The sequence below is a fragment of the Phoenix dactylifera genome, chromosome 6 (genome assembly GCF_009389715.1).
Source record: "Phoenix dactylifera cultivar Barhee BC4 chromosome 6, palm_55x_up_171113_PBpolish2nd_filt_p, whole genome shotgun sequence".
Classification (NCBI taxonomy): domain Eukaryota; kingdom Viridiplantae; phylum Streptophyta; class Magnoliopsida; order Arecales; family Arecaceae; genus Phoenix; species Phoenix dactylifera.
In genome coordinates this window covers 6220127-6281074 of record NC_052397.1, presented here as the reverse complement: position 1 = coordinate 6281074, position 60948 = coordinate 6220127, and the positions used below count along the sequence as shown (strand labels likewise).

General features: G+C 37.7%; 5 protein-coding genes and 1 long non-coding RNA gene across 7 annotated transcripts in view; 3 read left to right on the top strand and 3 right to left on the bottom strand.

Moving 5' to 3' along the window:
* Nucleotides 1–2217: 2217 nt before the first annotated feature.
* Nucleotides 2218–10421, top strand: LOC103703506. Of its 2 annotated transcripts, none has more exons than XM_008786381.4 (10): nucleotides 2218–2438; nucleotides 3828–3923; nucleotides 4104–4178; nucleotides 5171–5239; nucleotides 5766–5842; nucleotides 6282–6370; nucleotides 6523–6652; nucleotides 9734–9824; nucleotides 9949–10014; nucleotides 10126–10421. In XM_008786381.4, exons 1-10 carry the CDS (start codon nucleotides 2277–2279, stop codon nucleotides 10243–10245), a joined length of 975 nt encoding a protein of 324 aa, XP_008784603.1. In that variant the 5' UTR covers nucleotides 2218–2276; the 3' UTR covers nucleotides 10246–10421. The 2 variants fall into 2 exon arrangements, with proteins under 2 accessions (XP_008784603.1, XP_008784611.2); XM_008786389.3 differs by having other exon boundaries at nucleotides 2233–2438; nucleotides 3828–4002.
* LOC103703498 (stress enhanced protein 2, chloroplastic) lies at nucleotides 10344–12262 on the bottom strand. The gene is made up of 2 exons (XM_008786370.3): nucleotides 11879–12262; nucleotides 10344–11065 (listed from the first exon to the last, which is right to left on the bottom strand). The coding sequence occupies exons 1-2, from the start codon at nucleotides 12173–12175 to the stop codon at nucleotides 10796–10798; spliced, it is 567 nt and encodes a 188-aa protein (XP_008784592.1). The 5' UTR covers nucleotides 12176–12262; the 3' UTR covers nucleotides 10344–10795.
* Nucleotides 12263–21351: 9089 nt separating this feature from the next.
* On the bottom strand, nucleotides 21352–26551 carry LOC103703520. Its single transcript, XR_005512162.1, has 6 exons — nucleotides 26004–26551; nucleotides 25090–25905; nucleotides 24953–24993; nucleotides 22504–24856; nucleotides 22359–22405; nucleotides 21352–21687 (listed from the first exon to the last, which is right to left on the bottom strand). It is a non-coding gene; the product is annotated as an uncharacterized LOC103703520 (long non-coding RNA).
* A 344-nt stretch (nucleotides 26552–26895) lies between these two features.
* LOC120111016 (zinc finger BED domain-containing protein RICESLEEPER 2-like) lies at nucleotides 26896–32410 on the bottom strand. The gene is made up of 5 exons (XM_039127289.1): nucleotides 31851–32410; nucleotides 28825–30853; nucleotides 28115–28740; nucleotides 27930–27988; nucleotides 26896–27829 (listed from the first exon to the last, which is right to left on the bottom strand). Exon 2 carries the CDS (start codon nucleotides 30849–30851, stop codon nucleotides 29280–29282), a length of 1572 nt encoding a protein of 523 aa, XP_038983217.1. The 5' UTR covers nucleotides 30852–30853; nucleotides 31851–32410; the 3' UTR covers nucleotides 26896–27829; nucleotides 27930–27988; nucleotides 28115–28740; nucleotides 28825–29279.
* A 2947-nt stretch (nucleotides 32411–35357) lies between these two features.
* LOC120111165 lies at nucleotides 35358–36428 on the top strand. Its single transcript, XM_039127727.1, has one exon. The coding sequence runs from the start codon at nucleotides 35358–35360 to the stop codon at nucleotides 36426–36428; it is 1071 nt and encodes a 356-aa protein (XP_038983655.1).
* A 5639-nt stretch (nucleotides 36429–42067) lies between these two features.
* Nucleotides 42068–60948, top strand: part of LOC103703532 (exocyst complex component SEC6) — a 36348-nt gene continuing 17467 nt past the window's right edge. The window contains exons 1-12 of the mRNA XM_008786414.4: nucleotides 42068–42287; nucleotides 43123–43161; nucleotides 43400–43488; nucleotides 43645–43735; nucleotides 44081–44170; nucleotides 44308–44387; nucleotides 46797–46889; nucleotides 48449–48475; nucleotides 53911–54018; nucleotides 54938–55076; nucleotides 55203–55247; nucleotides 58353–58408. Coding sequence (XP_008784636.2) covers nucleotides 42165–42287; nucleotides 43123–43161; nucleotides 43400–43488; nucleotides 43645–43735; nucleotides 44081–44170; nucleotides 44308–44387; nucleotides 46797–46889; nucleotides 48449–48475; nucleotides 53911–54018; nucleotides 54938–55076; nucleotides 55203–55247; nucleotides 58353–58408 — 980 coding nt within the window. The 5' untranslated portion in view covers nucleotides 42068–42164. The remainder of the gene's footprint in view (nucleotides 42288–43122; nucleotides 43162–43399; nucleotides 43489–43644; nucleotides 43736–44080; nucleotides 44171–44307; nucleotides 44388–46796; nucleotides 46890–48448; nucleotides 48476–53910; nucleotides 54019–54937; nucleotides 55077–55202; nucleotides 55248–58352; nucleotides 58409–60948) is intronic.

Below are 60948 nucleotides of genomic sequence, written 5' to 3'. Positions count from 1 at the left end.
AAGTATTAACATATATCCATACGGATGCTTGCAATACACTTGAACCATAACCTAACTTATGGCTAGAATTTTTCCCTTTGAAATGAGAAAGTTTTTAGCTATGCATAATAATGGGTTATTTCCTCAAAAAATATGTAGAATAATGGGTTCCATCAGGGCCGGGCCGTCATCGGCCCAATTGATACAAACTTTCATTGGATTGGGATCCAACACTGCCTGACCTAAGCCTGCTATCTCTATCGGACGCGTAGCTCGATCACAGAGGCAAAGAACCGGCCCCAAACACCTGTACTTTAAAAAAAAAAAAAGGATCATTGGGCATCGATGATTGAGTAACTGGGAATTAATTCAAATTCTTATCTAATAATAAAACAATCAATTACATCCCTAAGAGTTGAGTCAGTTAACAATGCCGATATAATTGCAATTTAGATAAATAAATTCTACAGGTGATAAGTCAATGATAAGTAAGATGTGTAAGACTTTCTTTATATATAATATATATTATATAAAAGTATGTTGATATGTAACATATACCATATGTACAGGTCACTTCATGTCAGTTTCAAGGATCTAGTGCAAAAGAACTGTACGTCTAGAATTTTAGTTGGGTTCATCTCCAGTTGGGCCTTGAACTTTTGTTTCCATAATCATGGTTGTGTGTGATTACATCTATCCCGAATGCATCGTTGCTTCATGCACTGCATGGGACCTATGCACTCATGATTATCATACAAATCATGAATAGCTGTAATTGGAAAACTGACTCCATTTATTTTATGTCCAAACTAAAGAGGATCATGTGCTCCCAGAATATTAAATCAAGGTCAGACCATTTTCATCTCTATTTAGCTTGGACCATTTCCATCCCTATTTAGCTAGAGATTGAGACTCTAAATTGTTTTCAGACTTGAAGCATATTTCTCATTAAAAAAAAAAATTGTAAAAACAATTCATTATATTGTTTGTTATTTTTACAGAATTTTTGCACTCTTCAAGTTCTTAGATGCTTTTACCTTCTTGTAGGCCTAGAATCAGGCGGGGCTTGGTCCAGTTTCTACCAACTCGAACTTGGTCCGAAAAAGTTTTTGACTTTTAGGCCAGGCCGGATTCAAACCCTGAGATGAGCCAAGCCCAAACCTGGGCTCCGTCCGAAGTTCAATTAGGCCAGCCCAGAGAGTGGGGAGAGAGAGTACTTGAGGAAGGAGGTATCAGGTATGTGGAATAACAAAGATGTTTTTGTCAAGCCAAGTTAGATCTCATTCTAGGCTTGGGCTTTATGCCGGGTTACAGGCCGACTTCGGCCGGGCTTGGGACCGGCCTAGCATTAGCCAGAGTCTCGACTCGAAATTCTTGGACTATTTTCAGGCCCAAGCCTGATATGAACTACATTGAGTCTAGTCTATAGGCCGACCGAAAGCCAGATTGGCCCAATGGGCTCTGTGCTGGCGTAGAGCCACTTCCAAACCTTCCTTCTTGGGTGCTTTTATCTCAAGCCCTATAGGTAGACTTTAGCTTTTGAATGAATTACACACTCAACAAATATGTATAATTCAATATTAAAAGCACTTGCATTTATGGACCATCTTACCATTTACCTCTATATATGGGGACCTTCAAGCCTTTGGTGGAGCATGGGAAGACCTACCATCTTCGAGAGGTCAATGCAGCCATTAAAAACGAGCTCTTATTTGCTATCTCGAGACACCAGCTTACGTCGGTCATCATCCATGAGAGCCACCCCAAGCCCTTTGGTATCAACTTCATCATGATCGCAATGGCCAAATCATCACCACAACAAATATTTTGTGGTGATGGTCGTTTCTTGTCAGCAATAGACTTATTTTGTTATGGTTATGTTCTTCCTATGCATCTGGATTACATAGCAAGGGCTATTAGAATTTTTATTTTACATATTAAAATAATTTATTTTTTAATTAATTAATCGAGAGAGAAAGGGTTGGATGACTGAAAGAAGATAAATCAATTAGCTATCCATTGAGATTTAATTTAATGTAATGATCAGGGTTAGAGGAGGATATGCCGCTCAGAACCACTCAGGTAGGCACAAACAATCCACGCTAAAGATCACTGACCTGAAGTCTCTCAACTTTGTGAACTACTAATGCAGTTGCTGCGAACCTGCGAGCCGGAGGTTACCTCACCAGGTGGGGTCGGCACTCAAAGTCGGCATCATAAAAGGCTTCCTGTGGCGCGCCTATGGCGTTATCCGTTTGTCTCTCTTCCAAAGGCGGGAGAGCAACGAAGAGCGAGCGATGGCCATCCCTCTCCCCTCTCTCGTCGTTCCGCGAAGCCGTAGGTCTCCTCCCTTGGAATCCCATCTCAGGAGCTGGCAGGTTGTCAAGAAATGGCGGATTGGAGCTTCTTCCGCTGCCCCTGGGGTCGATCTGAAGGCCCTCGAGGCCGCCATTGCCAAGGTCCCTCTTTTATCTGTTCCGGCGCTCTTGGATCTCGTCTAATTTTTTGATAGATCTTTTTTGTCGTTTTCATTTCGAATTGATGCTCTTTCTAGGGTTAAATCTCTGATGAATGTGTTCTTCTTCTTCTTCTTCTTTTTTTTTGAATAAAAATCTTGTCTTGGGGTGATTCGGCTCCTCGATTGGATGGAGAGAATCGTGTGAAATTTCTAGGGTTTAAATGTTTCCTAATCTTATGAAACTGTTGTGCTAGTGGAAAATCACGAATTTCTGATTTATCTTAAGTTTCCAAATCTAATTATTAGAAAATTTTTCCATTATTGTAAGTGAGAATTCTATAGATACTGAGGAATGGTAGTATTGCTTTTGTGTGGTTGGTTTTAATTGATGGATTATGGCTAACTGTGGAGTATATTCATCGATAAAGTGGTTGTCTGCATGGAGATATTGTACAAGTCATGCTGTAAAGAGCAGTTAGCACCCTGCCATTTACTTTGCATGCGACACTGGTGAAGAGGTGCCCCTTGAGATACAAAATACCACTCAATTAAAAATGGCTAGCACTTGCCTATTTGTATTGTGCCATGTGTTGGTTACTGCCTCTTGTGGCCTATCTCATATTATTTACCAGCAAGGCAGCAATGGGGCTTGACTATTAGGTTGACTACTTATACTGAATGAGAAGGACACCTAGTTAGTGCTTAAAGTGGGGAGCGAAGGAAAAGAAAGTGTACATAAGGAGAAGAAAAAAAAAAGAGAAGAGAACATTGAGGTGACTGATGGAAGTACTTCATGAATCTTCATTATTTGAATTCGGTGCAAGATAAGACAACAAAAAGAAACACTACAATCCGACAAGATATATCCAAGTGATTTATGTAGTTTGATAATATGCCCATGTCCAAAAGGGAAACAATTTTGATGCTTTACTACATAAGGAAATGACTTGCAAGTACGAAATCTGAACCTGGTCTTTTGTCCACATGAGTTCTTTCCATATCCGCTCGCTGGCTTTCTGCAGTAAGCTTTGCACCATCCAAACTTTCATCATTTTATCTCAATGGTATAAGAACATAATTATATTGTAAATTGGTTGGTTAGGCCTTGCAGTTTGTAATGGTCAAGGTTTCCGTAGTTCCAATCTTACGAAGGAAAGATTCGCCAGGTTTGCAGGCAGTCATAAATTCTTAACTAGTCGTTGGTTGGACCTGCACAATCAAAGTCACACCCCATTTTTTATTAGTTTGCTTCCTTAATGCATTGAGAAAGCTGCTGAAAGTCTTATACTCTGAACTTTTGGGAATTATTTACTGTCAAGGATCATTCATTTTCATCAGCTATTAATGTGCCCACAGCTGAACAGAATATGATGCTAGCCTTTTTATGCAGAAAGATAGTAATGCTGTTAAAGAGATACTTGATCAGCTAAGCCAAATTGGTTGGGCCAAGAAATGGAGCTCTCAACCATATGTATCACGTCGTACGGTCAGTCTACCATTACAGTGAAGTTCTGGGCAAGTGCTGCTCAAACACTAGATACATCTACAATCACATATATATACATGTACATTACTCACAAAAATTTGCTTATTGCATTTATGTAATTTATTATGTGGTTAGGTGTATGATATGACTATTATAAATTGGTTGTGAAAATGTATGCAGACATCCCTTCAGGAACTGGCTACTCTGGGAATAAAAAATGCAGAGAACCTTGCAATTCCAAGTGTTAGGAATGATGTAAGCCCCATGATACATCGAGATCCTGTTCCATGCTGTAACTTTCTACATAAATTGCAGTATCTCTGATTGTACTTAAATTAGCAAAAGCACTGTAGATTTTTTTTGTATTAGAAATGTTAGGCACCACTTTGGCTATTAACTATTGAACACAAAGCAAACATTCTCATCTTATGTAAAGTAAAAAATTGGAAGCAGTCAAGGGTCCATGAAATGATATTGCTCTATTTGTATAATATTTGGTCAAGGTACTTTATTTTACCATAATTTTCATTCCACTTTTAAGACTATTATATATATATATTTTTTGAATGTAATGGAGCGCAGGGCCCACCCAAATTTTATTAAGGGTACGAAATCAGCATGTCACAAGATTTAAACTACGAACATGTTGGACGAGTAAATAATCAGTTATAACAAGTCTACTACCCCAAATCTCCACCATAATACTTAATGGCTGCATTTGGTTCAGGAACACAGCACGCATAAGGCCTGCAACAAGTCTGATGCTTGCCAAACAGCTTTCAACAAACGGGCATAAGCAAAGAATAGTTATTGTGGGTCAAACCTTCTTATGCCAGGCATAATTACTCCAAGGAAAGCTGTCATAAACTATTCCTTGCGTAAAGTCCACTGTTGCTGCCTCCTACCTCTTTGTTCTATGGACAAAAACTGCCTCAGCCTAGAGTTATTCCAGAAACTATAGCCAAACAAAAATAGTAATAAATTGTGGAATAACTATTCCTGACAGGCATAACTATTCCTATTCCACATTTTATTATTCCTGAAACAAATGCAGACTATATGTTTAATGTTTCTAATATGATTTGATCATCCAATTGCCTAGGGAAAATTATGAGTTCAGTAACTGCACCTTTTCCATCTAAAGACATTAAAGTGTCAAGCTCACGAGGCACATGCCTGTTTCACTTCTCTCCTTATGTATGGTGGCTTGAAATTTTGGGTAATGGATATGATCTCTGGTGATGCAGGCAGCTTTTCTTTTTACGGTAGTGGGAACAACAGGATTTCTTGGTGTCATTGCTGGTCAGCTTCCTGGGGTACTTCTTAATGTTTTTATACGAACTACTGCTTTCAATGTGGTATTTAAGAGCTAGCATGTGAATTCTTTGCTACTTTATCAAAGAAGCACGTCTGCTTTTACTCTAAAGAAAAAGGTGATGAAACAAACATATATTGTTGCAACATGTTGTTTAGAATATTTGCCTATTTATTATGTTATACAATTATGTTGGAGCACAAGAATTTTAGTTTTGAATTTTTGATGTTCCCTTGCATTTTGTACAAATTCATCAATTCACATATTGTTATGGGTACATCTTAGATAAAGATGTGACTTATATGTGTTATAGTTTATGCAGAATTTCTTCAATCAAACAGTAGGCGCCAGTGTATCTGTATACCCATCATTCACTAACTTCAGTTTTATGAACTCATTCTTATTTTTCCTTGTGCTCAAAATTAAATTTACAGAATATTTTAAGAAAACTTAGCGACATCAAATTTCAGTTTAGCTTTTCATTTGATTTTGGATTGCGTTATCCTGCTAACTCATTGATTTTGCAGGATTGGGGTTTCTTCGTGCCCTACCTAATCGGGAGTATCTCGTTGATTGTTTTGGCCGTAGGGAGCATTTCTCCTGGGTAAATGTTTCATCGTATTTTTATACCTCAAACTTTTTTTCTTTTGTTTGTCGATGAAGGTCCATGGACAATTGGCTACATAATGGAGTCATCCCTAACCCCTTAACCCCCACGAAGGCAGGATATACCCTATTATAACGAACAAAGAGACTTTATACGATCAAGCTAAGCTTATGCTTTCATATTTCAAAATAAATTGAATCATATATCTTTTAGAAACTTTTCAATATTGAGTAAGCCAAAGATGATTGAGGTCTTCCCAATCTCTTCATTTTTGGAGGGAAAATGTTATTGCCACTCTCAAACCCTACTACTCTCTGTCAGAAGTTCAGTTTAATACATTCTGTAAATGATCAACTGAGTTTCTAATATTTTGTAATCAGATAAAGAAGAATTGATAATGTGCCAACATCTCTAATGCAAATTTTGTCTTATTCAGCCTTCTTCAGGCTGCAATCGGTGGGTTTTCTTCATTTTTCCCTGATTACCAAGAGAGGATTGCTAGACATGAGGCTGCTCATTTCTTAGGTAAATTTCATTCATTTCATTCATATAACATAGCCAGATAATTATTTTATAACCTCACAATGCTGTCTATATGCATCTTGCACTTACAATCTTTATCTTCTCTTCTGGATCCTGTGCATTTGCATGTTCATGATGTTCCCATTGAATCTCAGTTGCCTACTTGATTGGCTTGCCTATCTTGGGATATTCGCTGGACATTGGAAAAGAACATGTCAATCTGGTCGATGAGAGTTTAGAAAAGCTGGTATACAGTGGGCAACTTGATGATAAAGAACTGGACAGGTACAAGGTCAATTCTAACACCCTATCCACTTTCAACTGGAACCGTTTTGTGCGTATCTCCAAAAGTAATCACTCTAAATCCCTTGTTCGTGTGAGTCCTATTTTATGGTGTATAAACATGGAATTCAAATCAGAATCTGTCTGCTGTGTTTGCATAGATGTGTAGATAACACATTTGCTCACTCCAAAAGCAGCAAGCTTGAAACCCATTTGATTGTGTGGAATCCTTGAGTAGATCATATCCCGGTCCCCTTTGCTTTGACCTGCTTTGCATTTGAAATTGTTGCCATCATCAGATTAAATGTGCATATTCTAAACAACTTATGTTTTAGCCTTTATTTTCTGAATCTTGTATCATTCTACTGAAGATTGCAACTTTTTCAAGATTTGAAAATTTCTAAAATTTTCAGTTTATTCATTGATGTGATTTTGTCGGATTTTTTGGCATGTGGAACAACACAATCATTCATATGAAAGTTATGCTTGGAGTGATTCTTAACGAAACAATGTTTTGCAGGATGTGTCTTCTATGTTTTAATAATTTATGATTTTCAGTCAACTAGCAAACATGTACCTGCAAATGCGTGTTCAATTAGGAAGCAATATAAGAAGAATTATTTCAAAATATTTTAGTGTACCAGCTCAAGGTAAATATTTTTGGCATGGGCTCGGAAAGGACTACAATTTGAACGATTATGTGAATTTTATTATCTCAGTTAGTTTGGAGAACTGCCAATTTCAGCAAAGAATAGTCTTTAATTTCACCAAGAATTAGAAAGGTTTAGATCTCAACTTTAAATATTATTAGAGTTTAGGTTTTATGAATAGCCACGATGAATCATCTTAAGTCCAAGAATCTGAAAGGCTTGTTGGGAGAAATTGTATGTGCTTACATGGTGCTTCTATATATGATTTGGATGAATCCAATTCAGACTGGCTTGGCCAAAATTAGTATATCTAATTCAATTAGTTTATGAAATCAATAATTAACGGCATAAGGAGAAAGAGTTGTGGGTGGTTGGATGGGGGAAACAATGTGTGTGTGTGTGTGTCTATGTAGAGAGTGAGAGAGAGGGAGAGAGGGGGAGAGAGAGACTATGCGCATTATATTAATTCCTTGAAAAAGGAGTTAATGATTCACAATCATTGATAGACTGTCCAAATTCAAGATCCAAAGTATTGAATATGATCTACAAAGTAAAAAACAAGCATAGAAATCAAAATTCATGTGTTTTGGTCCATTTCAAAAAAATTTTCTAGAGCTTCCTGTTCTTCGAAACAAGGGGAAGGGTCTTCTTCGGCAGATCCTCCTTCTTCCTATTTAGTCTCCTTTATTAGAAGTTGTTTCTACACCACTTTCTTCCTTAATTTCTCCCCTATCTTCTGTTTCTATGGTTTCTTTCATTTTCTGTGACAATAGGCCTCTAACATATGCATCAAGTTGATGCAAAAATGAACGATATCAATTGCACTAGTATGGTAAAGTATATGATAGGACACATAAATTGGAAAAACCACTTTATAAATCAAGATCCACACATCTTAAATATATGTAGATTTAAATTCATTGGGTTTTGATGGTTAGATCATAGTAAAACATAGTGTCATGTTATTAAAATCATCTATTTTTACACCTATTTGATGATAAGGTTAGAGACCACCAAAATACATGAATTTTGGTTTTGGGATATTTTTTATAGTGCAGATCGTGGTCGACGGTTTAGATCTTGAATTTGGATAATCTATCATTGATTTTGAATATTTAGCTCATTTTTCAAAGATTTAACATAAAGTCTATTACAACTATATATGTACATACATACATACATACACACACACTACCGAAGTCGTTGGCTGCTTTTTTGTAGCACGCAAGTCAGAGTGAACATCTTCTATTTTGCGAATCTACAAGCCATAGTTGTCGAGCAGATAGGTAAAATAGAGAAACTTGATGACTCGATATCCCTGGCGAACATAGTAGCTGCTACATTTTTGCTTTTTCAAAAAAAAAGCGTTGGGCTGGACCAAATAACTTATATATATATATATATATATATATATATATGAGAGAGAGGGGCTAGAATGCTTCTGAGAGCATTTGGCTCCAAATTCTTTCCAATGGAAATCAATGTAGGGCCTTTCAAAATGAAAATGAATACCGTTAATAATGATCTATGATATATAAAATGGCTAAAAATCAAAATCACATTTTTAAAGGTCTTTTATTCATACATCAAATGAAAACAAAATTGACAATTTTAATGATATAATAACATATTTTAGTTTGACCAATAGCATATAGGCATCAAAAAATAGTTGAAATTTAATCTGCATATATTTTGAAATATATGGATCAAGATCAACAGGGTTGATTTTCATTTTGAAAGGCCCTTCATTGATTTCCAATAGGAAACTTTTTGTCTCAAATACATTCAGAAGCATTCTAGCCTATATGTGTGGGCGGGTGGGTGGGTGTGTGTAAAAGAGAGCTTTTTTTTTATTTTGGCAGTAGAGATGGGCCCAAGCAATCTTCAAAAGAAAACCATATGCAGCAGGAAGAACCGTAATCTCTCAACATTGGATTAGGATTTGTTGCTTGGACTTTGGATAGATCAAACGAGAGCTGGATCTAAGCGTCAAAGCATTATATCTCTTGCCACAGAGCCTTCTGAGTGATCCAAAGCAATCTCAGAATCCTATGGAATGGGAAGAGTATTTGTATAAAATATGGAGAATATTTATGCCATTGTGGATGGTTATGATTGAATTAATATAATTCGAAAGCTATGATTGTTTTCTAGATAGAAATTTATCAGCACTTTTTTATAGCATAGATAAACTATAAAACAAGGTTATCAATCTCTTATCAATACCATCTTGGTAGTATCAGTACTCCTAGTATGGGGGTTGTTTAGGTGTATGCTCAATACGCCGCTCGTATTGTATACTAGTTTGGTACAGTATGGTAGTATGGTACACCCAGTATGCACTGATACAGACCTGTACACTGTCCCATGGATAAAAGATCACACTTTTAAAGTTGGCATTCTTGGTATTTTACCATTGAAATACTATCATCAGGTTGGCTGTTGTGTCAATGGCTGGACTTGCAGCAGAAGGTCTTAAATATGATAAGGTTGTTGGTCAATCAGCAGATCTTTTCACTCTTCAGGTATTCAAAACCTATTCTGATTTCTTTATCTTAGTTTTCCAAGCAGTTCCAATAGTTCAATCTCAGTCTTCATCAGAATGGGTTGGAGCCTGTGCCTATGATGAGAATTTTCTTTTCTTGCCAGAGATTTATAAATAGGAGCAAACCACAAACTAGCAAGGAGCAGCAGAAAAACCTAACTAGATGGGCAGTGAGTTTCTGAGCCATTGTGGCTAGATACCCTCTTGACATATTAATTTATATAAGTCCATGCGTGAGCATATTATCATAAATTAACTCTAAAAGCTTAATACCTGCACAGGTCTTGTTTGCTGGATCACTCCTGAAGAACAATGCTGTAGCTTATGAAGCTCTAATGTCTGCCATGTCAAAGAAGGCTAGTGTATTGGAGTGCATCGAAGCAATAGAGAATGCTGCTTAAACGTTAATGTTTGATCAAAACTCTTATGATTTGTTAAACAGAAATGAGTTCAGCTACTGTTATGTCACTTCACAATTTGATTGCTTCACAGTTGGACGTGGCAAAAGGAAATTTATTGTATAGGTCTCTCTGGAAACATTTTACATAGTATGATACTATAATCTTTTGACAGGAAATGCTGGAAAATCTCTCCACAGACTGCTAACATGTTCAAACCCAATAATTCCTCTTGTTTATATGCTTGTATCTGTTCGCTTGCAAGCTCCAGATCTGCCCCCACAGCAGTTTCCCAATACACAGGAAGGGCTTTTCCAACCCCAGCATACTATGACTGCAAATAACGATCCTATTGCTCCGAAGTACATCTGGAATCAAGTACCTGTAGATATATCTACTTAATGGAGTAACTATGCTTTCCACCACCACCCCAAAAGGCTCTTTTCTACTGCCTTTTTGTTACACAAGCATACACCAACGATGAATGGATCCCTTCAAGCACTCGTTAGCTACTTTATATAATTTTGTTTATATCAGTACCCTTGAGAACGAGTTACATCTCGTCAGACCAGTCACTGAGCTCGCTCTCGTAGAACAAGGCTTCAACTAGGTTGTCGATGAGGGAATCGACGAAGACGTTGCATCCTATAGTGAACATCCCGCCAATCCGGCTCCGAGCGCTTGAGAACCATGCAAAGGTGGCGGCAGAGGCGACAACAGCCACGCACACCCCTGCTGCTTCGGCTATCTGTTGGAAGTCCAGCTTCTTGAAGAGGGAGTTGCCCGTCACCACCTCTATGGACACTGCTGTGGCAAACGCAACCTATAGCAGAGAACATGAACAGTTAGATGGGTAATCATGAATGGAACAGGAATAAATGGAACAACAAAGACAAATACAAAAACAAAAAAGGTACAACTTTCAAATCCAGTGGAGGCCTCTGGGCTCTTATTCTAAGGTCAAGCTTGACTGGAGAATTTCAATCTCCACTTAGTGCTACTTCTTAGGGCTGAAAGTGGGTCAGGTAAACTCTGATTAGATCCGAATTGATATTATAATTATAATTCATTATCTAGTCTTATAATATTACTTTTTTAACAAGACGATTTTTTTTTTTTGTTGCTCAAGCAATATATTTTTAGATTGTCAATAAAGAATTTCCGAAAGGATGATGCTAGCTTTTGCAATAGCAGTTATTCAACACACACTCTCTTGCAGCTGTTCAAGTCTTGAAATCTATTAAAATTTGTTTGGAAGATGGTTTTTTTATTAATCTATTTATTATTTTAAGCTAAGACCTCATAGTTTTGTTTCAAATCGTCTGATGGAGAGAGCAGGAAGGTTCTGAATCCAATCCACCTAAAACTTAATACACCTAAAACAAGTGCATGCCTCCATAACCTGAATTGTAGGAAATCTTTTGAAGTTAGGAAATCTTTAAAGTTGGGGTACATGGCAGATTTTCATTGGTTGCACAAACTCTCTACACGCTAAGCCTGTTTTCTGCCATCTACCCAAATTGTATCAAATTCATACTTCTTTTGTTGTAGAGGATCCAGTATTAAAGCCCCCGGCCCGGTTCTTTCTTTCTCGCAAGGAAGAGCGGGTAATTATAAATAGCAGGCAAGAACTCACCATGGCGAGGCGACCGGAAACGATCTCGAAGTCGTGGCTCTTCCGCGAGCTCTCGATGTAGTCGGCGAGGGAGGCGAAGAAGGGGGAGGATTCGGCGTCTTTGAGAGTCCTGATCACGCCATCGCGAGCTCCGGAGCCGTACGATCTCAGCGTGCAGAGGCGGGGCTGGAGCACGATCTTCCCGCCCTCCGGCGAAGGGTCCGCTGCTCGGAGCCTCGGGATCGCCGGCGATTCCTTCCTCGGGCCCCCCCGCCCGAGCTCGCAAAAGATCGCCCGCGCGGCGCCGGCGGCGGCCATCTGGGGAGATGTGGAGGAAAGAATCGCCGAGAAGGGATTGTGTGGGTGGAGGCAGAGACAAAGAGACGGGCTCCTGGAATCTTGCGTCCTTGTAACGTAAAACAGTGTCGTTCGTTCGAACACGATCCGATTTAATTCAGGTGAGGTTACCTCCAACCAGCCGCCGAGTCTGACACATGAAATGTCTCATCCTCGACCAAACGAAACGGATAGAAATTCGAGCATCTCCAACTCAACCTTTGACCCAACATCTTCAATCTTAACTGGAATCTTCTCACATCGTCTAGGTTTGGTTAAGTCGAGAACAAGTCGAGCACGTGTGAGTCAAAACAAGCCAATCTGCAAAGCTTTAGGCATATAAGTTAAATTGGAGGTTATTTGACCCCAAGTTCTGCTTGAAATTCAAAGTTATGTCTGGACCAATAAAATATTCAATGACTATTCAATTGAATTTGATCAAAAACTAGATTAGCATTTTTCAATATGGCCAAAATGCAAGTTGACAAAGTGTAATGTAGTCCTATTAATTTGAATTGAAATTTATTGATCATTCCAAGTTAATTTGTAAACTATAAGAGTAACATAAAATCCCATTGTGACTAAAACATACTTACCACACTTCAAACAAAATATCGGTAGTAGCTGTTATGTGTTTAACTAAATTTGATAAATAAAAATTAAGTTGGAATAAAAAACACACCACCACATGAATAAATCCGTATCTAGCCTAATTACGGCATATCTTTACTCAAATCTCAATAATTTGTTGCATATTCAAATAATTTAATAGGTTAAGGACTAGAAATATAAGTAACCCTAACTACTTCTGTACACTTAACTTATTTTCGTTATTAGTCAAAAAAAAATATATTTGGCTTACTGAGAATTGTAGTGATTTCTAAATAGCAAACATTTAGCCAAGTTCAATAATTTCAAATGGCTCAAACCAGAATTCAAGTTGGGTTTTGGCCGGTTTATTGTTAGAATATTATTGCAGTCATGATAAAGTTAACCATGTTGATAATATCATCTGAATATTAATAGTATCCACTTAAAACGATCAAGACGTAGAAATTTCTCACCTGCGGTCAGCGGATCCGGGTCCTCGGTTGTCCTTTCCGCGGTATTTTAGGAATCCACGTAAAGCTTGCCGGGGACATTCGAAAATGTTAAGACTCGTACGTGTTGGGTCCCACAGAAACCTGTCGTGGCCTTCCTCGCCCACGCAAGGGGCCCTTTCACCCGGCTAGACCCCCATCTGCCGTCTGATTCAGATCATAGGGTCCGTCGACACGTATCCTCGCAGGACTGGAGCGTGGAGGGGCAGCTCGCACACGCTTTTGGAGGATGGCAACCGGCCACGTCTGGTGTCATGCAATGGATTTGATCAGACCAGCGGCGTCCGACCACCTTTGGACCTGATCTCACCCGAAGGATTCAACTTGAGATGCTCAAATTATTGTCCAACTAGGATAATGGTGTGACACATATCCTCCTGATTACTCTCTTCACCGTCGCGGTTGAACGTGAGGTCTGGATCAAAAGCCATCAACGTCTGGCTCTGGACAATTAGTGCCATAAACATGACAAACAATTTAAGTTTTATTTCCAACACAAAGTTTTCATAATACAAAGCTGGATTTTCTTGATCGCTCTGGCCTCTGTTTCTTCTATCATCCTTTCGGTATTTGATTTTTTGAATTTTATTCTCCATCGAACAATTATGGCCTTTCCATTATTATTTCTGATCATATTGTTGATGTAACATCGCTATTCTTTCTCCATCACTCTAATAATCCAGACATGATTCTGGTCTCTTAAGTCCTCACTGATGATAATTATCTTTTATATGAAGACTATTTTTTTAGTCCAGAATAAACTTGGCTTTATTGATGACTCGCTTAAAAAACCTAATAAAAATTCGGCAACACTTGATACATGGCGATGTTGCAACTTGCAACATTATGGTGCTTTTTTGGATTTGAAATGCGGTCTATAAATATCTTGTAAGCGGAGTTGATCATGGGCCAAGCCTCAGGCCTAAATTCTGTTCATTTTCAATCAGGCTTCGAGCCGAGCCTATGTAAAATTTGATATTTTCTATGCCCAAGCCCAGCCCATGATTAGCTTTACTTGTGAGCATCATAGTCTATTTTGAAACTGTAAAGAAAGCATAGAAAGTTCTTGAGGAGCGTTTTTTTTTATAGTTAGATTGCTCAAACTTATCATATCAAGCGTGATTGTGCATGATTCTAGCAATTGTAATAGAGAAGGAGAAAATAAGAAGCAATGCTAAGGGGCCCTGCTTTTGTTCACACAAAAACTTCTCTCGCCATATGTGGATTGGGTAACTAGTAGTAGTTCATACAACGCATACAAGATGATTGGATGTTACATTGCCAAGGCAAAATTAATGGCTTGAGGAACAATTTTTGTGTACTTAATGGGACCTCCAGAGATAGAATATTTACCTAGTCTCAATGTCAATGCTGGAGATATGCGTTTGATTTCTGGTTTCAACCAATAAATAAAAAGGTACAGCCACCTGTTTGCCCCTCCTAGCCTTGCAGGCAAAAGCCAGGATGTTTGGGATGGTGAAATTAACATGGCTCAAACAGCAAGGAGAGAACTAGAACTTTGAAAAAATATTTAAGAAATAAATAAATTGGAGGGTACACTAGAGACGAGGTATAGAACTTTCTCCAATGGTAATGGTATGTTGCAACAATTTGATGAAACTCCTTTATGCTATATATACATTAGCAATAAAATTTTAATGATTAAGTTCTTGAACATAACCAAGACTTAGTATCTGGTCTAGTCCTTACAGAATTGCAGAGGCTTGTGAGGATGTTGGATACTACTCTTGTCATATAGCCTAGAATTGCCTACAGGCCTTATTCCATGAAGTAGAAAACTAAGAGGCTTTGCACTCCCATTAGGAAGCCAACTATTGGAAAATTAAAAGTAGGTCATCTAGAGAACAGTTGAGTTACATCCATTTTGTAGCCAAATATTGCCGGAAGGCTTCCATATCCACAAAAAAGGAAAAGTAATCAAAAAAAAGTTGTCTAAATAAATTATATAAAATTAAACAATTTATATAAGGTTATTCAAGAAATATTCTTCTAAAGTCCTTCGTGACCTTGTTTATTTATTTTTGATCTTCAAATGGTAGTATTTATTCTTGATACGCCTATTTTTTTTGTGATGTTCTTGATGCATTAACAATTATTATTGCTTTTAACTAAAACCACTTTGTATTAATTAATGATTTAGTGGATAAAGAACCCCTTCTCCTGTACAACATTTTGTAACCTAGAATGAATAATTTAAAGATGCATTTCATTCGCAGCTGGAATTAAAATTAAAATCAGAATTGAAAATATCATATCCTTCGATGTATTTGATTCGTAACTAAAATTAGAATCAAAATTGAAATAAAATTTGAATATTAAAAAAAAGATAGAATTAAAGTTTGGAGAATTGAGAAGTTCTTTTTTTAAAAAAAAAAAATCGGAGCCAATTGGCTGAAACAAGAGCTACTCGTTTCCATTCTCATTCTAGAGCCCGCCCAACTATCTATACCAAATATATCCTAATTATACTTCTAGATATAGTTTCCATCAATTAAAAAATAGTTTTATACTGAATAAATTTAATAAACCATTCTTCTCACAGGAGAAGCCTAAATCCGGGAAAATAATTAGCTTTTGTACGTAGCCTTGTGCAGGATGATGTACACTAGATTTTGAAATACGCCCGTTGCACCATGCAACCTTGCAGCCTTGTTTTCTTTTTCTATTTTCCTTTTTTTTATTGGCTAAGGAGACTTTAGGTCTTTACAAATTAAGATTTTCTTTTCAGAAAGACCTTAACAACTCAAGATTTTTTTTCAGAAAGAAAAGAAAAAGGACTTCTATTCAGCAGGGAAGAAGTTGTCATAAAAATCGTGCATCTGGTCTGCTTCTGAGGGTATACCTTTTACATAACGTACGCTACTCAAGTAGTCCTATTCAATATCAAATGGGACTGTAACAACCCAGGATCTCACCCAAAATGACTAGCTGGAAGATATTATTTGGGTTCCTTGATCTTGTATAAGTACCCAAGATCTACCCAACAAATAACCGATGTAGGACTAAACACACGCTCGCACGGATCCTCACATACTCTTCTCGTTCAAGCCCTGACGTCCTCGTCGGGCTAAGGATTCAAATCTATTTAAATCTAATCACAAACACCACGATTGATCTGTGGTCAGCCCCAATTTATAGGTCGGATCCGCTCTGATTCATTTGTAACAACCCAGGACCTCACCCAAAATAGCTAGTCGGAAGGTATTATTTGGATTTTTTGATCCTGTATAAATACTCAAGATCTATCCGGCGAATAACCGATGTAGGACTAAACACACGTCCGCACGGATCCTCACAGGGACACTTTAAGAAAAATAGCATTAGGTCTCAGGGGATTCTATGCAACTAACGTGAGGATTTAAATTATCAATAACAGTCCTGCCTTCAACATTAATCCAATAAACATGATAACACTCTACAAGCTAAAAACACAACCACAAACCTCCCTTTATTATCCACAAGAAAAAAAAAGGACAGACCGAAAGCCATCAAATAAAAACATAAAAACTAGCTGTTTCAGGCCATATAACTTCTTCTTCTTCTTCTTCTTCTTCTTCTTCTTCTTCTTCGCATATCTTCAATTATGCTGAGGAGGTGGTCCTTTCGACACACCCGGGGGATTCGGACCCCTCACGCTTGCTACATAAACTCCTCTATCCTGAGCATCCATCATCAACCAAACCATCAGCCAACATACCACTTAGAATTTAGATTTAATAAGAAATCATGACATATACTTGCTAAAACAGAAAATTATAGTTGATATACTATCTCTTTAATAATAAAACTGCTTGCTTAGGATAACAATAAAGCATGCAACACCTGAGAAGATTGCAGCTGAGAAAAATCTACCTCTTTAGTTCCTGAAAGAAACAAATATAAAACAACTTTCAGAAGAGCAGAAAACATAATGGAAAAAAATAGTTCTTAAAACGAAAGAAAAAGGGGCATTGATCTGCGTACCATTTGCTTGAGAGTTGCCACCGCCACACCTCTTGACCCGTTCCACCAGGTTGAAGAAGCTCTCCTTCAACTGCTGGACGAGCTTGGCCATGGAGACTCTTGGTGTGTGGTCTATCCCTTTCACCTCCATTTATCCCTTTTATACTTGATGACTAGGTTGCAAGTGTCATTGATCTGTGGGCAAGGTCATGTGCAAACGTTACACCTGTTGGAAGTAACAAGGAGAGGACATGCTTGCAGGATGACTTGAGGCTTGAGTTAATTATAGTTTGCATGATGTCATCCTCATTAATCCAGTAATAATATCTCAATTTATTCTGAGTTGTTTTTTTTTTTAAATTTTTTTTTTACAAATATTATAACAATCTACCTTAGATTTTTTAAGCCTAGAACCTCTTCCTAGCATGATGGCATGCATTCTAATTAATCCACCAATAAAGAATTTATTGCATTTCATTTTCTTTTCTTTTTTGAGAGATATTATACTGATCTAATTTTCATATTCAAACCTAGATCTTCCCCCCTCATTAATATATTTAAAAGATGGGTGCCAACCAAGTAGACCAAGTCTCGTTGGCAGTAATTATTATTAAATACATAATGTTTGCCTTTCCTTGGTTCATTCTGTAACAGTTTTTTTTTTTTTTTGGTCAGAACAATAAATAATAGCCATCCCTTCAGTATGATTTTCTAATGTGGTACATGAGATACAAAAAGACCCATTACTTAAATTCTAACTGGCATGACAATTAAGCTATTAATTTATACAATCATGATGAGACTAAATTACTTTCTCTGTTATGATATTATATTGTATGTAGCCATTAACTGGTCAGAGGTCTCTTCCATGTGCTGTGCCCAAAAAGCTTTCATCTTCAATGAAGTTTCCTCACTCATAATACAGGAGATCTTCCAGCTCAATTTTTAGACATTTGGTTTTTTGATTCCAATGGATACATTTATTGTACATTGGTTTAATTTAACTGTTTTACCAAAAAAAAAAAAAAATGAAGTTTCCTCACTCCTCAGTAAATAGACGAACTAATATTTCGTTTAGTTAATCGCATGGTATGATTGCAGGGGAGAACCCAATCTAATTTTAGATGATTTGGTGTGCTAGCTAATTGTAAAATTGTCCTTGTCCTGGTCTTTTTTCATACAAATTTATGGTTGAATAAAATATGATAGTTTCTAAATAGGCTGTCTAGCTCAGCTCACTACATGAACCAAACTTAACAAAAAGTGTTGAAGCTTATTACCTTGCATGAGATTTGAATCAAGTATGAATGTGCTCCCTATAGAGCCTTTAGCTTTAGGCTTAGCTCATCTACTTGCTGTGCTCTAGTTACTACTTTAGTTCAGATTGTTTTCTAGCTGAGTCAAGCCCAAATGAAGTATTGCCAAGCTGCTCCGGCCATGAGCACCTTGGATCATCTCAAGCTAGCTATGGTCTTTTTAGTTCTCCTCTCAAGGAAAGAGAAGTGCACCAGCTAAAATGTGAAAATATGCAATCTCTAATTTATGGGATGAATTAATGCAAGTACTCCTGCTTCTTCACATTGCAGTTGGGCAACGCTACCATATGCGATTGCATTTGGAACTTGGTTTTCTCAAAATAATAAGCCTTTTTTGTTTATTCTTTTCCCCTTCTCATTAAGAAGTACATTTGGAACGTGGCAAGGAATCATTTCTCTCATCCTTCGTTACATGGAGAAGCTCTTTTAGAGGTCACAACTGGCAAGATTCCTTCATTATACTATTCTTCTTTTCGTGTGATCCCCTTCTGGGGTCATCATTCAAAGAAGACCAACCTTGGATAACCAGAGTAGTTATCATAACTAACATATTAAATTAATAGAAAACGATCCAGGGAGCCCCTTTATTTGATACGAAAAGTTCTTAAATTCACAGCTACTTATTCGACAGCTCTATAATCAACATATTGTCATGTTTGATGATAAATCTGGCAAGTTGTATCAATCTTCTTTGGACACATGGTGAGAGAATTATTTGTGTGCACTTAATGAGAGCTCGTTGCATTACTTTTAAATTAATAAGTAGTTCTTCAAGTCCTTTCTTATGAAGACCATACGGGCATGTATTTAGTCCCACATTGGTTATTTGCCAGAAAAATTTTGGGTACTTATATAGAATTAAAAAATTTTAAAAAATACCTCCAGCTAGCTTTTTTGAATAAGATCCTAGGATGTTACAAATGATATTAGAGTGGATCTGGTCTATAACCTAGGAAATACTGCAGCACAGATTTATTAGAGTTGACCACGAGCCGATCGTGGTACTTATGATTAGATTTGAACTCTCAGCCTGACAAGGACATACGACTTGAACGGAAGATTGGTTATTTGCCAAAAAAAATTTTGGGTACTTAGACTAAAAAACCTAACCCAAATAATACCTTCGATTAGCCTTTTGGGTGAGATCCGAGATTATTACATTTCTGCATCTCGAGCACAGATTAGCAAGCCCGGTAGCACCCTTTTCTTTTGGGTTTATTTTAGTTTGCTGTTGGTTAGAGTTTGGACTGCGCTCTTCTTGATTGTTCTCTCTCTAGTTTTTGTCTGTTTTCCCTTGGTTTCCATTCGCCACCTTGCCTTCTTCTTTCTTTTTGCCCCCCTGTTTTTTGTTTCTTATTTCATGATCTTAATCAAATGTTGATGTGCTTGGCCCCATTTTTCTTCTAAAAACTTGGTGAATCCTAGCTGGGATGGCCGACACTCGTCGACATCATGGTGGATGAAGTATGAGTACGAAGAACTAATGCTTCATCCATATAATTAACCTTCTTTCATAGAATTAGTACGAAGAACTGGATTCCCTTGGAAGGCTCGGAAGACATGCTCTTCTTCTTGGCCATGGATTGTCTCCATGCAGTGATAGAGGCTGGAGTTTGAAGGAACTCGGTTGGCGTTTAAGATATTGGCTACAGCCGAAGGGATTGGGTGGGGAGTGGAGGGTGCACCAAGAGTAGGTGTTAAATCAAAATTTCAAGGATTAACCTATCAAAATTTTTAGGATTACTTTAAAATAGATTCATTTGAACGAGTTCTAATTTATTCAACATCAAGTTTGAACTAGTTCTGTTTCTACTTTCTCATTCGAACTAATCCCGGCAGGTGACCCGCCGGGACCAGTGGATGCTTTACTTGAGAACTATTACATAAAACCTCTTGTATATTATAAAACTCTGAAACAAGTACTCCAATATTTATCTGCATTCCTGGCGATTCAAAGATAAGTTTGTCTCAGTCCCGGCATGTGGCTAGCTGGCTCTAGTTCATACTGCACATGAGAACTGAACTGCTGCATATAAACTCATATATAGTACAAAATGTTAAACAACCTTTACATATTAATCTGAACTGGTTCCCATGATTTGAATGCTGGAAGTACTTCAAACTGAAAAATCACAGCTCTAAGTGATTATATCCAGCCACCTACCAAAATATAATACTATATATTTGAGTCTTTATAATGGCCTTAAGATTGCATACAGATTTCCATTTTTTTTCCTTCTCTTAATGTGAAAAAAGTTTGGAGAACTATTTTTCTCTTAGGCAACTTCTTGTTCTTGGTTGTAACCTGTTGCTTCCAACTGTTCACCTCTGTTTTGGTTGTTCTGATACACTGTAACTTATGTTTTTTTTCTTCTTGCTTTGTAAATTCTGTTCCTTTTAACATAACTAGGAGAAGCTCTTAGCTTCCTCCATCTACTTGAAAAAAAAAAAGAAAGAAAATGGACCATCATTTTCAACAACAACTTGGTATTTAACTTATCTATTTTAAACAGATTTTGCTGGATTGATTCATCATTATTCTTCTCTGAGTAACATAACTTTGATGGGATTTTTGGTAGATGAGATTTGATGCATCAGCCACTTAAGTTATTCATCTGAATTGAATATCTAAAACCAGCACAATTAAATTCTCTCCAACTCAGTCTTGGGAGGAGCCTACCTTCCTTACTGATCTCAAAAACTATCACCAACTATTAACTATATGTGAAATAAATCGACCTTGAACAACATCCAGTTATAAAATAATTCCACCCTTTTTGAGAGTTTCACTGCATAACAAGTGAAACATTTAGGACAAATTATTATAGATCCAAGCCACCATTAATTTAACTTCCTCACAATGCAGACCATATATACAAAGGGGTAACAGAAAAGGACACGATCACAAGTAAACAAGAGAAAGAAAAACGAAAACAAAGCAAACGAAAAGCATATCTTACTTAACATCTAATAAGCTAAGACCCAAAGCATCAAAGTTAGCATGAGACATTGCAACCATCTTGCTGAAACCAAATGCTCGTCAGTTGTGCTTCGGCGGAGGGCCTCCGGATACGGGTGGAGTTCTTGCGGAACCATCAATTTCAGCAGCTCTACTCTGAAAAAAAAATATGTTAACAAAAATTAGCTGAAATACTGGTTTAAAAACTCTAGCCTTTTGCACAAAAGACCTAACCTGGTCCCTTCTTTAATATACGAAAATAGCGTAATTGAATATGGTTAAAACCACCACTTTGAAACATTCCTTTGTTTCTTATATTTATATTGCCTTCTATATTTCTTCCGAATACGATAATTTGCTGTTCATACCAATAATGCTACAACATGTATCATCATAGTTTACATGCAAAGCATCGATATTAGTACCATTTTGCAGCCATAAGCTACAGTTTGAGACTTTTTAATAGCTCTATGAATGGCAAGATTTTATTCCAAAAAGTTGTTACGAGTTCTTTAATGATTTAGTATCATTCTGCCGTTTTAATGATTTATGTAGATCTAAGATCCTGACAGAGAAGGCCTTAAGGGTTACAGGCATGCTTCAAATGTCACCTATTTTCTCTGTACTATGACCATCTCTTCCTTGAAGTGTGCTGGCTCCAAGTCAACCGCATGTGTTGCAGCCTGCATGGATGCATGGTATCGTTCCAACAGTACGTAGATAACCAGCTTCTGTGTTCTCTCCTCTCCTTTTAATGATAATACACTTCTTTGTCATGTTATTTAGTTCATGAGCATAATTTTCAGAGTAAATTAAATATGCCTCACCTGCACTATGGTAGATCCCACTTTAGCATCCCCTTCGCCCAAGTTTTCTGAACATAAAACCAAATATCTTTATCAGAAGAATTGCTATAAAGACGTTATGAGAAAAAAAAAGAAAAAGAACTCTTTTTCCATCAATATACTCCACCTTTTTCTTCTTTGGAGCTGCCAAATTTGAAGCTTGTGACGCGTTGAACAAGGTTGGAGAGCTTAACCTTCAGCTGTTGAGCTACCTCGGCCATGGAGAGAGCTTACCAAATGGTCCGTTCTTTGCAGTAATGATTTTTATATTCTCTTATTCTATATGGTCTCTCCATTTAGTTGGGTTTATATAGAGACTAGCTTTGGTGGGTTAACAGTAATCAAACAAAAGCTTGAGACCATGAGCACTGCACTGTTGCGTGAAGAAGACCACACGAAGGAAAGGTGTGAAGGTCTGGTCGTGTGTCAGCAGCAGACAGTACAAGCACTATAAAAGAAAAGTAAAGTAAAAAAAAAAAAGGCAGGCACTGTATTTGGTCAGTTCTGATCACCACCATCATCCCATGGCTCTTTATCTTTGTGGTACCACACTCCATGTGTGTCTTTTTGATGGGAGGAGCCCTACTTCTTGATGAAATCATTCCACTAGCTTCTTTTGTGCATTCTCTCCGCAAACTGGTATGGATAATTTAGAAGTCTTTATATTCCTCCTAAGAGGGGGCTCATTTAGATCTGATCACGATTCTGTAACTGCCGATTCCGGTTTCACAAAAATCTAGAACCTTAACCGTAACCGAAAATAGTCCGTTCGGTTCTGGTTCTAGAACCGCCGGTTCCGGTTCCAGTTCTAAATAGTTTCGATTCCGATTTTTCAACATAAATTATAAAATTTTGAAAAAAAATAGATTGTGTAATTAATTTGGAAAAAAATTATAAATACAAATAGATTGTATAATTAATACAAAATGATAATTTGTACCTCATTTTATTATTTACTATCAAAGTAAATTTTAATAATACAACTAGATAATATTATAAAAAAATAATAAATTTGGAACTAATTTATTTTATTATAAATAAAAAAAATTAGGCTCCGGTTCGGTTCCATCAAATCTGGAACCTTAACCGAACCGTATTCCTCAAGGTTCCGGTTCGGTTAAGAACCGTGAGACACGGTTCCGGTTCCGGTCCGGTTCTTTCCGGTTCGGTTCCGATCCGGTTCCTCGGTTAGAACCGGACCGTGGTTAGGTCTAGGCTCATTATATTATCTAAATCCAATTTTTCTTCCCTTGGTTGAGATGCATGCAAATGGACTGCTTTCTTCCATTGGATTCGGTGGAACAATTTAAATAGGGTCTTGCATTGTCTTTAATGTTGTTAGGATGATACATGTTTTGTGTTGGCCTTGTTAGACTAGCTAATACTTGTGAAGCAATCAGTCTAGCTTGTGCACCAAAAGATGGTATGAGATTTGATAGTGTGCGTGTATGTGTATGCGTGTGTCTATATATATATGTCTAGTGCAAAGATATATATGTTCATATGTTTGTTATTATTAATATTATTCATTTTCGGCTAGCATGCAAGCTTGTAGCAGCTAACTGCCTGAAGCAGGTGGATGGCACTAAGGTTACTACCATCTCATAGAATCCACCTTGTCCCTTTATCAGATCTGATCACAAACTTCACATTCCCTAAATTCAGAAAACCAGTTGTTCTTCTACTTGCCACCTTACTGGAATACAGTGTAGATGTGTCAGGAGAGCTGGTTGTGATTCACAGAGTAGCAGCAGGAGCATGTAATCCAGCTTGCTTGACAAGGTATGTCGTATGCTTGAGCTATGTTTAACTACATATATATATTTGCCACAACCACCTCACAGAATGTAACTTGCTGTATGTTTGATTCAAAGAAACTGGGTGGCAAGAAGCCAACCATTTCATTGATAGAGTGAAATTATACAAAAGATGGGAACCAAAAGAAAGCAAAAGGAAAAGAGAAGAGGGGTCTCAAGCTACAGAGAATAGAGAAGATATGAACATCTTGTCATGCAAAAAGTTGATTAGATCTACAATAATTAATGGCTTTAGAGAAGATTAATCCAACCAAATGAAAAGCAGGCAAGCATCCTATAGAGCACAGACAGAGCAGTGTCTTTTTATCACAAATGCTCATGTTTTATATGTTTGCATCGATTAACTGCACTTTATTACATATTAAAGATGACAGTAAATGGCTTAAAACATGTTTCGTAGCTAATATTCAGATATGAGACACTCCTCTACCAAAGATTTAAAATACTGATCATTTTGTAACATAAAAAAACAGCAGTATGAAGTCTTCATGCTTAAGGCAACCCGGCAAACGAAACAACCAGATTCCAGAGTAAAAGATCAGGAGGAAGCCGCTAATGATATGACCCATTCTTCCATACTACTCAATTAGTCTGTGGGGGAGGTCCTTTTGTTGGAGCTGGGAGCTTTGCGCCACGTACCGCTGCTACTTGGATCCCTCTATCCTGAGCATCCATTCATAACCAAGTTTAAGCCAAAATACCACTAAAAAAGTTGTCGGATTGAAGTATCTTAAATTATTTTTGTGAGAAATTAATCACCTGCACAGTTCTCAACTTGGCTTTATCTGTATCTTCGGTGGCTAAAGATTTAAGAATGTAAGATAAAGTATAAAGCTGTAATACATATAACATAAAAGAAAGGTTTCTATTTTTCATTCATTTGTTACATTACCTACCTTTATCTTGAGGGTTGCCATTGTTGCCACCTTTGATGCCTTCAGCTGCGGGGATGAAGCTGCTCTTCATCTGCTTGGTGAGCTCAGCCATGGAGGAAAGATCTCTAATCTCTGTTAACTGCACATAAGAAAAGCTTATTCTCTTCCCCCTGTCTAAAGTTCAAGCGGTTTTATAGTAGAGCTTTTAAGGGCAAGAGGCATTGATTGAAGTGAAGGCCATGTGCATTGGTTATTATTTTTAACATGCAGCATGTGAGTCCTAATTTCAGAGCTGTGACTCTGAGAGTGCCCATTAAAAGAGCTTGTCTGCCCCTGAGGGGACCTTTGGAAAGAGGAAGGTTCCATCAAGCATAACCAAGCAATTGCCACATTTCAAAGGTTAGACTTTTGAACAAGGAAGAGAACCTTGGGAAGAGGAATTTATTAATTTTGTAACTCCAGTGAATCAATTAAATATCTTTATTTTGCACTAAATGAACTTCTGCGGTCCACATTATGGTGGTAGCATGGAAAATGAGAAAACGAGAAAAAAAACACTTCCCTCTTCTCCCTAACACCTCTCTCTCTCTCTCTCTCCCCAAAGAAGATGAGAAAAAAAAAAACACTTGCCTTTTAAATGTTACTGCCATCTCGCCTTACTCCCATATCTCTCCCTCTTTTTAACTCCATGGCCCTGTTTCATGCTGCTGCTCCTCTTCTACAGAGACCTTCCACGTCATCAGGAATGCTCTGCATGAGCTTTCATTCAATGCTGGCCATCTAAACTGTCGAGATCTATACCAATAGCATTGAGCTTTTGTAGCACCAGGATCTGCTCTGTTTCAACAGAATTCAAGCAATTTGTTATATTACTCCATTTTATTCATATAGAAGTAATATTTTTTCAATTTTAGTTGAGGTGGTTTGAGTATGACCTTTTTCCCCTCCAAACACCATCTACTTGGTAATGTCAAGCAAGGAATGGAAGGTTAACAGGTGACTGGAAGCCCTATCCTGGAAACTCGAGTGTGTACTTTCAACTCTTGATCTATGCTTTGTAAGATAGAAATGTATTGAAGTGGCAGTTGATGAATAAGAAACTGGAAGGCGGGTTGGTGTGTTGCAAGAGGTGAGAAAGGCCTGAATATTGTAGCCATAAACTCCAATTTTTCGATCAACTTCGACATGAGTTGCTAGGTTGCCAAGCATCATGAACAGCAGCCTCCCTAGTCCCTATTGTTGCATAAAGCAAGATATTCTATATGCAACTTTTCATGAGACTGCTTTTCTTTTTTAGATGCAAGAGTTAATATATACTAATCTTAAGAATAGTACATGAGATTCGACCATTATGTCTAAGACAAGATATTTATTGGTAGCATTTCGTATCTTGTTGTGATGATTTTTCCATTATCAGCACCATGTGGTGTGTTATGTCATACAATTAAAGGACTTCGTAGGGGACTAAATTGGACTAGCAACTCCCACAACAACAATTAGGGCTGTTAACGAGCCGAGCCGAGCCCGAGCCTGGGAAAGCTCGGCTCGGCTCGTTTCACAGTAGCTCAGGCTCGGGCTCGGGCTCGGGCTCGGTAACGAGCTCTGTATTGGGCTCGGGCTCGGGTTCGCTTGGTAAAGCAAAGGCTCGGGCTCGAGCTCGTAAAGCTCGTTTCAATTACGAGCTCCTGAACGAGCCCGAGCTCGGGCTCGGGCTCGGGCTCGGTACGAGCTCGAGCTCGGGCTCGGGCTCGGTACGAGCTCGGGCTCGGGCTCGGTACGAGCTCGGGCTCGGTACGAGCTCGGTGGTCTGAAATTTGCATTTGTTGCTTGTTTAACAGAAACCTCACAACTTGAAATTGGAAACATAAGTACATTAACTTATTCTGTTGTTACAGGAAGCATGATGACAGGAAAGAAAAATGATTCAGAAGCAAACATGATGACAGGAACGATAGCATGATGAAGCAAACATGATGACAGGAACGAAAAATGATTCAGAAGCTTCAAAAGGAAAGCTGATGGCTGCCTGCTTTTGCTTGCATTGCCTTGTAGATAGAGAAGTGCATGCTATAACTTCATAAACACACCCTTCTGGTCTTACATAAAGGCACAAAATTCCCTGAAGACATTTGGAAAGGAAACAATAACTGACCAACCTTTTTCCATTTATAAGTGCGATCTGAACAGAAGACAGACATCCTGTAGGGAGGTCGAATCATAAGCACTTGAGCATCCATCACTAACTTCGGCCATGAGTCCACACACATTGTATGGAAATATGTGAAGGAAAGTGCATTATCGTTGACAAGCAAAAAAGGAAAAAAAAGATGCAAATTGCATCCTCTGTGATTAATGAGTTTGTAATGAAACTCAGACATCAGGTAAGCAGTCACCTGAGTCTGTCTTCATGCAACCATATTTAAATGCAGAAAGTACCTTTGCTGGTTTCTCATCATCAGGAGAAAGGGTTTTGACTTGTTAATACTCAGGCATCGAAACATATTAATTAGTCCTACGTTTGAAGAACAAGCACGCTATTTCAAAATTCATTATGCAGGGAACATTGCATTTGACTTATATTACAGTAGGATCTAACATTATGAACTCTGGTGACAGCCAAAGAATGAAACAAATACAGCATTAGAAGAACCTATACAGCATTCTCCTTCACCATGAGCATCCATTAGAAGAACCTATATAGCATTCTCCTTCACCATGAGCAAATTTCTTTAGGGCTCACCCGCCATCTATGAAACAAATACTGCATGATTCAGGACAGTCAGAGTTTAATGATTTAATCACATACGAGACAGAGAAAAAAGAAGGAAACTGGACATGGAGAAGAAAAGGATACAACTCACCAGGGCAGAAATACTTATCTGGAAGCTTCTCAAAGGGTGTTCTATCATTGTATATGTAACTGCACATAATTTAGAAACAAATCACAGTTAAAAGACATCTGAATGCATTAGTACTCAATGCAGTATCAGTAAAATAAAGCTGAGGAGAATGGAGAATTAGGTTGGTGGGGAGAAGGGATTATGACCCGCAGGCCGCAGTCGCGGCAGATGTAGGCCTGCTTCGAGGCGACGCGCATGGAGAACCTCGGGGCGGCGGCAGGAGCTTGTTGCAGGGGTGACAGCACTCAACAACATAGAAATAATTGATGCTTCAGTGAGTTTTAGCCATAATAAACCAGCACAAAACATTAAGCAATGCTGTAGTGTGTAAAGGTATAGACATATATCCTATTTACTCCTGGTTAAAGAAATAAAGAAAGAAAGAGAGTGTAAACTTTATCACCACGCATGCAACAGTAGCAGACTACTTGATAAACACAAAAAGATGAGAGCAGGAAAACAAAATATGCAAATGAAACACAATCTAACATCAAGTTCAGCCAAATAACAAGGGTCATCGGTGGGCTGCAGCATCAGACCGGCCTTCTCTACCAAACACAAAAACTCCATCTGAAGATCCAAATTAAAGGTGGAGATCTAACATTAGTACATGACAAAATATCGTTCATCCTCAACAAACTAAAAAACATCCCATACAAATCAAGTTCTACAAAAGAGTTCAAGAAACACAATAAACATAATAAATCTCAAGTTCTCAAGTAGTCTCGTTTAGGCCAGTCTCGGTGTTCCATTGTGTAAACTCTTCATCAACCTGCAAATTAAATAAGAAACCAGAAATTATAAATTGAAAAACTAACTACTAAAAGATATATTAAATACTATAAATGATACTTACATTTGATGACTGCTCCAATCGAAGCTCTTGACGCAACCAATCTCCAGTACAAATCAAAGCTTGTACAGTCTCAGGCTTCAAAGAGCTACGATATTGATCAAGCACTCTACCTCCAGCACTAAATGCAGCCTCTGAAGCAACAGTAGTAATAGGAATGGATAGTATGTCCCGAGCCATTTTTGATAGATAGCGAAATTTTAAAGTGTTGGCTTTCCACCAATTTAAAGCATCAAACTTGTCATAGTCTTCATCACTAGGCTTGAAAATATCTTCTTCTAGATACATGTCCAACTCAGTTTTGTTTGAAGGAATAGCATTCCTATGTTGTTGAGCCCACATATGAAACCGATGATTAGCCCTTCTTTTTTTTTGCAGTTTGGAAGAGATACTTGGGATATTGCTAGCATCAACATCTATTTGTCCATCTGAAGATACATATTCCTTGTAGAGCATATCTAAAGCTTCATGAACATCATCAATATGGCGTTGAAAAACATCCTCACCATAAATTTGTGAAAAAAACAAAATACAATGAGCTGCATTTTATAGCGAGGATCCAAAACTGCTCCAATTGCCATTAGTAAGTTACAGTCTCCCCAATACTTCTCAAATTTTTCATTCATTCTTCGAGTCATGCGCACCACAAAATCTCTAGTATCAAAGGACATTTCATTTAATTTCTCCTTCACTCTCCAAATTTCATTAAGGAACAAATTTGAAGTTGGATATCGACGTCCTGAGAACACTTCTGTGACTTCATTAAAAATTTCCAAAAATTTTGAAACCTCTGTAGCTCGTATCCAGTCCTCCTCGGATGGTAACCATTTATAGTTGGAGTCTCTTTCCTTGTACATTGGAAACACCGGTTTGAACTCCAATGCCGACTCTAGCATTTCATATGTTGAGTTCCATCGAGTAGGCACATCAAGTTGAAGAATTTTAGAGGTTGACAACTTCAACTGTTTAACAATTTCAGTAAACTTATGAAGTCGTGAAGGAGACATCTTCAGATATTTCACACTTTCGCGGATATTCTCAATTACATCCCGTATTTCTGCTAAACCATCTTGTACCATTCGGTTCAAAACATGTGCACAACAGCGAACATGAAATATTTTTCCACTGAAGTAAAGCTTTCCTTTGATTGCAAAATTATCCCTCAAGACTTTAACTGCTGTGTCATTCGAAGATGCATTGTCTAACGTAATAGTGGAAACCTTATCTTCAATCTCCCATTCAGTTAGACACTGAAGAATACAATTAGCAATAGCAATTCCCGTGTGGGGAGGTGCCAAGCTACAAAAATTTAAAATTCTCTTTTGCAACTTCCATTCAGAATCTAAGAAATGTCCAGTGATACAAATGTACCCTATTGTTTGATTTGAGGTCCATAGATCAGTCGTTAAGCTAATTCTATCAACATTTCTTAACAATGACCTCAACTTTTGCTTCTCAATTGCAAACATTTTCATGCAGTCATTTCTCAAAGTAACCCGCTTTATTAGCTCAAATTTTGGGTTAAGAGCTTTACAGAATAAAACAAAGAACTGATGTTCCACCATCCTAAAAGGATACTCATGCACTATAAACATCTTTGCAAGAATCTCTCTTATCTTGTCTTTGTCATACTTGTAAGTTGCTAGCATTGCATGACCTTGAGTAACATCAAACGACAATAAGCTTTGTTTTAACTCTTTGTCTTCGCTAGACTTAGAAAGTTTTCGAGGCATGCAAGCATTTAAATGTCTTTTGAGATGAGTTGTGGCACCCCCCTTCTTCCATGCCAATTTAGCACTGCAATAATTGAATTTTGCCTTTGTGTTGCCATCTACTGTTACGATATCAAATTCAGTCCACACCTCAGATCTCTTCCTCCTATTTGGGTCATCCGAAGATTGTCCTGTACCCATTTTTTTCATTTCATCCATTGCATCATCTTTATCAATAATATTTTCCAATTCAACAAGTTCATTTGCACTATAAGCTGTAGAGGCATGTTGATCGAATTCATGTTGGCCATCTGACATTTCTTGAAAAATATAAACAACCAATCAAATTACATATTTAGTACATAAGCATGCCATACTGCCATACAATTATACAAAGCCTATTCAAGGCTAAAACAAAACCAAAGAAATTTAGACGCCAATTCATTTAAACACTTGAAAGCACAGCCCTCCTTCCAAACAAATTTTCATAAAGAAATAGCCATACAGGTATGATTTTCTCCAAAAAAACAAAAAAGAATAATTATAAGGATGGGTAATTAACTGGTTCAGTATGGAAAGGATGGGAACATAGTTTATAGTCCATCATTGGATTCCTATATAGTCCATCAGTATGGGCAATTAACTGCTATTCATTTCAACAGAGGGAGGTTGGTGCTTGTATTCATTTCAAGAGAAGCCAATTTTTCAATCAAATAAAACAACGAGGTGCATTGGTGGTGGCTTCATGAAGTTGACCGTTGGCATCATGCATTACCTTGAGGTCCCTCAAGAATGCTCAAGATAAAACTCTATTTTTAGGACGGTTGGAGCCATTTGAATTGGAAAATCAAGGCAAGAGTATTCTCAAAAGAGAAGGGAGACCACGAAGGAAAGTTTCAACAGTCCATGGCCGAGGATGGGATTATGGGAACCTAAGATAACTGTAATGCTTCTCCGTTGCGGGATGCCAATTTGTGATGGAAGACTGTTCCAGCATTTTCAAAATATCATCTAATTTGAGACATAGCCGGTTCAAAATTTAAGATATGGCTGCCAGTCAGCTCACTACTCATGTGACTACAGCTACAGACTGGAAAATGCAAGAGGTGAAATCCACAGATCCAAAAATCAGGAGAAAGAAACCTAGCTCATCCTCTGAGCAGCTTCCTTCGCTAGAAAGATGGAAAAATATGAAGTGTTGAAACTAGAAAGATGGAAAAATAATTCTAATTGCATTGCTAAACCCAAAATTTGCTATCCGTGGGTGGAGTAGTGCACTTGGTAGCAATAGAAAAACCCGAGTCTATTTGAACTCACCAGCAAGTCGGGGTCGGCCGGTCGCCGGTCGGGGGTCGCCGGTCGGAGTCGGGGAAGATCCGGGAGGAGCAAGTCGAGGGATCGACTGATCGAGTCGTCGTCTCGTCGAGGTCCAGCCGTCCAGTCGTCCAGATGATGGAAGGGGTGAGGGGTTCGGAGGAGAAGGAGGGCCGGAGGGGTTCGGAGGAGAAGGAGGGCCGGAGGGGGCGCGGCGTGCGGGCGAAGGGAGGCGGAGCGCGGCGGGACTTGGGAGTCGACTGTCGAGTGGGAGTCTGGGAGAGGCCGAAATCGGGGGAGGAGTCTGGGAGAGGCGGCCGAGAGGGAGACAGTCAGGAGGAGACTAGGGCATCGCCATCGCATGAGCTGATGAGCATCAAGTGGTGGTGATCACGATCTGGGTCGATGGACGGTGGGGGCTGGTCCGGCTGGAGAGTGGGCCGGCCGGGTGGGCCCATGGCCATGGGAGACTAAATGATTAATCAATCAGCATTCAGCTAAAGGCCCAAGCTCGTTTGGGCTCGTGAGCTGCTCGGGCTCGAGCTCGGGCTCGAGCTCGGATGTAAACGAGCCTCATATGAGGCTCGGGCTCGGGCTCGTTTGACTAACGAGCCGAGCCCGAGCCGGGCTTTTACCGAGCCGAGCCCGAGCCGAGCCCGAGCAGCTCGGCTCATTAACAGCCCTAACAACAATAATGAGAAACAGGGCTATAGGTTGGTTCCAGATTTCAACGTATACATATTTCATAGATAAGAATGAAGAGCCTCAAAGTCTGGCCTGAAACCAGATTCTAAAACACTCTGCAGATTCTACAACAAAGATTAAGTTTATCTCCAAATAAATACGAGATATAACATACAAGAGTAAGAATTCCTGACCTTGTTCTGCAAACCTCTTCCTTGTGACATGCAGCAGAACAACTCTTACATCAGCGCTGTTAGCTTCTATCTCCAGAATAAGTGGAACAAAAGCAAATATATGTATTTAACAACTGTGCATGTTGGATCAACGAATGGGACAAGATATCCAAAGGTGAACTGCGATTCTTTTCAGAGATATTAATGATCCCTCAGGTATGTCGATCAGTTCCTTGTCATCAGTTAAAGAGTCAAGTAGCACCCACTTAACTAAATTGGATCATCCAACATGCATCCTATCTAAATTAAGTGACCAGCTGGTAGGCAAAAAGAAAAAAAGGGAAAACTATTGCGAAGTTGTGCAAACCACGTTTCTTTGGCGTGATGTTGAAATGAGCAAAAATCAATCAGTATGAACAAGACTTTTGTAAAAACAAAATGAACAAAACTCTTCTTCAGTTTCACTTTTTTGGAAGTAAAAATATATAAAGTTAGAAATACGTTACATTACAACATCAATGAGAATATGGATTTAAGTTTCAGAAAACATGAATTGAGAATGATGTGTTAGCATGAAAAAACAGTCAGTATGGGCTAGCTTTTAAACCTGTGCTCAAATAGTTCAGAAATTTTATCTGTAATATTCTCAGTCAGCACTTGTAATGTTGGGCACAGCCAGCTACGTCGTAACATAACATGCATGAACACAACCATGCCTTAGTTTTACAGGGCACCAACAGAAGCAAACTGAGAGAAAAATAAGATTCTGCATGTTGGATATTTTAGTGATGACAAATAGATTAATGCATGATGCATTAAGGAATTCCCTGGCAACCTGAATGATGAGTTGGAAACAGTTTGCAAAGGGAAAAAACCAATAGCATTTACTTGCAGAATGAAGAGAACTTAGCTTCCACTGTTCTGAGAGTCTATTGTTTGCCTAGAAGCGCAGGACAAGAGTATATTTAATGCATCTTAGGAAAAACATAATTAATACAATTAAGTCAACAAATGATGAGAATCAAGGTCGATATTTAGAAACTACATCATCTTAAATAAAATTTATATGTTCTATCATGGTTTAGAGAACCAGTTCATTGACCACGAAGTCTCATTTCATAGAAATTTGTCAGAAAAATACATAGAACAAATACATCTCTTCCACAAAAAGGAAAAAGAAAAAGAAAACATGCAACAGCTTATCTTGGAGGCCATGTATAGATATGTCTATTAATGCACTTTCTCCAGATAACTGTTATCCTGTAATCTTGATACCACAAAATGATCCATTTCACTTCTCTTGAACAAGATTTTTCTTTTTTAGTTGTTGTATTAGACATGAGAACTGCACATATAAGTAATACTGATTAAAAGGATTTAATAGAAGTGAAGATAGTTCTATCAGGATAAAGCAATACACATATTATGTTCAAAGAGATTAACAAACAAAGATTATTGGAAATGAAGACTTGTAGCATTCTTTCTTTCATCTTAACAATCTTAACTGAATACCTACCTCTTACTGGCGAACTCATCACTACTTAGTCCTCTTTCCCCTCATTGTTTCTCTAATTATATTCAAAGGAATTCCCAAGAAACACCTGGCCTTTCCTTAATACCAAAAAACACATAATTTTGGCGGAAATGATAAATTTTCAATCGGGCGCAGTGAAATTTTGAGAAGATGAAGAGGTTTTGGGAATTCCACACCTGATGGCGAAGCAGTGGAGTGGGAATAAAGAGAATTAGGTTCAAATGTAGAGAGAAGATGTAGGCCTTGGAAAATGCTCCGGATTTGATGAGCGCTTCGGCCGTCGCCGGGAATTCAGTTTGAGAATAAACAAGAAGAAAGAGAACAGAAGAAGAGAGGGGGGGACCCTTAATTACTAGAGTTAATAAAAACTATTTATAGGCCCCCGGATGGACCCTTAATTAGCTAAAGGGGACTTGACCTGGTCTTTTCATACAGGTATTTCGGGAATTTGAAGGATGAAACGGCAGTTTCATATAAAAACAGTGCGCATGAGAGTTGTAAGGGGCCAGAAAAGATATAAAATGTTATGAATCCACCGTATTTGGGTGGATGACCACTTAACCTTCACCTCTTGAGTTTCTCCACCTCTTGGGTTTTCCATCTTTTGTAACTCCTAGATGTGCCCCTTATCCCTTGGGGATGTCTACATTCATCCACCTTTTCACCTTCTCTTGTCCTTTAGTTGTCTTGTGATTATGACTATTATATCTCCTCATTATAACCCTAGGCCTATAAAAGGGTACCTTGAGGAGGATGAAATGTACACAAGTAAAAAGAGAAAGAAAGGCATTAGAAAGAAATGGAAAATACTATTAGTTCATGAAGAACTAATTTTCTATAATTTCTGTGTCTTATTTATTTTCTTGTCTCCAATCTCTTTACCTTTTATTTTACAACACGTTATCAGCACGAAGGCTCTACCAATTGTGGAAGTACATGGTGTTCTTTCTACAAGAAAAATATTTTATGTGCCATTCTCCAATCTGTAAGTTTCTTTTTCAAATTAGTGTTCTCAATATCTAATTTATGTTTTTTTATGATTGACATAGAATGGTCAAATTGTTCACTTGCAATTTGTATGATACAAATTCATAATCCTATGATTCTTGTTTGTAGAGAATGTCGAATCTTACCAAACTTGAATTCGTTGCTCTTGATATTTCTGGCAAGAATTACTTGTCTTGGATCCTTGATGCTGAGATCCATCTTGATGCAATGAACCTTGGAAATACTATAAAGGAAGAAAATCAAGCGTCCCTGCAGGACCGTGCTAAAGCAATGATTTTTCTTCGGCACCATCTTCATGAGGAATTGAAAACTGAGTATCTAACAGTAAAAGATCCCCTCATTCTGTGGAATAATTTAAAGGAGAGATATGAGCACCAGAAGTGCGTAATCCTCCCAAAAGCTCGATATGATTGGATGCACCTGAGGTTGCAAGATTTTAAGAGTGTTAGTGAATATAATTCTGCACTCTTTAAAATCAGCTCACTTTTGAAATTATGTGGTGAGAAAGTCACCGATGAGGATATGTTAGAGAAGACATTTACTACTTTTCATGCCTCGAATGTGCTCCTGCAGCAGCAATATCGAGAGAGGAAGTTTACAAAGTATTCTGAACTTATATCTTGTCTTCTAGTGGCTGAGCAAAATAATGAGCTTTTGTTGAAAAATCACCAATCTCGTCCCACTAGTTCCATACCATTCCCTGAAGCGAATGGCACATCATTCCCTAAAGCGAATGATAAATTATTCCAAAAGAATCGTAGATATGGGAGAGGACGTGGTAGAAAAAATTATCATGGTGGCACCAGAAGTGAAACCACCAAAAGGGGAAATAACAAGCGGGATACACCGTACCACCAGAAGTGGAACCACCAAAAGTGGAATAACTCAGATAAAAGAGAAGGCTCTCAGAGTAAAAAGAAATTTGAAGATGTGTGTTATAGATGTGGTATGAATGGACATTGGTCGCGTACCTGTCGTACGCCTAAGCATTTGGCAGACCTCTACCAAGCCTCTTTGAAAGAAAAAGAAAAGGGAATTGAAACAAATTTTGCTGAACCATCAACACATTTCAAAACCTTTGATGGGGTTGATATTACTCATCTTGATGTTTCTGATTTCTTTAAAGATCCTAGTGGTAGAATTGATCATTTGATTGGTGATGCAAGTGTTTCCTTTAATTAGTGCATTTTTCTTTATCATGTTGTAAGACTTTATGTTATGTTTTAAGTAATAAAATTTTACATATGTTTTGCATATTTGTAGAGACATGGATCTTACTGATGAATTGAATGGTGATGATGTTTGTCTGGTAGACAGTGCTACAACTCACACAATTCTTACAAATGAAAAGTATTTTCAATGCTTGAAATTAAGCAATGCCAATGTCAATACCATATCGGGTTCATCAAATTTAATTGAAGGTTCTGGAAGAGCATATATTATGTTGCCAAAAGGCACAACATTTTGTATTAACGATGCTCTATTTTCTTCAAAGTCTAGAAGAAATTTATTGAGTTTTAAATATATACGTCGTAATGGTTATCATATTGAAACCACCGACGAAGGCAACACAGAACTTTTTCTTATTACTCAAATGAATTCGGGCCAGAAGCTTGTTTTGGAAAAGTTGCCTGCTTTCTCATCTGGGTTGTATTATATACCGATGAAAATGATTGAATCAAATGTTGTAATGCACCAAAAGTGCACTGATCCAAAGATCTTTATGATTTGGCATAATCGCCTTGGACATCCAGGTTCTATAATGATGAGGAGGATTATTGAGAATTCACTTGGGCATCCATTAAAGAACCAGAAGATTCTTTTACCAAGTGATTATCTATGCTCTGCTTGTTCTCAAGGTAAATTGATTGTTAGGCCATCCCCCTCAAAACTTGTTGTTGAATCTCCTTCATTTTTACAAAGAATTCATGGAGATATTTGTGGGCCTATACATCCATCATGTGGACCATTTAGATATTTCATGATTTTGATTGATGCATCAACTAGATGGTCACATGTTTGTCTTCTTTCTACTAGAAATGTTGCATTTGCTACACTTCTTGCTCAAATAATCAGATTGAGAGCACAATTCCCTGATTATCCAATTAAGACAATCCGATTGGATAATGCAGGTGAATTTACATCTCAAGCTTTCAATAGCTATTGCATGTCAATTGGAATTGATATTGAACATCCTGTTGCTCATACACATACTCAAAATGGTTTAGCTGAATCATTCATCAAAAGACTTCAGTTGATTGCTAGACCTTTGCTTATGAAATCAAAATTACCTGTTTCTGCTTGGGGACATGCTATACTGCATGCAGCATCATTAGTTCGAGTTAGACCGTCTGCTTATCATAAATATTCTCCCTCGCAACTTGCATTTGGTCAACCACCAAATATTGCTCATCTTCGCACTTTTGGTTGTGCTGTATATGTTCCAATTGCACCCCCACAACGCACTAAGATGGGTCCTCAACGTAGACTTGGTATATATGTTGGTTTTGATTCTCCATCTATTATTAGATACGTTGAGCCCCTTACAGGGGATTTGTTCAAGGCACGTTTTGAGGATTGTCATTTTGATGAAACAGTCTTTCCATCATTAGGGGGAGAAAAGTCGATGCCTGAAGCACGACGTGAAATCACTTGGAATAATTTGCCCTTATCTCAATTTGATCCTCGTACAAATCAATGTGAACTGGAAGTTCAGAGGATTATACACTTGCAAAATGTTGCAAATCAATTACCGGATGTATTTACTGACACCAGAAGTGTAGTAAAATCTCATATTCCTGCTGTTAATGCTCCAGCAAGGATTGAGGTCCTTGAAGGACAACTTGCTAATAAAGCAGCGAATGAGTCTGACGCACGCCTGAAGCGTGGAAGACCTATTGGATCGAAAGATAAGAATCCTCGGAAGAGAAAAGTACAAAGAAAAGAAACTGGAGCTCCTGAAGAGGCCATACCCACAAAACAGACCATAAAATTTGGTGCTTCTGAAGAGACCATAACTCCCATTCTACAATCTCCAGGAATACAACTTCCTGAAAAGGAACCTCCTGAAGAGTTATCCCCTGAAGAGGAACATATACTTGAAAATAATGAGATCTCAATACATTATATAAGTACAGGAGAAATATGGGATAGAAATAAAACTGTTGTCGACAACATATTTTCATTTAAAGTGGCTCTTGACATTACTAGAAGTAATGTTGGCATTACCAAAGGTAATGAGGAAAGTGAGCCAAAGACCATCGAAGAATGCCGACGTAGAAATAATTGGCCAAAATGGAAAGAAGCTATTGAGGCTGAATTAAGCTCATTAGCAAAAAGAAAAGTTTTTGGACCTGTAGTCCAAACACCTGAAGGTATAATGCCCGTTGGATATAAGTGGGTATTTGTACGGAAGCGTAATGAAAATAATGAAATTGTGCGATATAAAGCACGACTTGTTGCACAAGGTTTCCTGCAGAAACCTGGGGTTGATTATGAAGAAACTTATTCCCCCGTTATGGATGCAATTACATTCAGATTTTTGATTAGCTTGGTAGCTACAGAAAAATTAGATATGCGACTGATGGATGTGGTCACTGCATATTTATATGGATCATTGGATCATGATATATATATGAAAATCCCTGAAGGATATAAAATGCCTGAAGCATGTAATTCAAGTACATCCCGAAGCATGTATTCTATCAAGCTTCAAAGATCTTTATATGGGTTGAAGCAATCCGGGCGCATGTGGTATAATCGCCTCAACGAATATTTATTGAAGGAGGGATTTGAGAATAACCCTATATGCCCATGTGTTTTCATTAAGAAGTCAGAATCCGAATTTGCTATTGTTGCAGTTTATGTTGATGATCTCAATCTTGTTGGAACTCCTGAAGAGCTCACAAGAACCGCTACTTATTTGAAAAATGAGTTTGAAATGAAAGATCTTGGAAAAACAAAATTTTGTCTCGGTTTGCAACTCGAGCATTTTCCAAATGAAATCTTTGTTCATCAGTCAACATATACAGAAAAAGTTCTGAAGCACTTTTATATGGATAAAGCTCATCCTTTGAGTACCCCAATGGTTGTTCGATCACTTGACGTGAAGAAAGACCCATTTCGTCCTCCTGAGGAGGATGAAAAAATTCTGGATCCCGAAGTACCATATTTGAGTGCTATTGGTGCACTAATGTATCTTGCAAATTGCACTCGACCTGATATAGCCTTTTCAGTTAACTTATTAGCAAGATTCAGTTCTACTCCAACCCGAAGACATTGGAATGGGGTCAAGCATATTCTTCGTTACCTCCGTGGAACAACTGATATGGGATTGTTTTATCCTAATGGATCAAATTCACAGTTGATTGGATATGCAGATGCTGGCTATCTATCTGATCCACACAGGGGTCGATCTCAAACAGGATATTTGTTTACTTGTGGAGGTACTGCTATATCATGGAAATCTGTGAAGCAAACATTATCTGCTACTTCTTCGAATCACTCAGAGATTATTGCTATCCATGAGGCAAGTCGGGAATGTGTTTGGTTGAGATCACTAATTCACCATATTCGAAAAAGGTGTGGTCTATCCACAATCAATGATAGCCCAACAATCTTATATGAAGATAATACTGCTTGCATTATCCAGATTAGAGGAGGCTATATTAAAGGTGACAGAACGAAGCATATTTCACCTAAGTTCTTTTATACTCATGAACTCCAGGAGAAAGGTGATATTGACGTCAAACAGATACGGTCAAGTGAAAATCTGGCAGATTTATTCACCAAGGCATTACCAACCGCAACATTTAAGAAGATTGTGTATAACATTGGAATGCGACAACTTAAAGACCTTTGATCATGCATTTTTCAGGGGGAGTCAAGGACCTTGAAGATTTTGTGCCGATTATACTCTTTTTCTTTCGCTAAGGTTTTGTCCCACTGGGTTTACCTTTGCAAGGTTTTAATGAGGCAATCCTAAAGCACTTGGTGGTACACAAGAATACTGTACTCTTTTTCCTTCGCCATTGGTTTTTTTCCCACTGGGTTTTTCCTTGGCAAGGTTTTAACGAGGCATATTCTTTGTGTGTGGTCATCCAAGGGGGAGTGTTATGAATCCACCGTATTTGGGTGGATGACCACTTAACCTTCACCTCTTGAGTTTCCCCACCTCTTGGGTTTTCCATCTTTTGTAACTCCTAGATGTGCCCCTTATCCCTTGGGGATGTCTACATTCATCCACCTTTTCACCTTCTCTTGTCCTTCAATTGTCTTGTGATTATGACTATTATATCTCCTCATTATAACCCTAGGCCTATAAAAGGGTACCTTGAGGAGGATGAAATGTACACAAGTAAAAAGAGAAAGAAAGGCATTAGAAAGAAATGGAAAATACTATTAGTTCATGAAGAACTAATTTTTTATAATTTCTGTGTCTTATTTATTTTCTTGTCTCCAATCTCTTTACCTTTTATTTTACAACATAAAATTATTTATTACAATTTTTTACCTGTTAGAATGGAGAATTGTAGGGGGGGTGGGATGCAGGGATGGGATTATTCTGCCGTTATAGTGTTAGAAAAATGTATTGGTTTATTTTTAAAAGGTTTAACATTATATTTAAGAATCCAGATGTTTAAATGCAAATAGGCTTGCATTTATTGAAATCCAAAAGTTTTAGATCTAGTTGGAATTTATGGGTTTTGGACTGTTGACTATACATGTGCTCGCTCAACTCAACGATGGTAAGTGTGATGCGAAGACCCACATGTTGTCAATTTACTATTCTTCTTTCCAAAAACTTTTTTCTCCTCCCTCAATTTTTATTTTTCCTTTCTTCATACTTATCCCTTTCTTTCATTCTTGGGCAACTAAAGAAGTCCTCTTGAGCAATCATGCTCATGATAATAAGAGGCTTAATGTTGCTGGAGTTTATTGGATTTTGAGGATGACCTTTCAATATACTTGCACGAGAGGGCGAATTCTCTCTCAATTTTTTCTTTTCTTTGTTTCTTTTTTCCCACTATTTGTTCTTTCATTTCTACTATTCCAAAGGTAGAATAGTATCTCCTCGAGTACAGCAGAGGCCTCAATCTGTAGCATGTGAAGGAGATCTAAGTACTTGAGGTGGAATAGTCTCTCCTAAATAGACCGTAAATTCAGCCAATTAGTAGATACTGTCAACCTTATTAACCCTATTATAAGAATCTTGCTAGGTAATTATGTACTAAAAACCCAGCTCCGACTTTAATATCACTCTTTATTGATATATCTAAATTGAGCTTAACCTATCCAATGGAAGGGGAATCACACCCTTACTTTAGTAGCACAGGATTTAAGTAGCAAATATGAGTCCTTTGAGGTAGCTTAAAGTTTAATTTCTTAATTATATATTTTATGTAAAGATTGTAGATAGATTGTAGGGTCTATACAAAGTATGCCGCAACAAGGATCGTTAATGAGTTTCTGGATGTATTTGTAATTGTTTATCAGATGTAGAGTACATGTTTTTGCGGAGACTGCACATAAATACATAATGTTCAGCTTTTATAAAAAAGTTCTGAGAAAAAAATTATCCCCTAACCCTAGAAGCATACATCTTTATTTGCCCGTCCCTAATTGATGAGTCTGATAATACAAATCAGTTACGGACCTAAAAGTAAATTAACCAAGTATACGGACCGCTAAATAGTTCTTGCAGGCTTCTATGAAAAAATCAAACGTCCATGCTCCCCCTATCAAAGGAAAAAAATTCGCCTAATAATCTCTCTCTCTCTCTCTCTCTCTCTCTCATCCCCCCCATCACCCGCCCTCCCCCCCCATCACCCCGCGCCCCCCCCCCCCCGCGGCGTCTGAAGGCGTGTCTGGAGATCACTCGATCCGCGGCGGAGATCGGCGGCCGGAGCTTGTGTAGTGATGGAGGATCTGGGCATCGAGGCGAAGGATGCTGCCGTTCGCGAGGTGGCGAAGCTCCTCCCGCTGCCCGAGCACCTTGCCTCCATCGCCTCTATCAAATCCGACTACCTCTCTCGCCAGCAGGTCTGGAATTCCCCAATTCTTCTCCTCCTCTAAATTTTACCGGATTCTGATTTGAAAGCTTGAAATGGTTGCAAGAATTCGATTATGAAAAAGAGGTGACGAAAGATATCGCAAATTTTGAGAAATTTTGAATATCATTGGAGGAAATTCGAGGAAAAATGAGGAAAAATGTGATGAATTTGATAAGAAGAGGAAGGAGGAAGGGTTTCAATGAGGTTTGATGCCCTCGTGACACCTTCTTTGACATATCTTGATTCCGACAGAAGTAACGACTCTTTGATACGATTGAGCTAAATCACATGATATTTTTGTTTTCTTGTTTCGTTCTTTCCTTTTCTTTTCCGAAGCATATGATCTTTATTATTTGAGAGCTATTGAGCTGTGTTTGATATCGCTCACCCTCTTAGGTTCAATGCTTTGCCTTATAGCACTTTGTCGCTTTTAATAAATCTATTTAATCAGTATTAATTATAGCATGTCAAGAGGATTCTTTTTTAAAAGAAAAACATGAAACCAAGCATGTTCTGGTACCAAGAAGATGATGAATGTATCTAAAATATTGACTCGATCAATGCTAATTATAATAGTTTAGTTTATACTGATAAAATGATGTCCATGATAGACAGTTCTATTTTCTCTATAAATTTTTGAAAAGGGGACATAAAAATTGGTGGCGTAACGATGCTTTAAACCATGATGAAGTTTGTAAATTTTCTTTAAATTTGGTGCATTTTCTGGGTGTGCACCCTGGTTCTCATGAGACCAAGATGTTGTGTATTCGCTTAGAAGTTGTATTCTTAGGTGCACTGATCACACTATTGTTCTGTGCTTCCAGGCAAATGATGCACAGCTCAGCACGATGGTGGCAGATCAGGTAACATTATCTTTGTTCTACAATAAATGCTTACAGTTTTTGTCTTCAAATGTTGTTTGCGACTCCTTACTTGGATGGGAAAGGAAGTCTCTGAAGCAGGGAAACATTTACTGATGCAGACAGTACACAGCTTACAACTGATATAGACAATTACAAATTTTGTTTGTACAATAGTTGAGCCGTTCTTTCTTCTCATTGTTTTCATAGTTGTCTGCATATTTTTCAACCTTCTCAACAGGTTGAGCAGGCACGTGCTGGCATAGAGGCACTGGCTTTATCTCAGAAAACAATAAACCAGCTGCATGACAATTTTTTGTTTATTGAAAAGTAAGCACTTATGCATCACGCATTTTTCTCTTTGTTGTTTCTAGAATATCTGATGTGTAGTCTCAAGTTCTCAGTTTTGGTTCTTTTATCTCTTTTTCCAAACTAAGGCTAAGATTGTCTCCATGCATGTTAAATCTTCGTGTTATGTTGTAACAGCTTGTGTCAAGAATGCCAAACACTGATCGAGAATCATGACAAAATAAAACTTCTCAGCAATGCAAGGAACAACTTAAACACAACTTTGAAGGTTAGCCCATAGTTGACCATCTTCATGCTATCGCATAATTCTTGGTTCATTGTTGTTGTAATGTCACTGGCTACTGTGTTGAACCAATGAGAAAGAAAACCAAAGAAAAATCTACTCCATAAATAAAAAACTGACTTCTGCTTATCTGGAAACAAGTCTGAGGCTCTAAGCATTTAAGCAATAAGATACATTTTTTTTTCCAAGCTCACCAATAAGAAAATCAAATCAAAGAAAAGTCTAATCCATAAAAAAACTGACTTCTTGTTATTTGGAAACAAGTTCCAAGCATTTCAGCTGTAAAGTGCACTTTTGCCAAGCTACTGAGTAGTTGCTTCCTTCTAACAGGATGTGGGAGGGATGATGTCCATCTCTGTTGAAGCAGCTGCAGCACGTGATTCTTTAAGTGACGACAAGGAGTTGATTCACACATTTGAGGTATTCTTATTTTCTTGAAGATATTGGCATTTTACCTATTATAGATATCTGATCGATCCAAACTTTGTTGAATTGCAATTTATATAATGCTCATGTTTTGTTTATTTGTTGCTTTGTTCCGGTTATGCTGGAGATAGAGGTTAACAGCACTGGATGGTAAAAGGCGTTTTGCCCTAGCAGCAGCTGCATCTCACAAGGAAGAGGTTGGCAGGCTAAGGTCAAGATATTTTGCTTTTATGCGCCATGTTTCTTTTGTAATATTTTTGGAGATGAACTTGGTCCTTGTTATAGGACCTGGAAACTATTTTATGTTTGGTCTTGAGTTTTGCATTTGTTGCTTTTAACTTCTGCAAATGGATACTGGTACAAGCCATCCAGGAAAATCCTCTACAATTTACAAATTCTGACATGCTTGGGTAGCAACTCTCTACCTCCCTCCCTGGTGGTATATAAAGAGAGAGGATCTATGATATGATTGAAGCAAACTATACTGGTTCTTCTGGTTCAAAATACAGAGTGGCCTCAAGTTTTAGGAATAGGAATCCACAATTAGTTATCCCTATACTTTTTATATTTTGTGCTAGGATGGTGAACTATAAGGGCTGCCTTCTCTTTTGACAATTTATAAAAGTTTTGAAAATAATATATCACTTAATATTTTCAAAAATTTATAACAAAACATTTCTCCAACTTTCTAAAGTTTGCTTTGTGAATTGGTATTTGCCATTGGTTTCTAGCAAGGGCTATATCATCTTTCATTGATCACTTTTTTGAGTCCTTTATCATGACTTTCATCCATGTTACCTGGGCTTCATCCCCTCTTTCTTAAATTTTTGTCAAATGAGATTTCTATTCCAATTTCGCACATTTTCAGAAAACCTCAATCAAGTGCCACCTCTTCTCCATAATTGATGCAACTTGTATGCTTTCTCTTAGGTACTTACACCTAAGCATACCCTTGCTGTTCTAGAAATTCATTTTTTAATATCTATAAGGCTGCTTAAAACTTGATTGTCTTTGTTGCTAATATTTTGGGCCTTGTGGACATCATCTAAAATCATGTCTGCAAGTTGTGAAGGCCTGTAACTTGCATTTAGAAAGAATGTAGGAAGCACCTTCTGACAACCCCCATGCCGCTCCAATCCTATTTGATCTGCTTATCTTGCTCCTTATTCTGTAATATTAAAGGCAACAAAATTGAACACAATGGGATATCTCCTTTGCCATTGATTTGGAATGGGGACTCATTTTCATGTTATTGCACTGAAAATGCATTCTGAATTCTTTAATTTAGGGCATCTTTGCTTCGAAGTGGTAGGCTGGAACAGGGTTTCCAAAGGAAGTTGTCACTTACATGTGTTTGGTTTGGTGGAAATTGGCACCAAACTGCCGAGCTCGAGCCTTGACTTCCCCAAAAAAGATTGGTGGGGGCTGGCTGAAGTCAGTTTTGGGATGTGAACACTTGCACTTCTGAATTGTTACTCCAACTCATGTCCTTAGATCTGTTGCTCTTAGGACCCTCTTCCCCCAAACTATTCTCCATAGTTCCACTTCCGTCTTAAACACCGATCGTGTCACACTACAGCTTTTATAAGCATTATTTTCAGTATTGATAGAAATTGCTGTACTTAGCGATGCTTGTGTCCAAATGTGTTTAAGGAAATTTTTATGTCAGGTTTTCGAATATCTTCAGCTACTTCCTGAATAGTGATGTAGAAAGTTTCATTCTATCAATTGCTACACTGTCAAAATTAGATTGAAGGATTAGAGATCATATGTTGGATTTTATATGGCTACATGTTTGGTAACATGGCCTTGGAGCTTCAAGGATGTGCAAAACTAGAAGTGGTAACTGATAGTCCATATGAAATCTACTTGGGGTCAGTCGGACAAGTATTATGATGCATTACCTAATCATAGTATGCTTCCCTATGGGCTATGGGATTGCATCCTTCACTTGTGTGCATCATATCACAGGATTGGACTAAATGGCATTCTTTCTATGGGAATCTTTTCCTTCTTTATCTGCTTTCTTTATTTAAAAGTAGAATCCTTTAGCAAACCATGATATATTTATTTATTCCTATCTCTTCTGCTAATATGTAGAAATATATAGTCACAGAATGCATCATAGACAATTCTGTGTTGATACATGTAATTTTAAGATTGCTGGGCCTATATTGTAATGAAGTCAACTACTTGTGGTATACTTCCTACCCAGGATTGAATTAATGTGCTCTGGTAGTGAGCCGACCTGGCACTGGCATATTGTGCTGGCATGGTGGCATGCCAATTACTAAATCTGGATGGCTGTGTGCTAATGCTTCATGCCAGTGGTGCAGTGACACAGTACATTTCATGTCATGCTGTTCCGTGGTTTCCTGCAGTTAGATTCATGCCCTCTAGCACAAGCCAATATACCATAGAAAGGCTAACTTAATCAAAATCTTCAGAGGTTATAGATAACCTGTGGATTTACTGATAATTTTGTCATCATTGTATTTAGCTTTTAAGTTTATTTCTTCAATAGAAATCTCAAAAGCTTTGCTTATGTCCTTTTGTACGATGTTTTAGCATAATCCTTATATATGAAAACTTTTGCTGATAACCTTTCTGTTGTTCACAGTCAATACTTTGAAGATGTAGATAGAACCTGGGAGACATTTGAGAAAACATTATGGGGGCATGTTTGCAACTTCTTTAATCTTGCCAAAGAAAGGTATGATTTTTTTCATGAGAATTTGGGTCACACGTTTATTGTATTCAGCAGATATTTTAATTAGGGCAGGCTTACCTAACTTTTTGTCCCCTCTCTTTGCAAAGATGCTTTAGTAAAGATGTGTTAATTTAGCATCTTATTTGAAATTCCAGATGCTAAATGAAAGTTAGGATAAATAAAATTTTAAGGTCACTAGTTATGAACAAATGTTTGTGTCTCCTTCTATGCTGCATTGATCCTTCTCATCTGTCACTCAAGAATATCTTTGTGGGAGGGTTGATTACTTGAAAACTCGCAAATCTATTCACAGTGTATTATACACCCTAATCATTATATTTAGATCTTAGGGTCCAAAACTTATTTGGGATTGTGAAATTATTTATGGAACACCAAACAATATCTAGACAGATGGTGTATATGAAGGTTTGCAGACATTAAAATTGAGAACGATTCTCCTGTTCTGAGCTAAACAGAGTAGATATCAAGTCCTAAACACCAGATATTCTAAACTTGGATTGAAGTTGTACTGTCACTGCATTAGTTTAATGGCTTTTATTATTCAGTACATGATGGGGAATGAATCCCCCTTTGATTAATTGCTATAATGATGTCCACTTCTTTCTAGTCTAAATTTGGGTTGTATTAGAGCCCCAGGGTTTAACATGATTTGCTTAGATGAGTTTTCTATATATTATATATGACTAAGGAATCAGATTGCATTTTGGATATAGTATTTCGGAATAAAGTTTATTTTTATTTCAATTCAATCTATAGAAGGGCTGCGACTGAAATCCTCATTCCATTATTGCATCATTATATTTCGATTCATTATATGTCGATCAATAGCAAACAGCTTCCTGATTAACAGCACTACTTAAAGAAACTTATTTATAGACTTATATCTTTGTAAGTTTGAAGAAAAGACTCATGACAAGAGAATGAAAAGGAGAAAAAAGAGAGCAACGAGAAAGAGTGATCTTGATGTGGTTTGGTAGCTTGTAACCTACTTTTCTTGTCATGTGAAACATAAAACTGTTTCATCTTAAAAAGATGTGATTTCTTCAAAATAAATGTGATTTTCTTTTAGGACTTATACTTAAATCACATATTTGAGCACCATTACATTTGATGTTAGTTATGTCTATCCATCTGTAGATATGTTGACAGTTTTATGTAACAGTAAAAATAGCGAGAGAGGTCGGAGTATGTATCTGTTTATGGCAATGCATGGCAAAGAACGATTCATAAAGCTGACTTCAAAGAAGTTGGATAAAACTTTTGAATACAGTTTATCCATTAAAAATGCATTCATTTAGAAGTTTATTCTCAAGGAAGTGACGCATTAATAATGAGCTCTTATTAAAAGCACATTTTAATCATACATGCAGTTAAGGGTAAATTGTGCATCTGCTCTTGTTTATGTTCAATACTTAAAGTTTTGCTAATGGGATTAGTTTTAGAATGAAACAGAACTTAATCTGTTATTTTCTTTTGCTTTATGCATTCTATAAAATGCTTTTAATGTGCATGTTCCTAATCATCTCTTTTCTGTTTTGTAGCCCACAGACATTGGTGAGAGCCGTAAGGTATGACCCATCAATCACACTGCTGCTGCTTTCCTTGTTCATCCTTTATTTATTCCTGCTGGTTATTATTGGTGTACTTCTTGCTGAATGTTTCTTGTTCCATTATATCTTTCAGATCTACTTTTTGATTTTAAACTTTTGACACAGTTGATCTATATTGAAAGTGTTTTGAGTTTGGCTAGAAGAAACAGGAGAATAAGTTTATTACTTTTATCCTGCCTAATTCAGGATGTTACAAATTATGTCATTAGTGGTTTCTATATAAAGACGACTCCAGGCGAGCCAATGTTTTTGATTTTTATTTTACAAATTCATATGTATTTTCCATCTGCATGGCAGGCCTTGGCACAATAATATGGTTGACCTAGGCATCACGGGTTTGAAACATGGAAACAACTTTTCTCGCTCATGAATAGGGCTGCGTATATGTGACACTCCTCGAATCCTGCAGTGGCGGGAGTCTCATGCAATGAGACAGCCTTTTTCTTGTCCATATGCATTTTCCTTGGTCTCCCCATTTCTTTCCTCTAGTTGTTTAATTTGATTCCAATTTCCAAGTCATCGAATTTTTATTTCTTGCCCTCAGCTACTTTTCCAAAGATTCCTTTCTCTCCTTTTGGACTCTTCAGTCCAAATCTAAGAGCCCTTCTGAAATGGACAGGCTTCTAAATATTTTATCATCAATGCTACCATGCAGGTTTTCAAGTTTCTTTATGTACTTATTTATTAACTTTTTGCCAGCCCTGAAGACAATGGCCTAATCATCACTATCTTCGCTTCGCTCTCCACATTGAAATAACATCCCTTTACCTCTAATGGTTTTTTGACTCTATCCTTCTTAATTTTAACTATGACTCTACCTATCACACTCCAAATCGACCACTCGAGTAGGGCATGTGATAGAGCCGCACATTCCCTAGCATGGAAGGCGGTATTGTTCTGAATTGTCTGACTCGGGGCACACCAAGCTGTACTAGGGGTAGACCAACATGGTTCTTCCCCTTAGTTCGAGAAACCAGCGAAGGAGGGGTAGAGGGAGAAGGAAAGAGAGGAAGAGAGAGAGGGAGGGAGAGGGAGAGGGAGGGAGAGAGAGGTAAAGGAAGGGGGAGAGAGAGAGGCCGAGATAGAGGGCTTTCGACCCCCCCTCTTCCGGCTGCGGCGTGAAACGAAATAGAAGCTCCGGCCCCTAATTTGCTGCCAACTTCACTTAAAAAAAAAATTTAAAAAAGGATCAGGGCCCCTGTTACACCGTTGCTGGAGGAGAGGGGGCTCGAAAGCCCTCTCCCTCTCCCCTTCCCTCTCTCTCGCTCCTTTCCTCTCCCTCTCCCTCCCTCCCTCTCTCTCTTCCTCTCTTTGGTTACACCATAGACGGAGGAGAGGGGCCTCAAAAGTCCTCTCCCTCTCCCTCTGTCGGTCTCTCTCTCCCCCCGCTCTCTCCCTCCCGTGCTCCCCCTCCCTCCCTCCCGTGCTCCCCCTCCCTCTCTCTCTTCCTCTCTTTCCTTTTCCCTCTCTACTTTCCTCTCTGACTCCTCTGTCGGTAGGCCGTGAATTGGCACGGCATGGTACCGTATCATACCATACTGCCAAGCAACCAGTATGGATCCCCATACCCGGTTCTGTCGACCTTGTTCCCTAGGGCAAGGCCCAAGAGAATATACAAGACTAAAGATTGAACACAACCAAGGTCCAAGAGAATATACAAGACTTAAAGATTGGAGACAACCTCAACATTACTTGACAATGTAATCCTCATTTTAAGGAAAGATAAAATAATTTCATTGTTAACAAGTAGTAAGTGCTGTGCTATTACAAATTTTAGATAATTGACTGGTATTAGTTATTCTCCAACTATTGCTTCTTGCACTAGTGATCCCAAACCATGTCAAGTACTAAGCATCCTATTGCTCTGAAAAGAAAAATGACAGGGTGGTATGAGCTAATAGCTCAGTAAGAACCTCGCCACACACACCAATATAAATAATTTAAAGATAGAAAATAGAAATAATCAATATCGAAATAAATGCAAATATCCAACACTGCTCAAACAAGATGGTATACATCATATATCATCAAATAACCATTCTACTTAAAAATGATATAGCATATATCATCAAAATATTCGTTCTATTCAATGGTGATGTATAAAATAACAACTTGGCATTTTTTGATTAGCAAGATTTGGATCCAATAGCAATTATTTTTCGATTTTGGACTATCCATGGTCACTCCCCGGTCTGTGATTGGCAATCCATAATACGATGCTTCGGTCCATGGTGGCAAACCAAAATATCACTCTTCAGCATGTGACCGACAATTCATAATACCACGCTTTAGCCCATGATGGCAAACCAACATGTCACGCTTTGGCTTGTGACTGGCAATCCATAATCCCACGTTGTGGCCTATAATGGCAAACCAAAATATTATACTTCGGCTCGTGACTGGCAATTCATAATACAATACTTTGACATGCAGTGGCAAACTATAGTGGCACGCTTCGGCCTGTGATTGGCAATTCATGTGAACATGGCCAGTCCAAATCCTCTTACTCAACCATCTAGTTGTTCAATCTTATGCTTGCCAAATAAAATTTAATCTAATACTATATTGCTTGCAAAATTCACTAAAATGGGTATCATTTTCCATTCGAGCCAAAATCTTCGATATTTGATACAAATGTATATAAAGAAACATATATATTCATACAGGTGGTTACAAATGATTATCACATTCCATGCATAACCAAAATCATCGATACATGATACATAAATACATAAATAAACACACACATACACACATATATATCTCCATACAGGTGATTATGCATGGGGATCCACACCTAACATTTTAAAATCAATATAAAAAACCAACTTGTCCTTGCAACCACCATTAGTATTAATTAATTAATTATTTATTTACTTATTTTCTAATTTTGGAGTTTTAATGTCCGAATTACTCTAAATCGTAGATTTCCATATCCTACCGTAATTAAAAATTAAAATAAACAAAACTTTAGGGTTTTATCTCGATTTAAAGACTAGAGTGTAAAACCTCTTGCTCAACATCTTTTTCCTCGAATGATTGCACCCCTACAAAGTCAAAACCAATAATTAAAAAAATATAAAGTGATTATGGTCGACGGAAAAATACTAGTGGGGAAAGGAAGGACACGACTTGCTAGGGTAATGATGTTCGCAGCCTGAGTGGGTCAGATTTGGGTGACTCAACTGGTGGATCACGAGGCATGAATTTGATCAGAGAAAGATGGCAGGACAGGGGGTCGTCAATGATGGATTTTAGGGATGCTTGACGAAAGTCAAGCTAGAAGCCGACACGAAGGGTAGCTACAATAATTTCGGTCTAGGATCCTCTACTAGGGTCAACTAGAGATTTGCAAAGAGGAGTATGGGACCCTTCGTTGGGTCCCCAGAAACATGTAGAGAGAAAGAAAGAGGAAGTGAAAGAATTAAAGTGATAGAGAGAGAGAGTGAAGAGAGAGTGAAAGAGAAGAAAATAGAGAGGAGAAGCGGGGTTGTCCCATCCCTCTTAAAAAGGAGGAAGAGGAGGTGGGAGGTGGTGGTGGTCCGGTGATGGTAGTGATAGGCAGCGGCCAGAAGACCGACGGTATTACGACAATGATGGTGGATGGCCGATGAGGAGAAAAAAAAAGAAATAAGGGATCGACCTGAAAACAAAGGTTTGAAAGGGTTTGATAGTCGATTGTGGCTCTACTCGCTCACTGGTAACTGAGGCTCTACCTTGTGGCCACAAGTTGTCAAAGGGTGTTCGATTGGAGAATTGGTGGGTGAGATTTGATCATGAAAGCAGGAGAGGAGTCGCAACCATTGAAATAGGGGAAAAGAGATCTTGGTTAATTTAGGCAATTGCTCAATGGAGTCAGTGATAACTGTCCTCGAAAGGGATATATAGAGAAGGAGAGAGAGAAGAATGAGTTGCTAAGACCTCATCTTCGGCGAGGTCAGGAGCGGCACAGTGAGGACAACGATGCATGATAGGAAGAGAGAGGAGGCAGTGATCAGTGTGGGGGATCAAAGAGGGTTGGGGTGTGAATTGTTAAATAGAGACGGAGGCTATGGTTTCCTAGCCTCAGGCTTCTCCTGGGACTCCGATTCCCATTGAGAGTTGTCGAGTTCTCCAACTCCCTTCAGGAATCTCAATAGGGCCCTAGCATGTGCGGAGCACATGTCTGCCCTGGGTGGGGGTGGGTCTGGTGGTTGGCCAGCGGTCCAGGTTGGTCCAGATGGACTAGGCCTTACATTACCACAACAAACAAATCTATGCTAACTCTCATTTATTCTTATGTCCATCTTCCACTATTCTGACCAATAAAAGCTGGTGTTGTGATATGTTGATACTATGTTGTTGTGATTTCAGAAAAAAAGGATCTTCTAGCATTAAGCACATGAAGGGGCTGGTTGTTATCTGTTAGATTTCTTAAAACAGATAATCATAAAACCTGATTTTTTGTAAAGTAGATTTTATGAAAAAGGGGGGCATGTGTTTTTTATATAACTCATTTTTTAGGTTTGGTGACCAGACAGATTTTACATTGCAGGATTTATGAAAAGCAACCACTCATATTTTCGTAAAATTCGCTCTCATTTATTTATGTATAATCTAATGTTGCGGGGATGCAGACATTAAGGAATTGGATTTGGAGGTGTGTCCAACTGTTTGACTTGGCAAGAGGGGAAAATGGAGATATGGCGATACATAGAAGAAATAATTTTAACTAACATATATTTTTACTATTATATAAAAGAAAATAGGAACATATATTATTTGTTAAGGTCTCCAATTTGCATGTTGCTCATTCAAATTTCTCAATTAGCTTAAAGATTTTAGAAGAATTATATTCTGCAGAGTTATTTTAATACCTATGTTGTTGACCAAAACCTAGAAAAAGCTCACTTTTAACATCATTATAGGGGATTGAGCAAGGCTGCAATTAAAAAAAAAGATAATATGTAAATTTATAATGCATATCTGATTCGGATATGTATCCAACACCGAATTCTAGGAGCTGGATGAAAGTGTCCACGTAACACGGGGTAAACCCTCTTTTCTTTCTTTTTTCTTTTTTTTTTTTGCAAAACCTCACAACCATGCATCCTTGAAAAATGCATTTACGCTGAAACCTAGATTGTTGAAGCTTTGTCAGCTAGGATGCCATGTCATTTTTAAAGGGACATAACAAACTTTTTGCTGTTAGCTCCAATCTAAAGATATGTCCTTTTTGTTGATGAAATTTTTGCGGACTTAAATATTAACTCATAATATTTATTACTCTTGAAGTGTTAAAAAGTATGTACTCAATGTTAAATGCATATTCAGGTTTTCTTGTTTCCTTTTTTCGTGTAATTTAATTCATTCAAGTAGGTGTTTCTACAAAGGTTCAATCTTTCTTATGGCAGGGTGATTGAAATGCAAGAAATCCTAGATCAGCAACTAGCTGAGGAGGCGGCTGAGGCTGAGGGAGGGGGTGCGATGGCATCAATTACCAATCCACGTAGATCTGCCAAGTAATGTTATTGTTTTCCTTTCATTTTTTAAAACTTTGTGTCTGGTGCCTAACATACAGCATTTTCAGTGTCTGCTGAGCTGCTACTCAGTGGTATCTAAATTTACTTCATTGCAGTGAAAATTTTAAATGCTGCTTATATGATAGAATTTTTATATTCATTATTTTCCATGCTCCAAGATCTTATCCTAGACAGAAAGACAAGAAGGCATGAAGATGGAAAATTGTGTAGACATTCAATAGCTTCAATCGTACTGTTACAAGTTTTCAGCCTCTGGCAGTATTTGCATGTACTTGCTGTATATTATGGTTTCTATATCTGAATGGATGTAAAGAAGATACAAAATGGTACAAAGGAAACTACAAAGCAGTGTGTTAATTCAGATCCTGTTTTTGTGTGGGCTTCGACAGAAGCTTGAATTTACTGATGGTACATTGTATGGTATATATCACCTTATTTTGGTATGTCCCACAGTTTGACTTACCATCAAAGTGTCTCCAAAAGTACCTGTTTCTATGGTTTTGTTGGGGTGCCTGGTTTTTTGAGTCTCACTGGGTCATAAGAGAAGACGTGATGTCCTTGATGAGTAGGATATATCTTGCTGTAGTGTCCCAACTCTCTCTTGTCTTTTACTAATGTGGTAATAGAACACTAGGATTTTTTTTCATTTGTTGTGACAAACTGACAATCAATTACTTTATGTTTGAAGCTTATAAATTGATTTTTGTACCATGCTGCTTTAATTTGTAAGGGTGCCATTTAGATCTCTTAACCTGTCTGGTCTAATATATACCCAAGACCAATCCTTGAGTACCACTTTGTATTTTACCCAAAGTACTTTGCTTCCTTGTACTTTGTTTTTCAGAGAAGAATTCTTATTCTTACATCATATTATCATTGAATGATACATATGTAGCAGAAAAGGTACTGGCACAACAGCTTCCCCCAGAAATTTAACTCAAGAAAAGCTGAAGGGTCAAGGAAAATGTTATAAGGATAAGTGCTATGAGCATATCAGGAAAGCTGTTGAGGCACGGTTTAACACACTGCTGACGGAGGTAGGAATTCACATGTCTACTATGGAATCCTGAAATGTTTTCTCAGTAAGGATAAAAAGCTATTGTTACGTGTAGTGCATGTTCCTTTTACTGCATAATTTTCTGACAATAGTTCTGGTGATGCAGCTTGTATTTGAGGATTTAAAGGCTGCTTTAGAGGAAGCTAAAGTGGTATATAATCTTTCTAACCATTTTACTTTCTATCTGGAAGCTCATTGCTTCGAATATATGATTTGGTGGTTTTGTGTCTGTGTATTCTAATGTATTTCATATTATTTTCCTGGCCACGAAGCTTTGAAGCCAGGATTTTGTTGCATCTGCTTCATGCATGGCAAAATTAGTATTATTTACTTCGTGAAACTGCTAAAGCCTTTGACATTCTTTCATTTGTTTATTGATGAGTTTATCTGGGAAATCTCTTTAGCTTGTTTTCATTCTTTTTTGTGTTATATTTCTTTCATGTGACGGCTCCCACATCACTATGATTGTAACCAAATTTATATTTTATCGGGATGCTTGGATATAATTGGTTTCCTATCCATAATAGGATAGAATAGGCATTGTATTTTGCTGTCTGTGAAGCTTTAAAATAAAATTCCTGCTATTTTTTGTTATAACTTTTAGTGAAAGTTGAAGAATTAATTTTTTTTAAATAATTCTTCCATGCATGTAGTGGACTCCATGTTATGCTGTTGATCATCGACTAAACCAAACCTTTTGTCTATCTCTAATCCTATCAATCTAAATTTGATCAGATTTCTCTCTCTTGCTGGAGATCAGTCCTCCAGAAACTGCTCTATAACATTTGGAATTGAGATTCAAGTGTAAATTTCAACTACGGAAGTAAGAATTTTCTAGATGAAGTGCAGACATCCTGTATCAGAGGGACGATCTAGTATTCTGGAGGCATGTCTTCGAGCCCTGGGTTGAATTTGACAAACAAAAATCCAATGAAACTGAAAAATAGACTGAAAGAAAAAGAAATCAGCACAAAAAATATTAGGATTTTTTGTATGGATACCCTTCTAAATATCGGATTTTGCATGAATACCTTTTCAAAATTAATATTTACATGTATACCCTCGTAAAACTTTGTTATTATACAAATGCCCCTAATATAATGGTTGTTCTAACGATATTAAAAAAAAATATATTTATATTAATTAGAAATAAAATAAAATTTTAAAATTATGCTGTTGTTTCTGTCTTTTTCTCCTACTATCGGGATCGCGATTTATTTGCATGTCTACCCATTAAGGGTATTTTAGTCATTTTAATTTAAAACCATTAATTTTTTAGCATCGTTAGATAGCATGGGTACATATGCAAAAACAAAAATAAAAATAGGGTAGAATAGCAAAACAAGTGTTTTACGAGGATATACATGCAAATATCAATTTTGGAAGGGTATTCATGCAAAATCCGATATTTAGGAGGGTATTCATGCAAAAAACCCAAAATATTATCATACGCAAATTTTTTTTCCCTGTTACACCATGTTGCTCCTTCATTTTATTACAAAGACATGGCTGAGAATAAGTCTGCGGAGCATAGGAGCAAACATGGTTGGAACTTGGAAGGCTGTAGTTTGACAATCAGACAGGCTGAAAAGAGAATGAAAGGAGGAGAGAGGAAGCAAAGCTAGAAACCACAACTAGCCCTGCTATTTCTTTTTCTTCTCTTTATTTTTTTCTTCTTTCCTTATCCCCTTTGTTTTTTTTTGCCCCCCCTGTTTTCCATATTCCTTTCCTATCTTTTCCTGACGTTTCTCCTTGTATCCTTGCCCCCTATTTTCTTCGTGCCAGAAAGAAACCACAGCCTATGTGCTATAGATGATGTGGTGTGCTTCTTCTCGCTGCCAAAAAATAGGGGCCTGTCCTAACAAGAACAGCTGCCTGTATGTGCCAAATTGAATTAATTATAGCCCTTACAACTTCAAAACCTGGATGATCTCTATTAGATAGGACCATGGACGATATCTAATTTCAACCTTTGTTCCAGAAGGCACCTAATACTTAAAAGTAAGCCCCCCCCACCCCTCAAATTCAAAACAGTGATCAACAAAAATGAAACATTATGCTTTTATTCAAACAACTCAATAGCATATAAAGGTTCGCCATATGGGTGTGTTCCACCCTGTACTGTGCCGGTACCGGACCGAGATTCGGTATAGAGGGCTTACCAAGTCTCCGTATGCGAAACTGATTCCCATATTGGGCGCATCGACGTTGTATCAGGATGGTACTGATACGGGATCCAATATTGAGATTGCGAACCTCGCTGCAACTAATTTAATCTTCGACCCTTCACTAGCTCATAGTTGTATCATTTCTGCTCAAGATCTGTTGTCTGTCTTGTAGATTCACTTGTTTAGATGAAATCCTCATCAAGAGTTCTTAATGTAAATCAGAAGAGAATGACAGATCCTATTAAAGTTTTGAGGAGTGATATGGGTCCATAGTTTTCCAATTTCATAATCTTGGATTATGTGTAGATATTGCATGAACTAATAAGAGTGGAATTTTGGTAGGAATTGCTCCAAGGCTTTGGTTGGTTGCTGGTAAAGTGAAAGAAAAATAGTGAGAGAGCATGTTCTTTTCCTTCACTTGTTCACCACCACCACCCCTTTTTTGCTCCTTAAGCAAAAGGAGCAGCAAGGTCCCCCGTAAATTACAAACTCTCAAAAGACACCTTTAAGCTGCTTGCATTCGCAAAATACTATCAATTCAACTGAAAAATTGTTAACCTGAACTCTTTGGTTGTGATGTAGTAGTCGCTATGCTCACAAGGCAGTCCTCAGTTGATTTCCTTCAGCAGGATGTGGTTGGCTTTAGAAGTCTCCAGAGTGTTTGTAACGTCCCATATATCCTGAAAATAGGGAAGGGGACTACCAGACTTTTTATTGGTCCAATGAAATAACCATGGCTGAGTCCCTTTAAGAGGATTTTTTTCCCAACATTAATGTTAAAAAAATTCAAAAAACAAGAAAATAAGGAAAATGATGTTAATGATTCTATTACTTGTATACTCATCAAGTTAAATGACTCCATTTTTAGTTTTGCTCATTGAAGTTGGTAATTTGATTCTTATACATGTATGATCATTATAAATATGTCCATTATATTTATGATCATGATAAATATGTCCTGCCCATTTGTTCACGATGCCATTATAAAGAATAACAATGACTCCATTATAAAGAATTTTTCTTTATGATCATGATAAATATGTCCTGCCCATTTGTTCACGATGCCATTGTTGGTTTTTGTATTCCAGATCGGTGAGGAGCTCGGGCATATTTATGACTATGTGGCTCCTTGTTTCCCCCCAAGGTTTGTAGATTTTTGATGCTATCGTTTTCTTCTCACGCTTCTCTGAGTTAAAGATAATTTTTGTTGCACCTCAACAGTTCTTCCTGTTTTATCAACTACTCTTGTTATTCTGTGACTTCACATATGTTGCAAACAAAAATCAGTGGAATTTGTTATTCTGCAGCATTCTTGCATGGCTGTTCACATATATAGTGGAAGCCTAACCTGACTTATTACCACTAGTTTTCATCTTAACTCGTCTTCACTTCCTGCTGCAAGTAGTGAACTTGAGGAGAAAGATGTCGGATTTTATTGGTACCTGAATTGTTTCTTTTTGTCAAATAGATTCTTCTGTTTGTTTGGATTTTGAACACGCTTTGGGAAAGAATGTGCTGAGAGTGATAGCCTTGGTCTCAAATAAGTTTGGAAGGTGGAAGCATGGACTGAGCTGTGAGTTCTGACATCAATTCTGTAATGCATCTAGTTTGATGCAGCTGTAAATTAGTGGAATTTAGATAGACTGGTGAAAGATGCTGGAAGATATTAAAAAGTAGTTATTTTTATCTTCATTGTATCACATGGCATTAACATGAAAATCCTTTGCAACATGCCAAAAAGAAAAATTCCTTTAGAAATGATAGTAGAAGATTCATCATTGGTAAAGGATTCCAGATGTTTCAATGAGCAAACAAATGGAGACTTCTAAGGAGTAATGACCAAGTGATAACATCCTTTTAGATGTGTAAAAGTTAGCTCTCTTAGCTGCTAGTTCAATGAGTTTGAACTTTGAACAATGTTACCAGGACATGTAAATATTAGTTTTTTTCCTCCTAATATGCCTGATACTTACAATTCATGGAACTCCTTAAAATATGATAACATGATTTCCTATTGCTGTTGAGCACTTACTAGAAAACAAAGTTAGTCATCAGGTTTAACATTTAATCCTTAAATCCTTATCCTTAAACTATATAAAAATGGCTTAATTCTGCAATATTCAAATCTAAGGACAACCCTTTTTTAGATTTCTATATTAAAAATCTTAAAACATGCTAGACTTCTTAGAAAGGATGCTAGACTTTTAAGAAAGGGCTCTAGACACTTCTAAACAAGATTTCTTAGTATATTTGGACTCTAGTAACTCTCAAGGGAGGAAGAAGAGAGATACTTCTGACCCAAAAGATAAAAGTAAGATAGTACGCATTAGATTTTGTGAGCCAGGGGTTGCCCTAGTGGTCACACCTGTCTGCCATGCAAATAGAGGTTCTAGGTTCAATTCTTAGGTGGTGCATCTACAAAATATCCGACCTTGGGTAATTATACTGCTGGGTGAGTTTCCCGTTTTCAGGTATTTTAAAAATTTAAATTTTAGTTAAATGATCTCAAATCTAAAATCTTTGGCAGTCATATGCATCTGCCTGTGCATTATAACTAGTAGAGTAAAAAAGCTAATCAATTGTAAAATGTTTGAGGTAATTGATTCATAAAATTATTTCCTGTATACATACAACATGTTATACTAACATTTAGTTCTATTTTAGAACTGGCAAATATGTGAACTCATAACTCAGTGACCTGCCCACAGAAAACTGGGTTTTGTCTGATGCTGACCTGATAAAATCTGGGTCAACCTAAACCAAGCCCAGCCATGGGTCAGATTCAGGATCTGCACCTGGGCCCAGCAGGTGGAGAGGGTGGGTCAGCCAATGCAGAATAAAAGGGACTGGGATCAGGCCATACAGAGATTTGAGAATATTTGAACTCTCTGCCTTTCGATCGCATGGACCAACAACCAGTCATGCTGGGAAGAAACAAAAGGGAAAAAAGGTACTCGTGCCTAAGCCTAATGTTGAATGCGCAAAGTCCAATTTGGAACTCATCAAAGAAAGTACCACTTAGAAAAGCAAAACAAAAGGAAATCTGGTTGTGGAATCACAACAATGCCATCCCATCCCTTGAAACACCATTTTCACATAATCTCCAATCTATGGTTCCAAATCCCACACGTTTAAACAAAAGAAATGGAGAAAGGGGTCAGGGAAACCAAGAAGAGGTTAGAACTTAGGTTCCATGACCCGTTGGCTTTCCACTTCTTAGGAGCACTCAAACTAGCCACAACAATAGCCACCTGCGCGAGCCTCCTTTTTGACACCCCTCCATCTCCCCCCTCCTCTCTCTGTGTGTATGTGTCTGTATGTGCACGTGCAGGTGCTTGCATTTTCTTATGTTAAGTATAAATTATTTTAATTCATTAAATTTTAGCTAGATTGTTCTGAACTAGAGTGTATTGATTAGAGGTTTGCATTTTCTTGACCCAGTCGAAACTAGGTTTATGTATGAGCATTTGTTGATCTGACCTAAGCATTGCTGTTAGAATCTTAGGATCTATGATATTGATCACAGATCTAATCAAAGTGACCCTGAACAATTTGGTTCTCATTATGGGATCTAGATCAAAGAGGATCGATCATAAGATCCAGATCTATATCATGAATCATATGATCACTTGGATCATGACATCCAAGTTTATCTTTTTTCTCATATTAAACAAGATGTAAGTT

Excerpts from the sequence above, each read along its gene's own strand:
- LOC103703506 (XM_008786381.4), top strand. The coding sequence starts at position 2,277 with ATGGCCATCCCTCTCCCCTCTCTCGTCGTTCCGCGAAGCCGTAGGTCT. Across the intron at positions 5,240-5,765 it reads TTGCTGGTCAGCTTCCTGGG|GATTGGGGTTTCTTCGTGCC; the intron begins GTACTTCTTAAT and ends TTGATTTTGCAG. Across the intron at positions 6,653-9,733 it reads GATGATAAAGAACTGGACAG|GTTGGCTGTTGTGTCAATGG; the intron begins GTACAAGGTCAA and ends TACTATCATCAG.
- LOC103703498 (XM_008786370.3), bottom strand. The coding sequence starts at position 12,175 with ATGGCCGCCGCCGGCGCCGCGCGGGCGATCTTTTGCGAGCTCGGGCGG. Across the intron at positions 11,066-11,878 it reads TTTCCGGTCGCCTCGCCATG|GTTGCGTTTGCCACAGCAGT; the intron begins GTGAGTTCTTGC and ends TCTCTGCTATAG.
- LOC120111016 (XM_039127289.1), bottom strand. The coding sequence starts at position 30,851 with ATGTCAGATGGCCAACATGAATTCGATCAACATGCCTCTACAGCTTAT.
- LOC120111165 (XM_039127727.1), top strand. The coding sequence starts at position 35,358 with ATGTCGAATCTTACCAAACTTGAATTCGTTGCTCTTGATATTTCTGGC.